This window comes from Pogoniulus pusillus, chromosome 24 (assembly GCF_015220805.1).
Source record: "Pogoniulus pusillus isolate bPogPus1 chromosome 24, bPogPus1.pri, whole genome shotgun sequence".
In the NCBI taxonomy this organism is placed as follows: domain Eukaryota; kingdom Metazoa; phylum Chordata; class Aves; order Piciformes; family Lybiidae; genus Pogoniulus; species Pogoniulus pusillus.
In genome coordinates this window covers 12,394,808-12,466,896 of record NC_087287.1, presented here as the reverse complement: position 1 = coordinate 12,466,896, position 72,089 = coordinate 12,394,808, and the positions used below count along the sequence as shown (strand labels likewise).

Genomic DNA, 72,089 nt, shown 5'->3' with positions numbered 1-72,089 from the left:
CCTCTGATCATCTTCATGGCCCTCCTCTGGACCTGCTTGAGCAGATGCATGTCTGAGTGACCTGTTTTAGTGGGAGGTGTCCTTGCCTGTGTCAGGGGATTGGAACTGGATGATCCTTGAGGTCCCTTCCAACCTAAAGCATTCTGTGATTATGTTGAGAGCTGCAAAGCTGAAGGTATTACACTAGGTGGGGTCTCCATGAGAGTGGAGTAGACAGAGAGCATCACCTCTCTCAACCTGCTGGGCTAGTTGAAGCCCAGAATGTGATTTGCTTTCTTGGTTGTGAGTGTGCATTATAGGTTCACATTCCTGGTTCACATTCCCTTTTTCATCCAGCAACACCTCACAACTCCTTTGACTGCAGACTGCTCTCAAGCTACTCATCATTCAACAACTGACCCAGGTCGGTCATTCTGTTCATATGTTACTTCACATCAAGTGTTATGAAAAGTACAGTAAGTTTGTGGTATGAGACAGAAAGGAAGGTTGTTTTGAAGCATCCAGTAAACTCAAAAGAATCCAACTCCCTTAGAATTTGCAGTCATGTTAAGCACAAAATGCATACTGTTACCACATGCATTCATTCAGCAGACATACTGCTTTGTGCAAAGTCCAGTGGGAAAGCTGAGGTACAGGGGTTAATGTTGACATAAAGGCCAAACCTTGATTTCTTTGATGTTAAGAGCAAAGTTTTCATTGAGCCCAGTGGGATTAAGATTTAGTGTACATGTTCTTGTTTCTTTCAAGTTAGTGTGGTCTTAACATTACTCAAATCTATTAAATAGTCTTTACTAGTTCAGTTTTGCTGAATAGAAGAAAAAAACCTGTGTTCAGAACAACCTCTTCACTTAATGTGTGTACCTGCCAGATCCTCTGGACTCTGGTATTTAAAACTGAAGGCACATGATATCGTGCCATACAATTCCTTTCCTTCCCTTTCTAAACAAAATTCTCATACTGAGAAGAATCTGAAATTGGAAAAAAATAGTGGTTTAAAATTTGTTGCTGTAAGAAATATTTATTATTTGATTTTTAATCTATAGATGTCTGCAGCAATAATAAGCATGAAACTATGAATACTCAAAAAGGGGTTTAAGATCTTTTTTGTTTCATCTCTTCAAGCACTCTTTAAAGACCTGTTGGGTTCTCTAAGCAAACAAATATTTTGTCTTCTATATTTAAGGATTTTTCAGGAACAGTTTGTAGTTAAGATGCATTGCTCTGCAGCTATTTCCTACCCAAGCTACTGCCAATGTAGCCTTACAGGCATTTTACAGAAGGAGCTTTAATGCAGAAACTCTTTATATGATTGACAATAACTGCACTAGTGTTAGGTCTGAGCAGTAAGACATATAATTTTCTTAAATGCACAGGGTGAAGCCTTCTTTAATTTTTTTTATGCTGGAGAAGCAGTTAAAAACAAACACCTCTTATAGAAAGTCAAAACTGATATCTATTCCAACGCGACACCCAGACACGCAACAGTAACCTTTCACGTCTTTGCACCTGGAAGAACACACCTCTTATAGAAAAGCATTCTTGGGAATCAATTCTTTTTTCATATTTTTGAAGAGAAAGCACTGGTTATAACACAATTTGCAGGTCTGAGGACAGGGAGATCCATTTTGACATAAAATGTAAATGTGAATTTAAAATAATTTATTCCTCCAAATTTTTTTACAGGGAAAAATAAGCTTGCAGTATTACCATAGATAAATATGCTAAATTCATTGCTATGGTTCACAAGGCTTGTAGTTGGAATATTGACAAACTAAAAATGCATTTTAAATGGCTGTCTCTTTAGCTCTCAGCAAATTTGATTTTTGTTTCTTTGATACGTAAAATAAACTTCAACTGGCACATATGCTTACATAACCTCTTGCGTTTGACATTAAGCCCTAGGAAGTAATTCAGCTGATGAAAAGATAGGGCTGAAGCAGTTACAGAAGCCCTCTGCCTCAGCTGGGGTAGTTTCACGTTTGCAATTGCACTTTAGAGATCAAATGCATTAAACCCTAAAGAAACACAGAAAGAGTGACTACTTCAAAGGGTTTCTAAATTGAAAAAGAAACATAAAACCCCCCCCAATGATTTAGACCAATGTTTCAGAACCAGCACAACTGGTGGTATATATGGGAGGGGGGAGGGAAGTGACACCTGTTCACAGAAACAATTTAGCTTTTAGATTTAAGCTAACACTGCTTAACCATTTGTTATTCTAATCATTTTACTCAGTTCAGGTCTAAAATAGTCCATAATGCATATATATCGCTGCATATATCTGCATAGATTATACACTAAGCATTTAAGTTTATATTTACAATTCAACTTCAGAGTTTCTCGAAAGTAGGTCTCTTTGCATTGCTCCTAATTCTGCAGTAGGTGGCAGTGGGTAGTGGAGAACATACACGAATGTGCAGTTCAGATAGCACCACAATTTTCTGGGAAGCTTAGAAATGGCCAAGTATTTTCTGCCTTTGAGTTATGTATATATCAAACAGGAAGGAACTGTCAAATAGATTGTCTAAATTGTCATGGTTAAATAGTGGCTTTTGCCAAGTATTATGAAAATAACTTAAACTGATAGAGAAGTCAAATGAAGATACAACTGCAACACACATTTCTGACAGTGTGAAGCTGAGTGTGCCCAAGAAAACTGAACTGAAGGCTTAAACTCTGGAGAAGGTTCTGCAGGGTAGCTCTGTAAGACAGGAGAAGGTAGTGAACACAGTTTACAAAGACAAAAGGAAAACTCCTATTTCAGTTTTAGCAGTATCTATTTGGATTTTTTTCCCCACATCAGTTTTAAATGTTGGTCAGGCTGAAATGAAAAACAGTGGGATGGGAGGAGAGTTTAGGCACAATGGTGGCACTGTGGAATATTAAGACTTTAGACAGGAGGTGTGGGAGAATAAGATGCTCTGATTTTACATTCCTTGCACACCTGAAATATGGGAGCTTGACAGTATTAAGAATGTGGAATTGGATGAAAAAGTATGTCAGAGAGGAAGATTCTAAGTCTGGTTTATTATTGATTCTTGTTTCTTGCTTACCTGACGATCTGGCTTGATAGATTTATATAGAAAGTGCTCCATCAGCACTTCTGATTATTCTCACATTTTCACCAGTGTATTTTAAACTCCAAGCAGAGAGACTAAAACCTCAGAAGTACAAGGCATTACCCCTAACCCAAACCCTAGCCATAACCCTGACCCCTACAACTAAGCTCTAAAACTAAAATCTAAGTCTAAACCTAACATTAAACCTAACCCTAACCCTTATGCTAACTGTAACCCTATCACTAACCCCAACCCTTAACTCTGACTCCTAACTCTCAACTTTTACAGAAGCTTTGCAACTCTTCTTTTATTTATGATCTCATGGGCAAGCTGTCTCCAGACTTCATGTATTGAAGTAGTAAAACGATAAGTCAAACAATATACTTATACTTAATGTTAATTCTATAATCTTAAGCATTGGCCAATGATTAATAGATACTATCTTTTGTATGAAGTAATAGTTTAGACTTACAAAAAGGTATAAGCATATCAATAAACAGAGGCAAAGTGCTGACTCAGTTTATTGGAGTTCGGCCTTTGACTCAACAGGAGCAAGATTATTGTAGTCTCATTATCTAGTTAGCTATAAAATAAATAAAATAAAAGCAGCTTTTAGGCAAAACTGGTGATTATTATCTATTTACAATGTGTTTAAAAAAAACTCAACAACAACAAGTGCAAGAAGGAACAGTTGCCTCTTGTAAGAAATAAGAACACTTCATTGTGTCTTCAGCTGAACAGAAGGCTCCAAAGCTATAGCCCAAAGTAACAGTACTTTCATTAAAGGTGGATATTTGATGTTTAAACCAAAAGGAAATCATTGACCCTGTTAAACCATGGCTGAACGCTTTCTTGATTTACTTCTGCATTATCTAGTTTTATGCTGGCAAATTGAATGTTCTCCATGAAATTGTGTAACTTCCAGTTTGAAAGCATGCATTAATAACTTTGTGTGTGTTGTGCCTTGTTCTTTGATATTCTTTTATATTAAGATGCATCAAACATTGCATTGGTCTCTTGCAAACTGAGTAGTAGACTCTGTAACAAATCTTCAATCATGCTGAACAGTAGTTCCCAAGACATGTCAAAGCTCCTTTTGAAATGTATCCAAATTTTCCATTTTCTATGTTTGCATTTATGGCTTTTCTGGCACTTTTGGAGAGAATCTCGTTGTCTGATTAAATTTGGGTTTCTTTTTCCTTGAAGTAAGAGGTTACCTTTCAGTGTGGTTTATTTCTATTTACATGATTTTATTACTGACATTTCTGCATTAGAAATCATTCAACGGCTACTCTTGCTGTGAATAATTGTAATGAACATTTTTGTTAAATGAAGAAATTGCTATTTTTAGGCAGCCAGGAATTCCTCATTCTTTCATGGACAGGGCCACAGATGTTTCCAGCTTTCTTGAACTAACTTAAGGAGAAAAATACAAGACAGAATATAGCATTCACTGTTAACTACAAATTTTGACAACCACAAATAGCTTTTGGCTTTTGAAATAGAAGCACTGCTTCCTTAGTGCTATGTGTTGGCATTGAGGTTTGTGTTGGGGTGTTTTGTTTGCTTTTAGGGTAGAGTTGGTTTTTGTTCATTTGTTTGTTGTTGGTTTATTGGTTGGTTGGGAGATTTTGTGGGGTTGTTTTTGTTTGATTGGTTGGGTTTTTTTTTTGTTGTTTTGTTTTGTTTTATTTAGAGTTGTTGTTTTTATTTAGCACTTCATAAAAATTTCCTGTATTAAAAATTCCTTAGGCTCTTCTTTAGGCCATTAGAAGAAGTTCTGCAAGATACCCTGGTGCTAGATTGAGCTGTAAGGTGACAAACAAAGTATGAAATTAAGAGACGTTAAAAATATAAGAAAAATAGCCAAAAAAAAAGCCCCCCCCCCCCCCCCCCCCCCCCCCCCCCGAAAACTTTGTAATAGGATGTGGGGTTTTGGTTTTGGTTTAAGTCATTGATTATATATGCTTTTAGTAACTTAATGTAAACAAACTACACTAAGGAAATGGTAAATTCTGTTCTGTTTATTTCTAACCTGCCAACACCTTTATGCTTATACAGAAAAGTGCAGATAAAAGCTCTTCAGGACACATGAATTGTGCTTGCTGTGTCAATGAACATTAGCTGAATATCTAGTCCAGATTGGACTTGAAGGCAAGGTATGACTTACTTTGCCTTTGCACAAACAAACAAGCAGAAAGAGTTAAAGCCTGAGAACATCCCAGTAATGGTAAGGGAGTGCCTAGGGGCTAGAAGTTCTGAACTGGCCTTCTGCAAGTCACAAATGTTTTGCACCTTTTGTGCTTTGAAGCTTTTCTGCTCTGACATGTGTAGAATTCTCGGTGGAATTTTTGAGTGCCCAAATATATCTCTCAGTGCCTCTCTGCTGTGCTTTCTTGGTCTGCCAGATATAAGACTCCATGTGTCGGGTTCCCTGGTGAGATAAAACGAGACCAGAGCTGAATGTGGCCTAATCACTGCCTCCATGATATGGCCGTTAGTGTGCCTCTCTGTAGAGAAATTTGTCGGCTTAGAAGTTGAGTTGCTGTCACCAGTTTAGCAGATGCTGAATGATAGTTATCCAGATTAACAGCGTGGCATTGACAGGAAGGTGCTCTGACTGAATCTCACCAACGTAGAGATCTGCAGATGAAAATATCTAGGAAAATTATTAACGATGAGAACAGGAATCCTGCAAAAAGCTTAGAGCTGGGCATGATGAATGATGTAGAAAATGTGAGTAGGAGGTGGCATGTTCACGAACAGAGTGTTCCCCAGCATATTTCCCCACCTCCCTACACCATCTCTGCTTTTTAATGTGTACATGAATACATGGCTACTTGTCTGACAGTGGAAAGATAGCTGCAGTTTAATATTAGCACCAATTTTCCCTTTCTCCCAAAAGCTCCCAAAGGGTAAGATTGGGGTGCAACCTTTTTTTTTCTCCCCACCTCCCATTCCCCTCTCCCCAAAATGAGGCAGAGTATCAGGAAGATTAATGAAAACTGAGCTTAATGTCATAATGCCAACAGTAGTGTAAGTGTGTGAATCACTGAACAGAGATGTAAGGATGTGGTTTGCCCTGAAATCAACAAAATAGTAATATTTTAAACTTGAGGAGATACTGTTAAGACAGTGAGAAAATTACTTCTGTTAAGGCAGTTATTTTCTCTATGCACTCTTTTAGATCCACATAAAATATCTCCAAGTGCCCTTCCTGAATCTAAAGTATTTTGAGAATGATTTTCTAGAAAACCAAAGCTATCCACACTTTCCTTCCTGGCTGCCATCACTTCTCTGGCTTGTCCATTCCTATCATTGCTATGTCTGATGATCAATCTGAGGTGTTCAAGAAAAGACTGGATGAGGCACTTAGTGCCACGGTCTAGTTGACTGGATAGGGCTGGGTGCTAGGTTGGACTGGATGATCTTGGAGGTCTCTTCCAACCTGGGTGATTCTATGATTCTATGATTCTATGATTCTCTTCTTGTTTTCTTGAATTATTTGGACAGGGATTGCCCAAAGATAAAAATGTTTCATGGATAAAAGAAAACAGAATGGAAAGTAGTGTTAACAAGCTGTGCAAATCTGCAACTGGCTAGTGAAAGTTTTTACTTTCCTTATCATATCAAGGATTTGAATGAGGTCTGTAAACTTCTCAGAAGTGAAGGGAAATCTCCTGTCTGGTCCAATAGTTAAAGCACCTAGGAAGCAAGCTGCCTAATCCAATGCAGTGAATAGAAACAGCAAATTGAGCTAGCCTAATACATTAAAAACAACATTTTCTAGAGTTCTGACTACACCTTACTGCATTGTTGGTTCGAGACAAAACTGTGCATTGATTCTTGTAATATGACACAGGTCTATGGCTTTATTCTTTTGTCTTCATAGCTTCCAGTTACCTTCCTGGATAGCTTCCAGTTACCTTCTTGGATAATATTTTAAAGGTTTCTGTATCAGCAGGTTCTAACCTCTTAACATGTTTTTAATAGCTGCCAGAGGTAGCATGTCTCTTCCACTACTTGTCACCTCTTGTTGCTACTTACTGCAGTTGCCAATTTCCAGCTGACAGGATGGCTAAGAGCAGTTTGCTACATTTGCTTGTTATTTTGTTTCTTCCCCACCCCAGCTTTCTCACTCGTTGCTTTTTAAGCATTTTTGCTTTAGAACAAGGCTATTTTAAATTATTGCAGAAATATTCACTCGGTAAACACATTGACCAGGAATCCATAAACGAATTTGGTTCTGTAGTCTAATTCAGGAGATGATCTGTCAGAATTAATTGAGAATGCCTTAATGTAATCAAGTCCAGTTCATTAGGCAAACACTTAAATTATTAATTCAAATTCTGGGTAGTTCAACAGCATTTATGACAGTAACAAATACCAACATATCTAATTTTTTTGGGGTAATTCCTCCTGTGTACAGAAGTTGATGTCCTGCTATAGCCATTGCTATTAGACAGAAGTTGTTTTCACCTTGGTAATGGTTTGTCTCTTCAAAATCTGCTAGATTGTTCTGTTCATAAAAGGTTTGTGAAACAAAAATATAACTTTTGAAGCACAGAGCTGTTAAAACTAATCATGCATAGAGTGTAATTTTCGTTCTTGCAACTCTAATTTGGATAAGTTACACTAGTGATGAACTTGAACCACGAAGTTTAATGTGACACCACACCATCAATTTATAGAACGCATTAAATTGGTGTATAATTATTTAGCATAAAGCTAGTGGGTTTAGTTTCTCAGACATTCATGTTGCTTTAATGCTGAGGAAAATGATATTCATACAATTAACTAATTCCATTCCCATTTTTAATTGTCATCTACCTCAACAATCTAGGACATAAGGATTCTGGGGGGGGGGGATAGAAATGTACATGTTCATGTGTAATAAAAGATGAAGGAAATTGGTTAAGAGGGTAGGAGAAGCAATAAAGTGAATAGTGATGGTTGTGAGCTGAGGATGTAGCATGTCTTGAAAAGCCCAAATCACAAAACTTCACAGAATTTTAGACATTGGAAGGGACCTCCCAAGATCATTGAGTCCAACCTCCCTGCCAAGGTAGGATCACCTTGGGTAGTTCACACTGGAACCCATCCAGGAGGGTTTTGAAAGTCCCCAGGGAAGGAGGCTCCGCAACCTCTCTGGGCAGCCTGTTCCAGTGCTTTGTCACCCTCACTACAAAGAAATTTCTCCTCATGTTGAGATGAAACCTTCTGTCTTCCAATTTGTAGCCATTGCTCCTTGTCCTATCACTACTGACCACCAAAAAGAGATCGGCCCCAGCCACTTGGGGTACCAGAGGGCTGTTATTAGGTCCCTCTGGAGTCTGCATTTATTGAAACATTTCATGGAATCACAGAATGATAGGTACTGAAAAGTTGGATTATAAAAGTATTTCCAAACAAAACATGTACAGAAACTGGAATTAGTTTCACAGATAGAGTTAGGAAGTAAGTAAAGACGGCACAGAAATGTATGAACATCATAATTTAAAAAGTCAAATCAACTGAGCAAAACTGGTGAGCATCAGCTCAGCATTCAGCTGGCAGGCAGGCCTAGCAAGTCACTCAGCTGACCCCTGGCTTGCACCCCTGCCATTGGTACCAAGCTCATGTACAGCTTCCCAATTTCCACAGATCTGCACTATCAATGTGTCAGAGCTGGTTAGGAGTACATGACACGTGAGGTCCAACAGCAAGACACATGTGGTGGTGAGCTGCTATTTTGAGGGAGTGCTCTCTTGGCAAGATGCACACAGAAAAAAATCTGGGTGAGTGCATTTGTTCCCCACTTGGTCTAGCTCAGACGCACACAGGTTCACGCATGTGCATGCAGATATCCTTGGCCATTTGGCTTATCACATGCAAATGCTTACCTACCAAGCATGTTGGGTTGCCTTTCATCACACATTCTAGCATGTACTACTTGTGCTAGTTTCTGTGGCACTTGAGAAGCCTGGCTTTGGAGAAATGTATGTAACAGTGCCTGTCTTGTGATTAACTAGTTTTAGGAGTAATATAATTAGATAAAAAAAATCCAATATTTCATCTGGTAAAAATAATTAGTGGAAAAATATTGAACAGTAAACTACTGGGAGACTGCGTTTTTGTTTTTTGATGAACTGATTTAGATGATTCTGGATGGGGTGCAAAAATCCTATAAAAGCCTTTCTAGACAATATGTTTTTATTTAACCTTATATTGCTGACATCATAATGTCGTATTTTATATGCCTACTTAATACTTTTTACACCTCTCTGATACGATTTCTGCCTAAATAGAAATATTTTTCTTGCATTGACTTTTATTCTATATGACAAAAACAGTCCATAGTCACATCTATGTTGTCCCTCTTCTCTCTTTCTTTAAAGTTTGCTGTTTAATGGGGAGAGGACTAAAGAGTCTTTATTTCCCATCTTTCCTCTATTAACCCTGTCACCCATTCCCTTTTGACAATGGTGCTATTTCACCTCCTCATCTAACATGGCATCCCTTCAAAATTTGAATCATGGCAAAGAGAGGGGAAAACCAAGACAAAATTAATGAGGTGGCATTGGGAGCTTAATCATCTTTCTCAAATGCTTCATACATCAAATAAAGAGAACAAGCATGACTCCATAACTTCAATGACTGCTAAAAAGCATTAACACTAACCAGCAAGTGCATTAAGCAAACCTCTAATGAACAGTCCGTGGTTGACACATTGTTTGTGCTGTTCAGCCTGTGGGCACACATCTATATTTGAGTGGAAATAAAAGACAGAGAAAGTATGACAAAACTAACTCATTAAAGGAAACATATTTTTTTTCCTGTCTCAGTTTCCTGAAGACTTCCCCACACAGTCAAAGGAAGTAAGGAGCATCAACTGTACTAGAATTTATGTATCCCTGAATTCCATTGCTGTTTGATAAAAAAGCTAGCATTTCATATTTATTTTTTAGTCCTAAATACTAACATAAAAATAACCCAAGGTTTCATGTTTCTTCTTATGTTTATACAGTTCCATTGAAAATATTGACAGTTACAAAATCTACCATTTTAATGGTGAGTTTTGACCATTTGAATATCCTAGTTTTAATTTGCACTTTTAATATTCCCCTTTAGACTATTTAGGGCCTAAGACAGGAGAAGTGCATTATTACAATGGCTTTGTCTCACAGGAGCCCACAAATAGTACATAATGCTCATAAGAAATGTATAAGCAAGTTCTTGTTATGTGTTATTAGGCTGCTTTGTAGATGAGTAAAGGTAGGTATGAGGGGAGTGAAATTGCTTTGCCATGTTTACACAGCAAGTCAGTGGCAGTCTCAGGAACAGAACTGAAGGGTGCTGGTGTTAAGCACGTTACCTACTACTTTCTTTGTGAAAAGGGCCAGTGTTCCTTGAAGGACTACTGTGCATGTTATTACTGCTTTATATCACTTCAGTTTTGAGTGTGTCCAATGTATTGAATAATGAAATTAGGGCTTGTAAAGGATGCCTGAACCATAAAATGTCCCCTGTGGTGAGCTTACTTTTAATAGGGATCTTTTTGGGGAAGTGTGGAGAAAAAGAGAGGGGAAAAATAGAAGGAAAAGAAAAGAAAGACCTCTTATTTTTTTAAAAATAGTTTTCTGCAAAACAGTCTAGATCATCCTTTCCTCCCTCCCCCCTCTCTCTCTCCCCACTCCTTTACTAGTATTTTTCTTGTGTGATTGAAAAGCCCTTAGTTGTGCTCAGGGGAAAAGCCTCATGCTGAGAAGTAAGGGATCCCAGTTGCACACTTAATCAAAGTGGCATGCTCCACACTTTGTTTCTCAGTAATTTCCATAGCAAACTCATGTGATGTGTATGTTTTGCTTGCAAGAATCAAGTCCAAAGTTTGAAACTGACTCAGTTGTTACTCCTGCTGACTGGCAATGGCAAAGGTTTTTTTGGAGGTGGCAGGGGAATAGGGTTAAACTCAATTCAGCTTGCTGAAAGAAAATGAAAAGGATGATTTGAAAACCACAAATGCAAGGATGAAAGATTATAGATACTGAACAATAAGTGTCTGGAGTAAATTGTTGATTGGAGTATCAGTATTAGGTGATGTTTGTAGTCTCTACATGTAGGATGATGGAAAACACAGATTATCGCAGTGAAAGTACAACAACAATAGAGTCTGTTTCTTTGTTTCCACTTTTCAAAGGCTTTCCCCCCCTTTTTTTTTCCTTTTTTTTCTTTTTTTTTTCTCTTTTTTTCTTGATAAGGCCCAGGAAATTGTTAGCAACATGCTGGTGGGAACCTATGGAAAAGAATACACACTGTATCAATGGTGCAGTTCTTATCCCAAGAGCTGTGTTGGTGGGTGTGGGAATAGTGTGCTTTCAATGTGAGCTGTTGCAATGAGATAGCATTGAGAAACCAGGGCAGAGAACAGCACAGATTTAGTCTAGGGAACTAAGGGCTTTATCCAGCAGTAATGTGTGTAAGGACAGACAATGTAACACTGTATTTGGTTTAACAATAAAGGACAGTAAAAGGATTTGATAGTGAGGAATTGGCAGAAAAGCTGAATGTATCTGCACAGTGCAGTAAGTTGGGTTTTAGAGGTATTTAAATGATATATTTGCAACTTCAAACCCCAGTATTTAAATTTATCTATAACAGATATTTTAAAGTAGGGTCATTACAATAGTGAAGGATTATCAAGTAAAGGACTCAAGAAATAGGTAGAGTTTTTTTGCAGTATGGGAATAAGATATGAGAAGAGGAACGTGTGGGAAGGCAGGACTATCAGGTCTGTTTAAAAAGGGTTTGTTCTCATTTCTGCATTTGATTTCTGGATATGCTTACAACAAACATCATTGGGAAATTGCTGAAAATATTCATCTCTATCTCCTGTCCCATATATACATGTTTTGCTTTGAGATTTAAATGGCAGGAAGTTTTGGCTACGACTTCAGCAAGACACCATAGATTTGTTGGAGTTACTTGGGCTTAAAATGAGCAGATATTTTTATGAAGACTGTATGTTCCCAGGCTAAACATTGATGGAGTGTATGCATGCTGCTTGTCCTTCAGAAGGAAACAGCATTCCGCTTGCCTGTACAGCAGCTGTCATGACCAATGAAACTTAAAATCAGCTTTGTAAATCCTCAATATGTCACTACTGCCCTATTTGGCCAAAGGTGAGTGATAAAATGACTCTGTGTCCAGTATCAGTGGGAAAGGCTGAAGAGTGGGAAATTCAATATGGATCTCCTTTTGCCTTTGTCTCTGGAGACATGTCCCCGTTTTCTAGCGCAGGTCAGAACTATGTAGATCTCTATTGCATAGTTGGTGCAAATTTCTGTTGAATTGAGAGAGATGTGTAGCTAACCTTCTCCAGAGTGTGTGAGCTTATCTCTGAACTTAAAATACCAAATTGTATTTTATGGTTTTGTGACCTGCATGACTTCCATTAGGGAGTGAACAGGAGCATCTAAATCCACTGCAATACTCTTAAATGGAAAGATGCCCTTAGGAATCCCTCCTGTTGTGTATGAAAGTACAATTATGTGGTTAACATTTTGAAATGTAAGTGAATGGCTGCCACTCTGTCTGTACTTTCAGATTAATATTGTATACAATTCTAGCCGCATTGTCAGCCTCCAGAGCAGTGCATTCTGCACTTCTGGTGCTCCAGAATAAGACAGCATCTTTCTGACCCCAATAGCCTATAGAGGTCTTCAGCCAGCTTGATAGATATTTGAGCATTATACTATTTATCAGGCAAGCTGCTTAAAAACAAGAAAGTTTCCAAATATTCATTCCAAAGTTAAAAGACAAAGATCAGAAAATGTAAAATGGCAAATGTGACTAATAAAGTGGGTTTTTTCTGCATATGCACAGCAAAATTGAAGGGACAGTATTCAAGTGAGCTATGGGCTGCCCAGGGTGGTGGTGGAGTTGCCATCCCTGGAGGTGTTGAAGAAAAGCCTGGCTGAGGCACTTAGTGCCATGGTCTAGTTGACTGGCTAGGGCTGGGGGATAGGTTGGACTGGATGATCTTGGAGGTCTCTTCCAACCTGGTGGATTCTATGATTCTATGATTTGAAGTGTTTTACAGTCTTGCATTCATTTTTAAGATGCACCTCATAGAAATAGTCTATTGATTCACAGACTGCAAGATACATGTCTACAATTCCATAGCTTCCTCTTGGACATTCACTGCATGTCTGCAGGTAGCAGAGGAGCTAAATAAAATTAATGAGGGAATTTTTTTTTTTGGGGGGGGGGAAGGGAGGGTTAGAGGCAAGAGTAGGGTGAGTAGAGGCTTCTTAACAACCTATTTTAATTTATTTCACTGTAATAACTTTTTAAAAACTGTGTACACTTCAAAGATAATGGAAAATTGGAATTACGAATCTCACTGCTTTGTAGTGAATGCATTGCCAGATTCTTAAATAATTAAATTATGAAAGTTGCTAAAATGGAGTGTAATTAGCCATTAATGAGCAAAATCTGTTGCTGTGAAGAGTTGATGTACTTCACGCAGACTGTCCTGAAGTTTTACAGGATTTGGTTTCATTTCTAAATGCGTATGTGCAGTAAAAATATCAGCTGTTGTATAGCTTGTAATATAATCACTGAATTAGCTAGTGAGTTACATATCAAATACTTAATTTTACTATAATGAATTATAGATTTGTCAATGACTTTGTTTTGTGCTTCTGTCTAGTGAGAAGTTGAGTTTGGAAGCATGGTAAGGAAAGATTTGATGCTAACAGGGGTTAACCAATCTAAAAATGATAGAGCTGGTGCATGGAGATGGCAATTTTTCACACAAACTTACAGCTGAAGTTCATACTACACCAGATCTACATTGTCATCTGATGGCCATTGCATATACAAACAAGTGCTTTACACTGCATCTTGTTCTCAGTGGAATAATTAGGAACATCAGAAACTGTTTTCTCAGTGCTAGCAACTAAAAGCTTACCTTTGAAACTGCAAAAGCATAAAGCGTAAACAATGGATGGAATATGGTGCTCTGGGAGGAGGTCAAGGCAGGTACATGTTTGACAGCCTGGAGAAGAGAAGGCTTTGAGGAGACCTTGTAGTAGCCTTCCAGTGTCTGAAGGGTGTCTACAGGAAGGCTGGGGAGGAACTATTTACAAGGTCTTGTAAAGACAGGACAAAGAGTAATGGGTTTAACCTGGAAGAGAGGAGATTCAAACTAGATGTTAGGAAAGGGTTCTTTCCAGTGAGAGTGGTGAGACACCTGAACAGGTACTTACTGACGGCTTTTTTCTTCTTTTTTGCCTCTCTTTCCCCCCCCACCCCGCCACCCCACCCCATGACTTGTTTAGAGATTTACAATCAGAGATAAATTATTTGTATATCTTGAAAAAAATGTTAAAACCCAGGATATAAACACTGGATAAACCAGCATAAAACACTGAAACAGTTTGCCCAGGGTGGTTGCGGCTTCTCCCTCCCTGGAGGTGTTCAAGGCCATGCTAGATGAGGCCTTGAGTGACCTGTTCCAGTGGGAGGTGTCCCTGCTTATGGTGGGGGGTTGGAACAGGATGAGCTTTGAGGTCTCTTCCAACCTAAACCATTTTATGATTCTTGGGATAAATTCCTTACTGCTAAATGAAATACATGTCTCCTCAGAATCAATTAACAACTCCCATCACTAAAAAACTTTAGGGTTATGTACCTTACAGAATTAAGACAACCAATAATAAAAGCTATTAAAAATACTTGTAAAATTGATCACAGGATCACAGAATGTCAGGGGTTGGAAGGGACCCAAAGAGATCATCAAGTCCAACCCCCCTGCCAGAGCAGGACAATACTGTCTAACACAGATCACAGAGGAACACATCCAGACAATCCTTGAAAGTCTCAACAGAAGGAGACTCCACAACCTCCCTGGGAAGCCTATTCCAGTGCTCTGTGACTCTCACAGTAAAGTTCCCCCTTGTGTTGAGGCAGAACCTCTTTTGCTGTAATTTACACCTATTGCTCCCTGTCCTATTGCAGGGAGCAGTGAGCAGAGCCTGTCTCCCCCTCTCCTGGCCAGCCTTCAGATACTTATAAACATTTATCAGATCCCCTCTAAGTCTTCTCTTTTCCAGCCTAAAAGGTCCCATGTCTCACTATCCTTAATAAGCACCAACAAAATGGAAATAGAGAATAATGCTCAGCATTTCATCATGCCAAAGTATCTTCAGTGGTGCGTGCTCATCGTGCATGCTGTGACCGGTTCACCCACTTCAACACAAGTAGTTAAATGAGGGAAATTCAAAAACATGATGAAAGAGAAGAACATGGGAACTTCCACAGCAAGAGAAACTAACGTTTCTGAAATAAGTTTTAGACCAAAGAGGTAAGAAGTTGGTATGATTGGTATAAATTGTGTACAGAATTACGTGACTGGTCCAGGAAAATTCAAGAATTTGCATAAATAGAAGAAAACCAATGGAATTAAACATACAGGTTCATGAGAGGTTAGTTATTGCAGTCAATTCACTTCAGAAAAGAGAGGCTCAGGATGCTGTGGTAGTTTTTGTGTTCTACTTTTCTGTGGCATTATTTAAATTACTACTAATAAGCACTTAGTGAAGGTGAGGTCTAATTAGTGAGTACAGAATAGATCTCTCTGTGTGTTGTACTCCTACGTTTTCTGATCATCTTAATGCTGGAACATTCCTTCTGTAAGAGAGGGTCTCCCTGTAACAGAGGACTATTTGTATCTGCCTAGGATGTGCTACCAAGTCTATCCCTTTCCACAGAATGTTCAGTTTCATGTGGGGGATGAAAATATATGGTTAGCCATATAATTGCTGGATAAATTACTCTTTTATACAGTGGAGGTAGAACTGCTCTGCTCCTCATTTTGTTTGTGTTGTATTGTTCCTTCAAATACAGTCCAAGTCACACAAAACAGCAAATGGAGTTTTTAAGAATATGGGTTTGAAATTCAACATGTTACAGTACAGTATCACAGTACAGTATCATCAGGGTTGGAAGAGACCTCACAGATCATCAAGTCCAACCCTTTACCACAGAGCTCAAGGCTAGACCATGGCACCAAGTGCCACGTCCAATCTTGCCTTGAACTGCCCCAGGGACAGCGACTCCACCACCTCCCCGGGCAGCCCATTCCAGTGTCCAATGACTCTCTCAGTGAAGAACTTCCTCCTCACCTCGAGCCTAAATTTCCCCTGGTGTAGCTTGAGGCTGTGTCCTCTTGTTCTGGCGCTGGCCACCTGAGAGAAGACAGCAACCTCCTTCTGGCCACAACCACCCCTCAGGTAGTTGTAGACAGCAATGAGGTCACCATGTTAATTCATTAGCACTTGTAAAGCTTTTGCAGAGGCTCCAGTGAAAGTTACTGTAAAAGTGCAAATTATTAACATTCAAGCATTTAGTAATGGTGCAAACTTAAGGAAAAAAAAATCTTCCAACTCTGGGAAATGGGTAACTTAGCTATTTTATTGGCAGTGTTTACAAAACACACTACCATAGAAGAGCTTGGTTTTAAATTTATGTTAAACTGGTAGTAAAAATACTTATGGTTACTTTTGCTGCTGAAGATGTGCTGCTGTGCGTTGATCATCCTTTAGTGCATTTTGAATGATAGTTAGTCTGTGGGGACCAGTGAAGACCTCCAATTAATTATTACTGGAGAACATGAAATCATAAACAAAATTCCTTGTAATAAATTTTTAAAATGAGATTGCATGTTTTATTTACGGTACTGGTCCATTTTGGGGCTTTAAATCTATGAACCAAAACAAACATGCCTTTTTATCAAACTGAAATAAAAAAATATCAATAGTATTTCTTTCTTATCAAAGTAGGACACAATATGTGAACTGGACTTCTAAATAACTGCAGGGAGAAAAGTAAGGAAAGAAGAAGAAAAGCTCTGCTTTTCTCTTAGTTCATAGAAAGTGACCGAGAATATAGATTGACAATATGGAACACTGCAAATGCATCCAAGCATAGCAATGTTTATTAACCATTAAAGTGGCTGATAGGATGGAATTCTTTTATATGAAGTGTTTACTAAAGACAGAGCTATTAGCTAAGAACTCTTGCAATTAGCACATGTATTTACAACAGAAATGGGTTTTGTTCTAGCAGCAATGCTGAGGATATGCAATAATTTCAAACGTGTTTGGAGACAAACTCCTGCTACAAACATAGAGCTGAAGGTACTTCTTGTCCCATAGGGAATCGCAGCTGAAAGTACAAAACAAGGAGCGAACTATGATCAAACAATAAGAGCTGGTAATCACCCAAATCTTTCGCTAGAGTCTTATATCTGCTTTCTTTTGTTCTCATTCGCGTTGGTCTTTTAGATCACAGATTCAATCCATCTGTCTGAAAAACACAAAGTGTGCAATAGATATATTGCACTTTAATGGACAAACATTAATAGATGAGATTAAAGGCTTCAGACATGGGAATGTGTGGGACTTCTACAGTCCGATTTCTATCATTATTGAAAATATCTCTCTTCCTTTCCTGTAGATACAAAATGCTTTTTTTAATTTGGCCTCATATTTCATCCAGACAATTTACTTCTCTCCATCCAATCAAAATAATTTGCCTTCTTCTCAACCCTGAGTGTAAGCAGGCAACCTCTATCATTGTAGGAGATGGATATCTCTGAATTGTTTCTGGCTCTGGGAGTTGTGTGATGACACTGTGACACCAAAATATGTTTTAAACAAAAAACTTTATCAGAGTTCTAAGTATCTACTGGAGCCTGCAGGTATTTTGGAGAGCTTAATCCAAATCCTGTGAGGGGAGGCTGAAGGATCTGGGGCTGTTTGGCCTGGAGAGGAGGGGGCTCGGGGGTGATCTTATTGCTGTCTGCAGCTACCTGAAGGGGCATTGTAGCCAGGTGGGGGGTGGCCTCTTCTCCCAGGCAACCAGCAATAGAACAAGGGGACACAGTCTCAAGTTGTGCCAGGGTAGGTATAGGCTGGATATTAGGGAGAAGTTCTTCACAGAGAGAGTGATTTCCCATTGGAATGGGCTGCCCAGGGAGGTGGTGGAGGCACCATCCCTGGAGGTGTTCAAGAAAAGACTGGATGAGGCACTTAGTGCCATGGTCTAGTTGATTGGATAGGGCTGGGTGCTAGGTTGGACTGGATGATCTTGGAGGTCTCTTCCAACCTGGTTGATTCTATGATTCTATTCTATGATTCAAATGTATGTACTGGTCACTGAGTCCAGAAGTTCTTCATTGAAGGGTTATTTGGGCTCTTTTCCTAATGCCATGATTGTTTTTGTGATAGCCAGATAAACAGATATGCACATGACCTATATTGGTGCCTGTCTTTATTCATATGGAATTACAAAGTTGCAGCATAGTGCCAGGGCAAGGCTATGTCTCAGCTGAGTTTTCTCAATTTCTTGTTTCTTTAATCTCCCTCTGATACAATTCTGTCTAATTCATACAGTCTTTCCTCATTAGAAGAGACATACTCAAATAACTTCCCAATTTCTCGTAGTTTTCTTCTAGGTACTGCCTTATCCTCATGGCCCAATCTGTCTGTTATGTATTTCAGTTTCTGTTGTGGTTGAACTCCAGCTGGCAACTAATCCACTAACAGCTGCTTGCTTACTCTTCTCACTAGAATAGGGGGGAGAATCAGAAAAGTAAAAGTGAGAAAACTTGTGGGCTGAGATAAGTACAATTTAATAGGTAAAGCAGAGGTGGAGGAGTCACCACCCCTGGAGATGTTTAAAAGGAGACTGGATGAGGCACTTAGTGCCATGGTTTAGTTAATTAGAAGGTGTTAGGTGATAGATTGGACTCGATAATCTCAAACCTGGCTAATTCTGTGACTGGCTAATTCTGTATCAAGAAAAGCAAAGCATACCCACTTGCAGGTCTCCAGAACACAACAATGTAGCTTAGAGTTATCAGTCTGTATTTAAGCATAAGGTTACAGGTCACCATTTGGATGATAGTATATGGAAGGCTTTCTAACATGTTGCCTAACACATTGTCCTCATATGTTCTTGTGCTATATTAAGTTCATTGCATATTTTTGTTTTTTCCCCTCAGTTGCTGTTTCTGTTACACCCAGTGACAACAGCTTCCAAACTTCTATCAACATTCATCTGGTGAGTAACCTTTATTGCTGTCAGGTAGTTATCATCCAGTCTTCTTTGCTGTTTCTCCATTTGCCCAGACTACTTCTCCCATGCCTGAAGTATATAATTTCTTATTTTAAAGAGAATATGACAACCATTCAACTGCCCTTCCTTCTTAATCTAGTTTTCTTTTCTCTTTCTGATCTCTGCTATTCAAAGTCTAAAAAATTGTGTCTCTGTTCTCACAAGCTCCCAACAGACTAAAACAAGTCTTAAGTGTTTATTTTTAGTGACTAATAAAGCTTGCGTGTTACTGATGCAGTGGTGGTATTAAACATCATGTGAAACTTGTCAGAACTGAACATTTCAGGTGTGCTAGTTTGAAGGTAGCTAGAATGTTTTGGTGAGAAGGAGTAGATTACAGGCTGTGAAAGGTAAACAATGGTGATGTCTACTTCCCTCAGAGGCTTGCTGAGATGTATAAGAAAAATCATCAAAACATAGATAAGGCACAACTACTCCTGCTGGGGAGCTCCGAGCTGCATCTCTCTCTCTAACCTCACCCTCCATTTCTCTGATTAATCCACTTTGCTTCCTAACCCCCTGGCCAAACCTCCATTCTTCCTTGGAACTGGGGTAAGGTTGAGAGGTGGGGGGAGAAGGTGTAAGGGCAGTTGGGAGCCCCTTCTGGGGACTCAGGTTTCTGGGAGGAGAGTTCTGTTTCTGTATTATCTTTTATCTTGTCTATTTCTGTATATAACTGTATATACTGTAAATATCTGCTTGTATATTCTGCTAAGCTGTAAATAAGAAGCTTCATTCAATTTCCAGAGCCAGCTGAGTCTAGTCTGGGTGATTTCCAAAGTGTGTAGGGGGGTGAGGAACACCCAAACCATCACATCAGGTCACCACTCCCCGATTTAGTAGTTGAAGGTGAACCTTTGTGGATATAGGTGGAGCACCAATACAACCCTACATGAACAAACCAACGGACATGAATTAATTATGATACCCAGGCAGCCAGACCCTCAGACCTTCAGTGTCAAAGAAAAGCAGGCAGCTGAAACCACTGGGTTTTATTATCGTTCACACCGAGGTAAGTAACCACTCCTCACACTTTTATTAAACCTTTGTGTTACAGAAGTATGTTTTCCCCCTCTGCCAGCCCTCAAACAATCCAGGCAAGCCTAGTCCTTTAGATTGCAGCTAGTGAGCGCAAAGATGCAATCAAGTCCAAAGTTCAGCAGTTCTGAACAATGTCAGTGTAAGAAATGCACTTTCTCTTTTGAAAGTTTCAAATCTGATTACAAAATGTATATTAAAAATAATTAATATTAAGATCTTTCACAACTCTTTTTTTTAAGAGATGTTTTCAGTTATGGGTTTGGATAGAGGGAAATAATAAGATGGAAAAAATTTCCTTTGTGGTAAACATTTGTTTTATAAAAGTAAACAAATAAAATATTCCTGAAGTACTTAGCTATCAGTGTTTGAGCGCCTGTGGCAGCATCTGAAAGACAAAAAAGGAAATAATTGATTAGTGGATTTTGTTTGATCTGCTCAGGGATCAAAGGGACAAATACTGTCTACGGGGATAAAAGGGTGGAGAACTGCTCTCCATACTGCCTCAGTTATCTGGTTATTCATATGCTTTTGCTGTATGTTTGAGCTGCCTGTGCCTGACCCTCTGTCATGCTTGATGGAAGAGAAAAGCCAAAAGCAGGTATACTGTGCTGCACTGCTGAAAGGTTTCTTGTTAATCAGAGATGAATAACATTATTGACAGCCTGTAAGATGGAATACTGAATGTGGTTTATGGTTTTAAGCAGCATTGAATTTAATTGTCCATGACATAATTGTGGGGTTTTATTATTATTATTTTTTAAACATGAGGCACATGTTTAATTTCAAGCACGGGAATGTACTGAGGACCAAAAGCACCTATGTCCCTGTTAGTCTCATGTGTTAGTCATACATCTAAATCCTAAATGAGAGATACTGTATGTGTTCTGCTTCAGTTCTGCTTATTCCTAAATTCTAGGGAAAAACAAACAAAACAAACAAAAATATTATTCTAAAGCATTGCAATATTATAAAGCCATAAAGTACTGAAAATAAGTGAGGAATAATTGTTACAATACCATCCTATTGTCACAAGTGGGATGCCTAGGATTTGGTGTGGGGATATCTGAAACACCAGTGAGCTAGTTCATCGAGTCTAACTTCCCTGCCAGAGAGGGATCACCTGTACCAGATCACACAAGAATTCACACACACTGGGTATTCTTAACAAAGGTTTCATCCTTTGTTGACTAGGTGTGGATAGCCCTAAAGCTAATCCTCTGCTGACACACAGCAGACTATTCTATTTTGTTTTAAATTCTCATATCTTCTACTGTAGTTTGTTGAGCTCCACCTATAAGCTCTTGGGTGTTTTTCTTTTCACAATCACAATGAGTTCCTTATTTCTGAGCCCCATAGTAGAATACATAGGTGGGAATTTGCTTTTAATTAGAAGTTGTAATAGAAATGTCAGAAGGGGATGCAGCTACCTTAAAGCATAACAGAAAATTAAGTTTGCTTAACTGTCATATTTCTCATTAACAGCCTCTTTTTCATGTGTTCAAAGACCATGTAAATAGAGGAACATCTTCAGGTAAAGGAAGGAAGTCTGATGTAATTCTCAGATACATTCAACTAAAACCAAACTTCATTACTCTTTGGGAGATTTAAATCGAAGCTGTAAATTTTAGGAAGCAGCATAAGTGCTAATAGCAACATATTAAATACAAATTTCCAGATTAGTGCTTGGATTTTTAATAGTAACTCTTTTGAATTCATATGCCAGTAATGATCATACTAAAATGTGTATTTAAGTCAAACAATATGGTACAGATTCAAAAATCAAATGAGCCTTTCTTACATAGCCATTTCAAATTAAGTATGGTCATTTTAGTAAGGAGAGTGGTCTTAAAAACTATAAGAATGCTTCCCCTCTTGTTTACCTCTCTTCTTTCTGAGCCAAATTGAAATAGTAACATTTTTCCAACTTGAATAGTCCATTACACTTTGAAAATGTCCATTTTACCACAGGAACTCCTTGTGAAAGGAGACAGTGCTTCATGTGAGGACCATGGTCCTGCTCCTCCTCTTTCTCCCCCTTCTTCTCCTCATTCCTGGGGGGACTCACTCATCATTCTGCTTCCAAAGACAGCTTTCCCAGTTATTGTGACCACTGTACGTTCAATGGGCTGAGTATAACTTTGTCTACCTTTTGTTTGCGTTGGTATTAGTATTTTTTTTTTTGTTGTTTTGTTGTTTCATTAAATCCATTTAACAGCCTGAAGGGACATTGTGGCCAGGTGGGGGGTGGCCTCTTCTCCCAGGCAATCACCAGTTGAACAATGGAACACAGTCTCAAGTTGTGCTGGGGGAAGTATAGGCTGGATGTTAGGAGGAAGTTCTTCCCAGAGAGAGTGATTTCCCATTGGAATGGGCTGCCCAGGGAGGAGGTGGAGGCATCATCCCTGGAGATGTTCAGGAAAAGCCTGGCTGCGGCACTTAGTGCCATGGTCTAGTTGACTGGCTAGGGCTGGGTGCTAGGTTGGACTGGATGACCTTGGAGGTCTCTTCCAACCTGGTTGATTCTATTCTATTTCAGCCCATGGGTCTCCTCCCCTTTTCCCGATTCCCTGTTTTGACTTGAGAGGGGCCATGGATTCACAGAGCAACTGCTGCAGTTTAGGCCCAGATATTTACATCTGAACTACGCATCCTAATGCATTCTATATTCTGTGGCGAAAAATAAGTGTTTTCAAAGATGATTTATTGTATTCAAAGGAATATTGAAGATGTTCTGCATTGCAGAGACAATGTAAACACATATGCTCAGAAATGGAATTATGCAGAGTTGAGATGTAGGCTTAGGTGAGATGAATCTCAGTTCAGCTGAGAACGCCATTGTTTTGTCAAGAGATACTTAGACTAACCTTCCATTTTTTTCTCAGGTCTTCTGCTATAAGGCTGAAATGTGTGCAAGAAAGATCTTTCTGGCTTGTGCAGATATCTCCGTGATAGGAGCTCTGGAGGCCTAATTGTAAAGATTGTGAAGGTAAGTGCAAGTGATAATCTATGACAGTTTCTCTGAAGTAACCAACTACATAACTGTAGTGACTGCTTTAACAATAACTAAAATTTTCTGTACTGGATGTTATCTACAGGCAGAAGTGTTTAAGGTCCTAATCACACTACAATCCATGATGAAAATGCAAAGTAGTTTCATTTGCTGCTATTAGGCATGCAGTATTTGTGGGCAGATAGAACTATCTGTCACACGACTTTATGCTCTACTGTACTATCTTTAGTTAAAGTATGGTAAACATACTGGACCATCTGGAATGAAGTCAGGAATGAAGTCTGGAATGTAGTTTCACCTCCTGAATATGAGTAAGAGTGTCTGGATAGCTGGAATGTTGCAAAATAGCTTCTTAGTAGTCTACATTGGCAGTTCTTGGTTCTCAGTAACTCCTATGCATTGGCGACCCCATAATTCATGTTCTGCAGAAGTACCACTCCGCAGGTACACTAATGACATGGGAATTGGTACTAGATTCATTGATCTGCAGACATTAACATCTATACCTAGAGGACTAAATTCATTGAACCTCATGTGTGTGTATTTGTGTGAAGAACAGATGAAACACAGCAAAAACACTAAACAGGGAAGGTGAAATTAAGTGGAATGACTTTTCAGTTTCTTTCATGAACATCCATTTCCAAAATAGTGCCTTTGGAAGAAATGCACCTTCACCATACCACACATTTTAAATCTAACAATTGTCTGGCCCCTGACTTGAGCACAGACCTACCTGCTTGCAGCTGCTTGGGGAGTAAATGTGGTGAAGTTAAACTAAAAAGGTTAAAACAAGTAGGTTGGTTAAAGATTAAATGCTGCATTTCAACATCTCCACTCGACCATTTGTCCACTAGGAAACTAAGCTGCTTTGTAAACACTTTTTATCTCCTGTACCTTCTTCACTGATAATTAATCTTTTTATCTCATTCATGCCATACAGTACATTCCACTACTCTGTTACCTAAAGATGATATTAATTTCCTTGACAGTATCTTCTTTTAAACACATCCCATGTCAAATTTTCCCTTTTTGCTAAAAGCTGTTCCTGTCTATCTCTAAAGTACAACTATCTATAAAGTACAAGAATGAGTGAAGTTCCTATTGCATACAATTTTTTTCATGGTCAAAAATTAATGGAAAGCTGAAGAAAACATTTTTTAATCCACATGACAAAAATACAAAGCTAAGGGCACTGTAAAGCAAAACGAGAATGATTCCTTGATTCTCAAATTTTATGTTCTTCTGGCAATCTAAGGAAACCTCTAGGTGGGTATGGATTATGTTTGCACCCATTTTAATTTGCTACTTTGCCTAGTTTTGGTATTAGCATCATGTCTCCAGGTATTTTTTTTACCTGCCTGCTAGTCCTCCAGCCTTTTTTGCTCTTGCTGTTTGCTATCAGGCAGGAAAAGTATGGTCCAGTTCTGGGCTCCTCAATTCAAGAGAGATGTTGAGGTGCTGGAACATGTCCAGAGAGGGGTGACGAAGCTGGTGAGGGGCCTGGAATACAAACCCTATAAGGAGAGGCTGAGGGAGTTGGGGTTGTTTAGCCTGGAGAAGACGAGGCTTGGGGGGACCTCATTGCTGTATCATAGTATCATAGTATCATCAGGGTTGGAAGAGACCTCACAGATCATTGAGTCCAACCCTTTACCACAGGGCTCAAGGCTAGACCATGGCACCAAGTGCCACGTCCAACCTTGCCTTAAAGTGCCCCAGGGACGAACTACCTGAAGGGACATTGTAGCCAGGTGGGGATGGGTTTCTTCTGCCAGGCAACCACCAATAGCACAAGGGGACACAGTCTCAAGTTGTGCTGGGGGAAGTATAGGCTGGATGTTAGAAGGAAATTCTTGCCAGAGAGAGTGATTTCCCATTGGAATGGGCTGCCCAGGGAGGTGGTGGAGGCATCATCCCTGGAGGTGTTCAAGAAAAGACTGACTGAGGCACTTGGTGCCATGGACTAGCTGACTGGCTAGGGCTGGGTGCTAGGTTGGACTGGATGACCTTGGAGGTCTCTTCCAACCTGGTTGATTCTATGAAGTACTCCTGTGTTTGTGTAATTATGCACATATTCAGTATTCATATATTGATAGTAAAAATAAGGAAGCTTGCATATACATTATGCAGCATAAAATATCTGTGTTTTCGTGTTATCAAACTTCTATCACATTGCAAACCTCAAACTTTTAATGCCTGAGGAAAATGGGAGCTGTCTCAAGACCATTAGCAAATTACCTGATTTTTCTGGGGTTGTGGCAGTTTGAAGGGTGGGCAGAGGCCAATGGGATGAGATTTAACAAGGCCAAGTGCAGGGTTCTGCACTTCGGCCACAATAACCCCAAGCAGCGCTATAGGCTGGGGACTGAGTGGCTGGAGAGCAGCCAGGAGGAAAGGGACCTGGGGGTACTGATAGACAGTAAGCTGAAGATGAGCCAGCAGTGTGCCCAGGTGGCCAAGAGAGCCAATGGCATCCTGGCCTGCATCAGGAACAGTGTGGCCAGTAGGACAAGGGAGGCTATTCTTCCCCTGTACTCAGCACTGGTCAGGCCACACCTTGAGTACTGTGTCCAGTTCTGGGCCCCTCAATTCAAGAAAGATGTTGAGGTACTGGAACATGTCCAGAGAAGGGCAACGAAGCTGGTGAGGGGCCTGGAACACAAATCCTATGAGGAGAGGTTGAGGGAGCTGGGCCTGTTTAGCCTGGAGAAGAGGAGGCTCAGGGGTGATCTTATTACTGTCTACAACTACCTGAAGGGACATTGTAGCCAGGTGGGGGTTGGCCTCTTCTCCCAGGTAACCAGCAATAGAACAAGGGGACACAGTCTCAAGTTGTGCCAGGGTAGGTATAGGCTGGATGTTAGGAAGAAGTTTTTCACAGAGAGAGTGATTTCCCATTGGAATGGGCTGCCCAGGGAGGTGGTGGAGGCACCGTCCCTGGGGGTCTTCAAGAAAAGACTGGATGAGGCACTCAGTGCCATGGTCTAGTTGACTGGCTAGGGCTGGGTGATAGGTTGGACTCGATGATCTTGGAGGTCTCTTCCAACCTGGTTGATTCTATGATTCTATGATTTTTGTTTATGCATCACAGTCCAATTTTCAGTTCAAGCACCCAGCTTTTACATCTGTAATCATATCTTATTTTTTTCCTGGCAATTTGTTAGTAGCATGAAATTGTGGACACAGTTCTGTGTGGTTGAAAAATTGCACCTACTAAAGAATAGGTTTGAGAATCAGGCTTCTGTATGCATTGATTACAGTAGAATACAATGTGGTATAATAGGTGAGAATGAACCGTAGTTAGAAAGATCAAATCTATTGTAGGTACAAAAGCCTATTTTATGTATATTAAAGAGCCTTGATTATTTAAAGGCATCTCTACTGTTGCTTGTTTCACACAGGTTATTTACACTGTTGATTAAATTGCTCCCAACGCAGTCAGATTTCCATACGCAAGTAGTCTAACAGAAATATTATGCAGCCAGCAATTTGCCAGTTGTCTGTTGACAAAGACAGAGAGTAAGCTACTTACTACTGTTTTTATACAATGAATCATTTTTGTAAAAATGGAGCAGCCTAATGAAAATTCAAATGTATTGCCTTTCCCGATGCAAACAGAAAACCAAACACTTCATATACTTTACAAATAAGCCTCCTTTGCCACAGTGTATCAGCTAACAAGCAACTTCACTTCTACGTGCAGGTTTTAAATGGAATTCTCCACATTGAAACATGCGGTTTCATTTTACTTCCATAAACAGACACTTGCAAAATATTTAGGTATTTGTATATAATGCTCTTCAGGCTGTTTGTTCCAAAATGCCTGTGATGGTTTGGGTGTTCCCTGCCCCCCTCCCCCCCCCAACTTTAGAAATCACCCAGACTAGACTCAGCCAGCTCTGGAAACATGAATGAAGCTTCTATGTACAGCTAGCATGATATACAAGCAGATATTTACAGTATGTACAGTTATAGACAGAAATATACAAGGTAAAAGGTAACACAGAAACACAACTCCCCTTCCAGAAACCTGAGTCTCCAGGAGGGGCTATCAACTGCCCTTTCACCTTCCTTCTGCCCCTCTCAACCTTACCCCAGGCCCAAAGAAGAATAGAGGTTCAGCCAGGGGGTTGGGAAGTGAAGTGGGTTAGCCCTAAATGGAGGGTTAGGTTAGAGACATGCAGCTCAGCCAGCAGCCAGAGAGAGAGTGATGCCGAGTGTGTTATCTGTGTTTTGACTTATGTTTTCATACATCTCAGTAAGCCTCTGAGGGAAGTAGACATCACCATTGTTTTGATTTCACAGCCTATGACCTAGTCCTTCTCACCAAAACATTCTATCCTGCTTCAAACTAGCACAATGCCAATAGGTGTCTCAGTGTTTGAGTTACCACTCTGTCATCTTTTCAGTTGAGGTGGAAACAGAAAAAAGCTCAGAACAATTAGGATAACCAGAGTCAAGAACAGTTGATAGGATAGGATATGAACATCTTTTACTGTGTCTTAGTTGTAGACTACTTAGAGGGGAACTATGAGCAGATCAGCTCTGCAGGAAAGGTGGAATGCCTGGTCTCAGTGAAGTTACTAGTTGCATTGCTCAGGGTTCCTGTGTCCAGCTAACCATCTCTAGCAGTACCACTGTCGAGGAAGGTGTTTCAAAGCTAGAAACAGGAGTATAAAACGAACAACTTCACAAGAGGTTTCCTGACTCTTTGCTCACCGCAGTGCTTACCGTGTGCCAAACCTATCTACCGGATTGTGCCCTGCTAATTTTTTCTTTTACAGCATTCTAGAGACTGACTGTTTATTGCCCCTGCTGCTTCTATAAACATGGGAAATCTTTTGACCCTCTAATTGTTGCAGAGCACTTTGGAGTGATTGTCTTCCCTGCCAGCACGCCATGCCATTTCCACCTGCCTGTGTGATACGAGTGTGCTTTGTGGCATCTAGTGCACACATCTGCTAAATTGCATGTGTAGTTATTTGAATTACTACAAGCTGCAAATATTTTCTAATAGGTATTTGTAGCTAAAATTAGTCTCTTTTTTGTACTATGTACTTAGAGCATAGTCCATCTCTCTGTGAAGTTAATGGAAACTGAATGAATTACCATCAATTTTTTTTTCATGTGGCAGTTGGCAGAACTTTTAAAGATAGTCAGTTTTCATACATATTTATGTGTTAGTGAATTGAAATAAATTATAGTATTTTTAAAAAATGAGAAAAAGGACTAGATATGGGAGTAGAAACTAGAGTGGGAAAGCCCTTGGCATCTCTGGAGAGATTCTAGGGCCAAGAAGATTTGTATCCAATGTTTAATATAAAAATTGCTCAGAAAATTTTCTAGTAGCATCAGTGATTTTTAAGAAACACTTTCCAGTAATTCTTAACATATTACTTGGCTGGCAGAATCCCTCCATGGATCATCATGAAAATTAATTCTTTTATAAACACCCTAAACTAATGTAAATCATCTACCAAAAGAAAATGGTTTTTATATTAACCATTTGCCCTTTCCAACAGAATAGTAACCTCTAAATAGTGTTGCTTTCAATGTATCTGTTGCTCATTTATAGCTGCCTAAGAAATACTTCATTTACTTTTCAATGAAGTTCATTACTTAAGACTTTGTATAATACAGTGTTGCTGGGAGCTGGAAACTGACCCCAGTTTGCCTTTTCTTCTCATATTTGCTTTCATCATGTCATAGAATCACAGAATCATAGAATCAACCAGGTTGGAAGAGACCTCCAAGGTCATCCAGTCCAACCTAGCACCCAGGCCTAGCCAGTCAGCTAGTCCATGGCACCAAGTGCCTCAGTCAGTCTTTTCTTGAACACATCCAGGGATGGTGCCTCCACCACCTCCCTGGACAGCCCATTCCAATGGGAAATCACTCTCTCTGGGAAGAATTTCCTCCTAACATCCAGCCTATACTTCCCCCAGCACAACTTGAGACTGTGTCCCCTTGTTCTATTGCTGGTTCTCAGTTTTACTCAAGTGACACTGAAATGTGGTGATTTTTTTTTCCAGAAGGAGCTTATCAGTTGCAAGGCCTAGATTGTGAATGTGAGCTTTGATGATAACAGCCCCAGTGCCTTTCTTTTTTATTTGGGGCATTAAGTTCAATTACATATTCAGAGTAACTGTTCAGCTTTTTTGCCAGATTTTTTTCAGTAAACTGAGCATTTTTCAAGTATCTTTTCCTTACTGTTTCTATCTTAGTGCAGATGTGACTCAGACCAAAACCTGGTCTTGCTATCAATTGCACAAATTTCAGATCTCTGTATTGGTGTTCACAGGACAGTGTAGCATTACTTTAAGTAACCCAAAAGAATGTTTCCTTTCTTTTGTTTTGTGTTGAAAGAAATTATGGACTGATAAAGAACTACTATTTAGAAATTCTTACTGCATTGAAAATATAGGCAGTTTGCTAGTGTAAGGAAAAGCAAGCTCTAAGTCTTCCAGTGTTTCCAAGATGCTGTGCTTTATGGAAGAACTGCAACTGCTTCACGTGTTGTAAGAGATTATCTTAAACCCCACGAAGCATCAACAGCATTTTAACTGAATGGCCACACAGAAATCCAGACTTTAACACTGAATTTGTCTGATAAACTTTTAAAGAGGATTTTTGTGATCTACTCACAGAGTTTCCTTAATATGATAAGATAGCTTATTTTAAAAAGAAATCACAAAGCAGATGGAAGAGCTGTGTGAGTCTGCAGATGCTCTGTCTCCACTTCAAGCTCCCCAGTCAAACTCAAAGCCTAGCCAGTTTGCCTCCAAATTCTCCAGTTGTGAAAAGAAGATCTTGAGAAAGTTGTGTCTCCTGTTTTTATAGCCAGACAGATTTTTTTTTAACTGAGAAAATATTTTCAAGCTTCATTTAAATCCTTCAGAATGAAGGGGGAAAGAAAAAAAAAAAGAACAGGGAATAAGGATAAATAGTCACAGGAGAAACCAAGAAACAAAGAGAAGTGACATTCCCACTTAAGAGTAGCAGTGTTGGCAGAATAGCCACCAGAATCTGAAACAAAAGATTCTCTAAAGGTCCTATTGCTGCTGGCAATGAGCTTGACCTTTATTTACTCATTTTTTTTCCATGCTATATCTTTACAAATCTTTCCCAACCTTTACTACTTCTTCTGGACTTTTGAAAATCACCATGTTTCTGGCTTTTGTGTATTATAAACCTTTTCAGCCACATGTAATTTTAAAATGTGTTTGTTTTTTATGTGTCTCAGGCCAAGAATCAAACAGCCATGCTTCCATTAAATAAATAATGTTCAATAAATAGTGCTTTGGTAATCCTTATAAGTAGTGCACTGTTGACAGAGTAGAGGAGTTTGACCATAAATGAACAGGGTTAGAATATTCAGAGAAGCTGAAAGATGCAGGAGTTCAAACTGTACTGAGAAAAATTAGAGATGAGTCATCTGTGGAACATTCCACTGACACCCACTAGTCCCAATTTCAATGCGTCAGTCAGAAAAAAGTACCTGAACATGAATTCCCTGTTTATTCTTGGTTTGGAAAACCCCAAAATCCTACTGATGATGTTCACAAAGCCAAACTTCTGACTTCCCCAGTTTATTTTCCGTGGAAACTGCTATTATATTTAGCATAAGCAGGTTAATATGCAATTGTAAGTCAGGAAGCAATTTGTGATTCTATGATGTCACTACTCAGATAAGAAGCTTCCTATTAAGGAAGGTCTTTTTCCATTATTAGGATTATATTCTTCCTACCAGACTCAAGCATCCAAGTTTCTGTCATAGGTGAAGGACAAAGTAATAAACCAGTTGAAGTCAGCACCCTGCTGAGTGGAAGATTTGCCTGTTATAAGGTGGCATTCACAGTAATCTGTAATGTAGTCAGGGTTGTAGGTAAAGTTTTTAGATTAAAACCCTAATGCAAAACCACCTCAAATATCAGCAAAGTCCAAATATTTTTTATAATCCTTCTAACTGCCATTGGAATCATGCATTTTGTATAGTTAATGAGTTCTTCTGACACCATAAATGTTTTTTGGTAAGAACGTATCTGTAGCATATTTAAAACCTTTTGGTGCATACAATTTTTGGGGCCAGAGTTGATAGTTGGAGATGTAGTTAATTTGTGATGAATTCTTGTTTCTGGTGTTTAAGTCTTTGAATGTTTTTAGGCTTCTTCACATGTGCATGCATGCATACACATACTGGAAATTCCAGTATTACCTGCATAAGATGTGATCTTGTCCTACTGGTGAATATTGACAATGCCATTATTTTTTTTTCTCCCAGTTTTCCACTCTTCAGATAGAGATCATTGAGAAAAAAAACAACCAAACACCACCACCACAGAAACAAAACAAAGAACCCCAGAACCCCAAACCAACCAAGCAAAAAATCCCAAACCCAAATAAAACACACACACACACACAAAAAAACCCAAATAAACCCCCCAAACCAACAATAACAACAATAAACCAACTGAAATAAAAACAAAGCAAGAAAACCCTCAAACAAAAACACCCATGTAAAAAAATAACCCCAACACAAGTCCCTATTTGTGATTATATTTTTTGTCAAAATCTTGTCAGGTTAACACAGTCATAAATAGGTGATAAGTACATCTTTTCTTTAGAGTGGTGGGCTCCCATTTTAAGCCACTTGTAATTAAACAAATTTAATGATTTCTAAATCTTTCTGAAGAGGCTAGCTGCAAAGCTGTCATTGTGAAAGTACTGAGTGGGTTTGTATTATTCAATTCCCCTCCAATCTCACCTATTAGTAACTCAGTAAAGAGAAGGGTGATATAATAAGCCTTAGGCTTGTGTTCGAGCCTGTTCCCAACAAAAGTCTTTCTGTATTTAAAAGAAAATGCTAGAATAATAGGGGCCTAAAACAAAAGCAAATTGTAGTGCAGCAGCACATCTCAAAATCCTTGCTCAGTCGCTAATAAAGCTCAGCACAGGTTGAGCACAAAGGGTTCCCTTGCCCTTGCTCGGATGAATTAGCCTTTCACATGAGTTCGGTGAGTGGAAAGGGGGAAGGGCACTTGGTGCGCAACAACAGCAGGAAAAACATAAGAAAGATCCTATTCATAAGCAGTGGCAATTGGAGGGAGTGAAACTTTAGTGTTTGATGGGGTTTTGGTTCAGAATTCAAGAACTCTGAGTCCAGACATACATTGTAACCTGGGCACTACTTTGGAACTGCAGTAAGCTGGTGCATTCATTACTAAGGCAATTAGAGAATATTTACCTTCAGAGATGATATATTTGGATAGTTTTTATATCATTTCATCATTTAGTTTCTTTCTTTTTTTTTTTTTTTCTTTTTTTCTTCTCCCCCTTGCCCCAGTTATTTCCACAAGGAATACTGCACATGTGGGCAGTCCTGCTTAGAAAAAGAGTAAAGAAATCATGCTTGGCTGACCTTTTTCTTACCTACTCTGAAGACACAAGAATTTGACGCAAATATCACATTTGCACTAACCAAATCAACACTAAATGCTCTGTGAAGTGGATTGAATGTGTTTTTTGTAGCTGAATACAGCTTTCTTTGAGTTTCTTTTTGGGGCACATCGCCTTTGGCTAGGCTGAGCACAAGTTTTAGTGTCTGGCAGGGTACTTTGTGATTCTGAAGTTCCCTCTGAAGACAGTGTCTAGTCTGTCCACTTCTGAGCAAACAGAAAATAAAACCCCAGGACACAGCACATTAAACCCGCGAATGTAGCCCACCTCTGAAACACAGAAAAGTTTACATGGAGTTGTCTGCTCTAACAACCTTCCTGTGATGCTTGGAATATGAAAGTGAGATTAACAAGGCAACTATTTTACTTTCTCAAAAAATGTGTAATAGTAACTGATCTGACACAAAACTCTCTGAAGCCGTTTTAGCCTGGAAACTGACCCTAGAGACAGCGCTGCTCTGTTGATCAATACTCACTGCGCTACTCTGATCCCTCTACTCCTGCATCAGAAGCAGCATTCAAGAACTAGAGTAACAGGAACGCACACACTGAACAGTATTCCTCTGAGGAGTAGTGACCCCTGATTAGTGCACCTCTGTCCAGGCTGTCAGCACATGTAGTTGTCTTTTGGATCAAAAAAGAGGCTTGGGAGAGGGTCAAGCATTGAATAAAGAAAAATAGCTTAAGGAATTGTGCTCCTAAATGGATGTGTTGTATCTCTGCATAGCTTTGCTACATGTGGTCTAGGAAGTTTGACATCCCACTGTTGTGGTAGGCCTGATAGGCCCAAAATAGGCTTATACATGTGCTGCCTGGCCTAGGCATGTTTTTCTGTTCTACCAGGGAGGCAAGCGCAGGAAAAGGACACAAAAGAACCTGGAGCTGCTGAGTCTGGCCTGCCCGGGGCCCTGTGGTAAACAAGGTACACACTCTTAGCTTGTGCAAGGCCTGTGCTTTTCCCAGGTTCAGGTAAAAGCAAGCCTATGCCTTTGCCTACTATGGTAAAGTTGGGCTAACTGCCATCTTGATTGGCTCTTCTGTGTCCAAAGGGCAATTAATCTTGGCCCACATTGATAAAAGACAATACTCAGGTGAACAACCTGCTTTGCTCCCCTGTTTTCTGCTGTGCTCGGCCGTTGCCTGCTGTAATTACCTCTTGCCTTATTGTTTGCTGCTAAACTCCACTGCCACGAGTTACCAGGAGCAGACCCTGGATGCCTTCATGTGATCGGCCTGTGCGGGCAGTGTGACATCATGGTGAGACTGCACAACATCCTGCCTCTGCACCTGAAAGTCCTGCTTAGAAGTCTTGGACATACAGATCATCCAGAAGAGCCAGGAGATAAGGTCAGAGATTGTCTGTGTCCTTTCCCCAGAAGCCGAGAAGAATTAAGTCTCAATGTCCAACAAGACAGAGTCCCCTGAAAGCGTTTGGCCACTGTCTGGACTGTGGTGAAGCCCCACAAGTGGGTAATAATAATTTGTGAGTAAATGCTTAAATGCTTCTTTGTAATTCTCTACTGCCTTCTGCCATAGAGCAGAAAGAGATCCTTGAGCCCACCTACTGGGCCAGCAGTATATTGACTGCAAGCAGCATTTGACCGCAAGCGGCATTTGACTGCGGGAATCTTCTCATCCAGTTCAATTAATGTTTATATATTTTGCTGGTAATTACTAGATCTAGATATTATCCATAGAATGTTTCCATGACCTTGCAAGAACTGAAATATTATTAAAACTAGTGGTCAGGGGTGGTGAGAGTTCTGAGTAGCAACATTAACGAACAATACTAATTTTGGAAAAATAACACCTCACATTAATTAATTTCCCCTCTACTACACCCAACTAATGATAATATGGGAAGGTGTGGGGTGGAGGAGAGGATTTTATCAGATGTGGTGCCTTCTTTCTCAGTTGGCATAAAATTATGCCTGTTTTTTTTGATCTAACAGGCTCCAAGAAAGCTTTCTCGTAAGTGAGACAATAACGTACGCTCGTGTGTTAGCTGTCAAACTGCACTGATTCCTCTCACATATCATTGGAATATAATTTTGTGGGCCAAATGATGGCATTGGTTGTACTGATATGTCCCAGGTTGAGGCTATAGGGTTAAAAAAATTTCTGGGGAGTAGAAGATTGTTATTCCATCCCATAATTCTGCTATCTTGTTATAAGCTCACAACAAGGTCAGTTTGCTCTCCTTTCCTCGTCCTCCGCCCTGTGTGTGTGGCAGGAACCACTTTATCGGGAACATGTAAGCAGTAGGCCTCTTTGGATGGCAGAGGCATTGGGTTGTGGGGAGAGGGGTAAGGATTGGACCACTGGGGAGTGTAGATTTGGGGTTTTTTGGGATGGGGAAAAACTCAAGGGGGTTTGCCATGGATGGGGTAATTGCTTTTACAATGTCTAGCTCTGTATTTCTCTCTATCTAAGTATAATTCTGCTTTTTCTCTCCAATTTGATTTGAGAGTTTAATTTCTGTCAGCTCTCTTTAAAAAAAAAACACCATGACATAATATAACTGCCCTTAGATTGTTGCCTTAGAAAGATCAGTGTCATGGCTCCTTATAGTGGAGGTACCCTTACTAAAAACATTTCTCTTTTATTTTCAAACAGAGTGAAAATCAGTGAAACCACACTCGTGTGTTAAGATCACCACATACAGCTAAATGAATTATTATTTAGGACGGGACTGCGCTTTTCATAGCAAGGATAAGAGGGAACCTTTGGGTATGTAGTCATAGCCAACTCAAGCTACACTCTGTTTCCAAAATGTGAAAAATGTTTTGCAAATATCTGTACATAAAGATTTCTAACTTCCTGATAATTGAAGGCAATGCTTTAACTCAACCTTTTAGGCTGGAATCCTGGCATTATCGATAGTGCCATGCAGACATACTCTGACTGTAGATTTTTCATAATTAATTAATACCTGGAAGCCAAAAATCCATAGATATCTGCCTTATATGTGCAGGGATAAGTGAGGTGAAGATTATGGCAGTCTTTCCATTGCAGGCAACAGGATGCCAATAGCTTAACCAGCAATGCTATCACAGCTCACCCCTAGTCCACAGCCAGAGCTGCTTAAGAGTTACAATGGCTAAAGTTTTCTGCTTGCCCAGAAAAGAGACTCATGAGAACTGCAGTATTTGTGAACAGTAGTATTGACTGTTAGAGTTTGCAGAATTATTATTTTCTCTTTCCAACAAATTAAAGAGCATTGTGCTTTGAGGACATCTGTTTTGCCCAAGAATGGTGCGGTGCTTCTGTACTGGTTGTGTAAGAGTCATTTAATCACAGCAATTTGCACTCACAGTATTTTGGACAACGTAGTAAGCACTGAAATAATACATCCTACTTGGAAGCCTAAAGCCTTCCAAGGGATGTGATGAGTAATCATAGATTACAGCTCTCATTCTGACCAAACAGGGATCTGTCAGATAAACCACACATACACAAAAAAAACCCAAAAAACCTAAAAGGCAAAAAATGTAGAAGTGGCTGTTTCAGGTGGATCTTTGTCCACACTGCACTGTTCACTGAACAGGATGGACTCTTTTAGTATAGGCACCACTGTGCATTTCACTGTCTGATAGCATCAGGCCCAGCAGTGCTTCAGTGCCAAGAAGGTAAAAATCATGTGTGGCTACTCTGTGAATCTCTGCACCTTGTCATTTAGCTCACAGCAGTTGCAACTTTTGCATTGTATTTGGATGTCAAAAAAGGTCTCCATATTAATTTTAGGAGCTATATTGGACAAAATGAAGTCAACAGACTGATGAGATCATCATATACACTTCTCTTGATATCTCTCTAGATTAAAACACACAGTGAACTTGGATAAGATGGAACACTTGTTTTGATAATAGTGGGGTTTCAAAATGCACCTTTTCCAATCTCATTTCTGCTGTTGCATTCAGTGAATGAATAAAAGCTTGAACCACAGCTTTAATCAATGATGCCACATTAAGGATATCTTCAAATCTGTGTCACTGTTTGCTATCCACCAAAAAATACTGTTGCTGTTTTTTCCACTGCTTTGGCACCTCTCCAGTTAGAAAAACACAAGCCTAATATGATATTTTATAGCATCATAAATGCTGCTAGCATCATTGCACACAGAACCTTTAATTTCATATGTTAACCCAAATCAAATTCTCATATTTTAACAGTTACTATGGGTCAGTAACAATCGATGAGCATTGTGATTTTCATAATGAATCTCATACTTCTGTGCTAAGCACAAATATTTTTAGACTGATTACATTTTAGAATTGTAAACACATTTAGGATTAATATTAATATTATGTGGCACCAGTTAGAAAGTGATCTGTTGCACGAAGAAGGTCATGTTTTCATAGTGTCACATTTATGCAAGGATGAGGCTAAACAATTTAGAAATGTGTACATTGCTAACAGGGCACAGAAGAACCTATTTATGGAATGGTTAAAATGGAGCAAATGGTGTGGATTCAGAACATTCTGATTTACACATGGATTGAGTTTCACATTTCCTTTGAGGCATTAGCATAATTAGGCAACATTGGGAAAGTATTTGCACTGTTCAAAAGTTATGCTACATCTCCTGGTGATCCAAAACAGGGATAACTTTTGTTGTCCTCCTTACTCATAGAGGACTAACCTGGTAGCCAGTCACTAACACCAATACTGTTTTATCAATATTTACATATACATATGTTTGACATTCGTATAGTTAAATGTAATCAAGGATTGATTAATTGTTTTTGAGGGGGAGATTGATTTAGATTATTTGTTTACCTCTGAAGGATTAGATTATTACTGCTGATTTCACGGAAGAATTACATGATACTTGATAGAATAATATGATGAGAAGTAAGCTGGAGCAGAGTTACCTAAAGTTACTTGAAGAAACTTGTAGTAAAATAGTTATCATGACATATTCTGTTTCAATATGTATTTCTGTGGATACCTCTTTTGCATGTTAGTTCAAGTTTAGAGAGTTTTTCTCAGAGCTGTTGTTCTTCCTAGTCTTTTTTGAATAGAATGTGTACTGAATATTTCATCAAAGACCAAGTCCTGCAGCTCATTTGATGAAAGTACAGGAAGACAAAGTACAGGCATTACAGTAGGAAATCACACAGAGCCTTTATTAATGGGACTATGTCTGTTTGAACTTGTGTGTATAGAGAAATGAGGACTGGTGGAGCAATATGGATTTGGGCAGTAGTCACAGAAATACAGGACTCTGGGAGACCAAGAAAAACCCAAATCTGTCTCACCAGACTGAAGCAGGCTGGCTTGCATCAGCACTATCCATGTTTGTTGCTTGTTTAGTCTGTTCTTAAAAACACTTGGACAAGAATGACTCTGCTTTATCACTAAGTAACCCATGCCAGCGTTACACAGCCTTGATTACTGCTTTTTGGGGTTTCGTGTGCCTCCATTAATATAACTACAAACTGTGAACTCAAAGGCATGTTTGGAATAGGTAGCAAAGTAAGTCATTGAGTCTCAAATGATTCTAACAAAAATATATTTCTTACAGTCAACTACTTTGTAGGTCCTCATGAAAAATCCTGAGCAGCAGTAGTTGCTGTCCCCTTCAGTATACTCAGTGTAAAGGAAATGGAGACGTGAAGCAAATGAGTTGCATCACAATTCTTGGACTGAAATTTGGCAAGCAACTTCTACATCTTACCTTTTTTTGTTGTTATTGTTGCGGTTTTGTTTTGGTGGTTCTTTTTGTTTTGTTGGGTTTTTGGGGAGGTTATTGTTTTGGTTGGTTGGGGAGTTTTGTTGTTTGGGTTTTGGGTTTTTCTTCATAGAATTACTGTCTTTACAGGTTGTGTTGTGGAGACAATATTCTTAATGTTTGCTTTTATAACATGTTGCCAGAATTTCCACCCTGAAGTGTATTGCATTTTCTTAGTTCTCCAATTGGAGAAGTGTCTAGATTTCTAACTGGTCTGTGAGTTTGGGTTTAGTTGAAAAGTTGTTTGGGTTTTTTGTTTGGTTTGTTTGGGTTTCATTTTTTTTTGTGGGGTTTGTTGTTGTTTGGGGTTTTTTGGGGGGTGGTGGTTGGTTTGTTTTCCACAAAGTGACTTTAGTAATCACATGTTAGAATATTCTACCATGTCTCCACCTTCCTTCCCATATCTTAGATATCCTAAAATATCCAAGTGAAAAGATCAGCACCTAAAATGCATTGAAGAAAGAGGGAAAAAAAAAAAGATAGCTGAGATATTCTAATAGCAAGTGTTATACCATTTCCCTACATGCTGTATGTGGTTTAGATTTGACTTTCTGGTTAAAATAATTTGTACAAGTGTGGGGTCTTTATTAAAAGTATATGTGGCATTTTTTAGTAAAAGCAGATTTTTGTGTATGATTTTAGCTCCATCAGAGGTTGTATTTTTTTTACTATAAAAAAAAAATTTAAAAGGACTTGCTTTGAACTGTCCCTGCTTAATGTTACCATGAAGTCCTATTGAAAGTGTATCAGTAAGATAGAGCAGCAGCACTGTCCCCTCTGTTACCTCAGCAGAAGATCTTTGTAGCGGTACTGCTAGTTAAGCTAAGCCATGGGAATGATGGATCTGCAGGCTCAAGGGGGTTAATGTTAACAATGAGCAATTATTATTTTTGACAAGAATACCAAAGGGTTTCAAGATGACTCTTCTAACTGGAAGCAGATTATAAGTTGAGTTTTATTACTAACTGTCAAGCATAGCTGTCGAGTATATAAAAGTGTGATACAATAAAGGAAGATCATTTTATTATAGTAAGAGACAAAGCAGAGATTGAATTATAACCTTTTTTGTGGTTTTATTTTCCAGTTACCCACAGGAAGAGGGAGGCAGAGTCCTCAGCATCTTAAAAAGGGAAATGGGGGGAGCAAACATCCGGGAGAGGACACTTTCCTACAGCAAAAAGCACAGTATGATTTTAATGAAGTCAGCATATGTGGATGTCTGTGGGTACTGGTGTGTGACTTCCGTGTCTTTCTTGCAGCTCTAATGTAACAATGTGGGAGTGGGACAATGTGCCTCCACAACTTTCCAGAGAGCAGTTCTCTGGCTGACTGATAATCACAGCTACAAGTGACATTTTGTTGTTGTTGGTTGGTTTTTAGCTGAGAAATGTTCTCCTCTGGCCTGTTGGTATGTGTTGTAATCTTGATCTTAGAGGTGCTGGTCTTTGTCAGAGCTATTATTCAGACTGCCTTTCTCTGATGAAAGGCAAAAAAAAGTTTACTGGAGACAGCTCCACCTCCCATTTGTTTTGTGTGTGCCTGTGGTAATAGCTAGTAAGTCTTGTATCTGCTGAAAAGAAACAACCTTCTCTCTGGACCAGGGCTCAAGCGTTTTCTTTGGCTCCTCATTGATTGTGTTTACTGAAACACCAGAGGCAGTTCTGATCAAAACGTTTTAAGTGAAATAGTGCAGAACTGCATGAAGGCTTGAATCTAGAACCAAATTTCATTAGCTGTAGAATGGGGAGGAGAGGGGGGGAGTGAGCAAGTAGAATCCCATGTTAAAACAGGTTTTTGCTACTTGCTCAGCTTACCTTTACATAGAAGGGAAGTCATCTGCACTCTTCTCTGGGCAAATTTGAACAAGATGCAGGAAGTCAGCAGCATAGACAGAACATGAAAGAGTGCTAGATTTTTTTTGTAATGGATAGAGTGATTACATCTATTGTACCAGAGATTGTTCTGATATCTTTTCATTCTGTCCCATTACTCTGCTGGAGATCCCAGATCTCTTCTCTTTTGGTTTTCTTTTTATTTTCTGCAAACTAATGAAAAAAAAAAAAAAAAAAGAACAGTTTGAAAAGCAAAAATCCCTCCACATAATTAATGGCTTTTCTGACAGTTAAAGATTCATTTACTTATTATGGTAAATAAAACTAAATTGACAAAATAAGCTGAGAAAACAAGCATTTATACTTAATCCCAGTTTTTCAAAATGCCAAGTTAATGTAGTCTTCACAGATGCCAGCCTCGCCCTGAATGCTTTTTGAAGCATTTTCATATTGGTTGAATTCATAACAAAGAGCAGATATGTGGTGGTAAAGGGTGGAATGCCCAATGTTTCTTTATGTCCTGCTAAAATTTTCAGTTACTTCTTTCATTTACTAATGCCCAGTACCTCAGACTTCTCTCATTTCTTCTTTCCAGCATAATATGTAGGGGCTGATTATAGTGGGATCCTTTAAACCCACACATACACACTATGTAAACCTGTTCACTCAGTCTAGTCTCAGAAGAGCCAGGGAGATCTACAGAGCTAATGTCTTCTCATTTGTCCTGAGTAGTAAGGTCAGTGCAGCTTCTGCCACGAGTTACAGAAACTGGATAATTCTCCCTAAGACTATTACAGTAGTCTCCCAGGGACCTCTGTCTCCCACAAACTTCAGCTGCTGAGAATTAACACGGAACCAGTTGCTCCATGGTTCATACCAGATTCAAAAAGCTTGGTGTGAGAGGGATGACAGGAGGTGCATTACCTGATACTACTGAGACTACATTTGAAAACATACTTGAACCACGCCAAAAAAATCCTCTTCTGTAATACTGCCAACTAATAAAAATGTCTATTGTGTTATCTGCAGGCTGATTCCTCCTCACAACGGATGTTCAGCACTGACCTCTTACAACCTTTGCCTCATCTTTAGTTAGTTTACTCACCTTTTTTTGGTAGCTCAGTGGGAGTATACTGTGAGTCTGGAGTGTGTAACATAACTATATTTTCAGGTGCCAGACAATACTTCAAAATCCAGTTCATAAAAGTTCAGCACTTTTCTGAGGGTTACATGTTTCCAAACAGAGAGGTAGAGGTAGGAAGCTGTCTGTTACTCACTGACCTATAATGAAGAAATGTGCTTTGGCCTTTCAACTATGGGTGGATGTCTTTAGTGCTTCCTAGACACCATAGTGATGATTTTGCATAGACATGAGCGATCATCTGCTTGGAAGCTTCTGGCTGAAACACAAAACTTAAGTAATATTTTTAAGATTTTCCATTTCTTGTCATGTGGATCATATTCTTGTTATGCAGAACAGGCTTCAGATGTCTCAATGTCACTTTTTCAGGCCTGTGCAGAGAGCTGTCAGCAGGCTTCAATTGTGCACAGACAAGAACAGCAAGAGGTTCTGCGGGGGCTCAGAAGAGCATAGTCTCACATTAGATGAAAGCAGAAACATGGGACGGTCTGTTTCTATCTTATGCAGGTAAGTAGAGGAAGAAGGAACTTTTGCTACAGCTGCTGGGTAAGATGGCATGTTTTATTTTGTGGTTAGATGGTGAAAGGCACATAATACTTCCAGATCAGACTCTGGAGGGTCTTATAGGTGGCTAAAGATCCTTTCATGAAGGCTCCCCACTTGATAAAACTGCAGAAATTCCCCAGCTGTGATCTTGGTGGGTTTGTTTAACCTTTGCCCCGTAGTACCCTTCATGAAAAATTGGTAGAACACTGGGTAAATTCCTCAGATTTTGGTACAATAACGTTTCCTGCCTCACTCTCTGAGCACACGTCCATGTGCTCACGCACACTCAGCGGCACACACACGTATCTGTCTATATATAATCTCCAGCGGAAGCTCATCTACAGGGGAAATGCTGGCAATCATTAAGAAAAGGATACTGCATGCTCCAGCAGACGGAATACATCTTTTTCATTTAAAGCAACTTTCCCCCCCCCCACCCCTTTACCACCAACTTGCTACAATTAGGAGGTTGTTGGAGAGATATCAATTGAGATTTGGGAACTGTTTTCTGGAACTGTTTTGAATTAAAATCTAATTGGTAGCTTTCTTTGATAACTACTTTATTGTTGGGTGCAGCTAAATGGGAATCAACCACAAAGGGAATTCAATTTTATTTGTCATTAATTTTAACTGGATTTCACAAATTATTTACATATACAGCATTTTCCCTATTTGTTCTGTGCTGGTCTTGAACTCCTGTTGGCAGCACTTAGACTGATGTAGTCTCACTTTCCCATTTACTTATGCCGGTTTAGAATATTCCACATTACCTCAAGTACAGGTATGAGCAAAGTGATGAAGAAGCAAAATGTGGACCAAAATGAAACTTCTAGAATTTTAGGGGAAAAATGTGAAATTAGCAGCCCTTACGACTGAATTTCAGTGTTTTTTTCCTAAAACTTGTTTGAGTGTTGTGGTCAGAGGAAAGAAAACTTACACTGAAATGTGTGATCACAACAAAGCAAAATTCTGAGAAGCTCAAACTACACAGGAACCATGTGAAAAGTCAAGGGTCAGATGCACAGTCAGGTTACCCCAGCTGAACGTGTTTCCAGGAGGACACCAATTGAACCATGGCCATGTGTGATCACTAAGTAAGTGTAAATGTGAGCTAATGGAACATACCATATGAAAAAGGGTGAAAAACAACTGTAAATAAGTGTTGGAAAGATTAATGAGTAATTTTATGGAAGGAAGATGAGGTACAAAAATTGCAGTAGAGATGTAACCTGGGCATGCAGGACCCAAGCCAAAGCACATTTGACCAAGTCCAATTCACCCTATGGACTTTGGCCCATGCCCATGGAATGTAAGAGAAAAGAGCCAGTTAGGAAGGCCAGAATGCTTACAAAGGAAACAGTTGATATTTGTCTGGAATTCATTAAGACTGCCATTATTACCAGAAAATGGCAGGAATATGTATTGAAAACCTCTTCTCTTGGAGAAGTACAGTAGAGGTTTGTTTGAGTGTTTGAAGTGAAATGCACTTCTGTTCAGCAGCGGAGGAAGAGAACACCTTGCTAAATCACTGCATGGCAGCCTGGTGTCTCCCTTCTGACTGATTCAGGAGTAAACCAGAGTTCATGTAGTGGGGCATGACAGCTGCAGAGTTGTACTTTTCCCATGAGTCCCTCAGCAGAATCACAGTGGTGATACTGAAGACACTCCACCAACACAGGAAGCTTGGGAGGAAGCTGAAGTGACACTCTGGATTGAACTTTCCTGAGTGAAAAAACAGCTGTACCTGCACTGCCCCAGTGCTGTGCGTGGTGCTGCCTGAAAGCCTCCTTAGAGTTGTAATGCGGTTCCTGCTGTCATAAACTTTCAGTTCTACAATACATTGCTTCTCTCCCTGGTTTATTTGCATTATTTCCATTGTGGTCCCACTCCAAAAAGCATTTATATAGAAAGGCAATCTCCTCTCTTTAGCTGATGTGCCCTGCAAGTGCTGTAAGTCAAACAGGTTACTGACTTGGGTGACTCAGTTCTCAAATTCTTCTTAACTGTGATTACATTTCAAAGAGAGACTTCATTTATATGTCTCTATATATCAATATTGCAGGCTTATATACACACAGCTGAGGCTAAAAGTTGATCATGAAACCTATTTTTTAAATTTATTTATTTTTTAAATACTGATAGTAATGTATAAGAAAAGACACTAGTGGTTGGAAAGTAAAGTCATTTCACTTCTAAAATAAGGAGCTATAATTTGGAAATTGCTGTGAGACTGTAACTATGAACTACAGTCATATGGTTTTTATACTTCTCAGATGGAAATTATACATATCAATGTTGCCTTGCATTAACTTGAAAAGTATTTGTCTTTTAGAAAACATTTTTTTTTCAGGATGTTTAATTACATTGAAATGGATTTTGTCCAAAAGAGAGATTCCTCTGATAGTTTTATAAATTCCTGACTGTGAACTTCAGCATTAGAAAGATCTCAAGAACTTGGAGATTGACATTTAAATTGCTTTTTCATAAGACTTCATGCTATGTGTTTAGGAAGCATTTCTTGCTAGCTGTCTTCCCTCATCCAGTCTCTCTTTTGCCATTGCACATATATAGCCACAGGTTAGAAAGGCAGCGTTGGATCAAAAGGGTCTTCTCCTTACCCTCTGGATAGAGGCTCTTTCTCCCAGGAGGATGTGATAAACTGTCTGTAAGTTCTCTTGTGGAAAGGTATGGTTTGAGTGACAAACCGTGGGGTTCAGTCTTGCCTTTGTTGTAGGAAGGTATATAGCAGAAAGAAGGCCACTAGAGACTTACCTGTTCCCTAAAGGTTCTCCCCGAGATTCCTGTGTGCAGACTGCTCTGCAGCTGTTGCTGTGGTGCGAAGTGTTAGACTTCTCAGACTATTATAGCCACAGTGTGAACAGTTCTGGGAACATAAAGGATACGAAGAACCTGATGGGGAATAAATGTCTCTTTTAATAAATGGTATTGCTGCCAGCTTCATAAAAATTGAGAAAGAGAAGGCATTTCTGAACAACATTTCTAAAGGTTAACAAAAGAAGAGGTTTTGGGCAACTTTTGTTGCAGAAACCCAAATAAGTTCTTTAAGACATTACTTTAACATTTCACCTTGGATTGTGAAAGATGAATCAGGGCAGACATCAAATTCTCTATAGGTGACAGTTGCATAGTTCTGCAGAAACCTTGGACAGGGGAGAAAGGACTCATCTTCACAGAGCTTAAGCACTGCAAGCTTTTTAGAAAGAGAGTAAAGCTATCCCCTGGCCCAACAAATCCCTGTGTGAGGGCCAGACAAAGTCTCCACGGCAGAACTTCACCCGAAGCTGGTGTTTGGGACACCCGAATATCATTTCTCTCCTCAGGCCGGCTGAAGCCATCTGTCCCGGGCCAGCATGCTATCGCGCTGCCTTCCACCAGAGTGTGCAGCTAAACAAGACTGCCTTCTGCTGCACGGGGCTACGGGCGGCTCCAACAATGCAGCCAGTCCTCAGCGCTTCTGGGCTCAATTCGGTTATGAAAGCGTGTTTTAAGGTGGGTAAAGCAGTATTGAACACAGGCGCAGAGAGAAAGAGTAATCTGTGTCCAAAGTATTTTTAAGTAAAAGGGCTTAAAAATATCAGTGCTGACACGTCGGCTCTTTACCTCCTCTTGTTTTAACCTATGACTGATTCATCAGTTGAAGTGTAAAGAAACAGATCTTATTATGGTAATTGATTCTCAGGGGCTATTAGTGTAAACGTAAATGCTCAACATAGATGTTATGTAGGTGGGTGTTAGAGAGAAAACATAAATTGCCAGCAGTATAAGGCAGTCTGTTCATACCATAGGGTGAGAAAGTGAAGGATGTTAGAAATGAGAGCCTCAGAAATACCTCCCAGAGTTGGCTGGGAGCACAGTCTCCCATTGTGAGTAATTATAAGAAACACACTGTGTAAGAGTCAATTCTGGTCTTTTAGTTCAAGAGGGGAAAACACTTACTTGAAAATAACAGAGGTTTCAGGTGAGATGTCAAATAAAGGCTTACAAGAGTTAAACACCTGGCTGCCATTGACCTTTGATGGGAGGCAGGTACACAGATTTTTACCTTTTCCTGCAAACTGTTGGAACTTCACATTTGTCTCCAGTCCTGGAATAGGAAACTTCTTCTTCAAAGGAACTGTTATTTTCGAACCACAGAGAGCAAGAGAACCACATACAGCGAAACCCAAAAAATGTTGTTCTGTTTGACCTGCCTCATGAAAAATTCTAAAATTAATTCCATAATATTAGGAGAAATAATGAAAACTATTGGTTCTTGCCTTGGTTTTGAACTCTTACAATTTATGCTTTCCATGTTTTCTTTACAAGTCTAAGGCTTTAAGACATACTTTGGTTTTGCAGCAAAATTTTACATCATCGCATGACTCCAGAAATCAGATCTTCCAGGGAAGCAACAAATACATTTTAAACTGTGATAAAATTAGGAGACTAAATCATACTGTGTCTATAATTCCTCTAAATAGTCTGGAAAACGTTAACCTACATTACAAAGAGCATGTTGTTTGTGAGCATCTGCCTCAATGGTGGCTGCAAGGTGAAGGCTCCAACTCACTCCTTGTCACTGCTGCCAGGTGTGAATGTGTCTGCATCCTGACACAGAGTAAATGTGGTCAGCCCCTGCATTTGGGCATAAGAGCAGGAAACCGTCTTTTAAACCTCTTCCCCACCTTGCATACAATTCAGAGTCCTCTTCAGAAAGGGCCTCAGGCAAAACTCCTAGGCAGTACAGGATCAAACCTGTACTTAGTAGGAGATATTTTACTTCCTTATTAATTTGGAAGTGTCAGTTCCCAGCAGCAAGCACATTTTATTATGCTGCCTTTTTATGAAGATGTGAGAACCACAAGGAGTCTGGGATTCTAAATTCCTTTCAGATCCTTTATATATATATATATAAAAAAATAAAAAGGCCCAGATGTCACACAAAACATTTCAAAAACTTTATTTGAAAAACATTTTCTTTCTAAATGGGAGCTGGTGCAAAGCACAATTAAACATGTTTTTTTAACTAAACATACTAGTTTATATCTTGTGGCAGGGAAAAATAAATACATAAAAATAAAAACAATCTGAGACTCAAAGTTAATCATGTTGTGCCAGCTTGATTCAGATTCCCTGATGAAAACACAAGCATCCTCTCCTGCTATAATCTCAGATTCCTAAATATGCCCTCAGGACCAAAATCTGCAGATTGAAGCCTCAGTCTTGCGTTTGGCAGGGAACACATCTCAAGCTTGTGCAATTCTGTTGGTCACCATTCTTGACTACTAAAGCATCAACCCAAGCAACAACATCTGTGAATGTACCAGGAGAAGATTGCTGTGTATCCAGCATTTGCAAGGTGCAGTCTTCTGCTCTGGTAGGGCGTAAATCCTGCCGTGCTGATTTAACACTTGCTCTCCTACTCCTGTTGTGGGTCCCAGAAGTTGAGTCAGATGAGCAAAGCCTTGAGGGCTAGGAGTTTAGCACCGTGTGTCAAGTGTCTTGTGCTGCCTCTCAATGTGCCTGCAAATGAGGCATGAAGCTTTGAATTCTTTGCTCAGAACAATGGTGCTAATGTCTATTGGTCAGTTTGATTTTCAAAATGAAGTATTTAAAGAAGGGTGATTTAGAAACCTTTTGGGCTTTCTGCATGGAGCCTTCCTTCCTGGAGCCTTCCTGCCTTTCCTCATTCATGGCTCATTAACTGGGAATCCAGGCTGCCACGTGTATGCAGCTTGCCATAGTAGCTCAGCAGCAGCATCTCCTCTCTCCTTCCCTCTGCCTGGAATATATTGTATTTTACCTCGGGATACTTATCATGAGTTTGAAAGCATCTTTGGTACAGGAGACTTACTCAGGGATCAAAAAACATCAGGAGTACATATGCTGGAGTTTATGCCAAGACTCCATAAGCATAGTTAGAATTTTTCCTGTTTTTCACATTCTTCTTTTCAAAGTTCTGAATGTTTAAACTGCTTAATTCTGTGCAACTACTTCCTGTCGACCAAAACTCCAAAGAATCTCAGGGAATTTTCCCATTTAAAAAAAATCAAAATTAATATTAATACAGAAATTAATATTCATCATTCATATCAGATGATTGATTTCCAATACACCTTCAGAACTGAACAATGATTTCTGCACATTTACTTTAGGACATTTTAGGCTTTCTGGAGTTTTTGAGACAGGTTCTTTTCTAACGGGCAGTCTACTCAGAGCCTGTTTCCCCTCTCTTTTAAAGGCAGTTACTGTGTTTGACTTCTCCACTCCTGTGGGACTTCCACCAACCTTTCCATATTCTTGAAAATGATAATTTCTGGTTCAGAGATGGCCTTGACTTGCTTTAAAAGAACTTTAAGGTGAATTTTCTATCAAGACCTACTGGATGAAATACATCCAACTCATCTGAACAGACTTTAACTCATGCGTTTCCTGTTGCAGACTCTACACATCTTCCTCTATTAAAACAAAAAAATCTTTGCAGCTAAACTTTTTGATGAAAATGAATTAAAAAGACACCTCCATTTCTTCCTTTTTTCATCCTAAGTAATGAATACCTCCTTCCTCTTTTCTTTCCTTATTTGTAATGGATTTTTTTCCTCTCTCCTTATCACCTTGTATTTGTTTTGATAAGGCCTTTTCTGCTTCAGCTTTTTTGTTCTAAACCTTACATGCCAGTCTGTTTCTTTGTACACATCTTTAGCTTTCACTGCTTTTATTCTGTTCATCTTTTTTTTTCTCTTTTGACTTGAACTGTAGAAGTCCTGAAGCTTCATTTTGTTACTTTTCCTCTTTTTCTCCTCCATTGGGCATGATGGCTCCTATGCCTTTAATATTTCATGTCAGAACCTCCACTTTCTCTGAAATCCTATCTTCCACAAAATTTCATGGCCAAAAAAAATCTGACAGATCCCTGAGTTGGTCTGCTGTCCTACTCTGCTGTTCTCACTACCTTTTTTTTCTTGCATATCATGAACTTTTTTGACTTATGTTGTAGAAGGCCAAAATCAGCCTAAACATGTCCTGACATGTTTTCTGCTGTCCCTCCTTCTGCTGTTGGGGGAAGCACCATAGGAAAGGAAGACAAAGGCCTGGTGCCATCATGTCTCATCCAAAGTTGTAAACAGGGTACCTGTACATGTTTATACACTTGTTGGTGTTTTGCCCTAAAAGGGTAAAAGTAGGCCCTCACCTACCTAATCTGGTGAATTTTGGCAAACTGCCATTCTGATTGGCTAATCTGTGGACAAAGAGCCATTAGTCTTGGGCTGAATTAATGAAAGAGATGAGCAGGTAAAGACAGCATGCTTCTGCCTCATTGCTCTCTGCCATTGTACCTGCCATGCTCTGCCTGCTACATAATAACAAGCCCTGATACTTTGGGTTTATCTACCTGGAAGCTTGCTGTGCCTCAAGTTTATCAGAAGGCATTAAGTGCCTCACAATGTGGTAAGAAGTGCCACTGACATTGTGCTCATCTGCACATCTGCAAGACATCCTGTCTGCACCTCTCTAAACCTCTGTGCCAAGTCTGCAGTCAAAGAGGAACCAGGATCAGGTCAGAGATGGTCTGCCTCTCTACCAGCACCCTGCTAGAGCCTGGGAAGATCTAGAAGCCTTAACAACTATTAAGACACCAACAGAACACCCTGCAAGTGTTTGGGCACAGTCTGGAAAGTGTAGCTAGCCCCAGGAATGCAGAGATAATGTTTTGTGAGTAAATACGTGAAGTCTCTCTCTACCTGAACCCGAGTGCCTTCTGCCTTAAGCAAAGGGAAGCTGCTCGAGTCCCCCTAGTGGACAAGCAGTGCAGTCAACTCCAAGAACCTCTCTTTCCAGTTCTAATAGTTTGATGCTTGTTATATTATTGCTAACTATCTCTTAAGTGTTCTGGATTCCCTGTTTTTCATCTGTGTAATGTTTTTCATGACCGTGCAAAGAACCTGATTAAAAGTAAGTTATGCAATGAGATTAAATATATTAGTATAAAAAGTAATAAACTGTATGAATTTTAAAGTAAATCCTGGCCATACCATTACACCATATCTACCTTCAGATTTTTTACCAGTCACTCCCACCTAGTTAGAATCAAGTCTGCACTGTTGCTCTGGAACCTTTCTTCACATTCTGAGACGTGTCTATAGTACATGCCCAAAAGACCTCTTTCTGTGTTGCTATTTTGCCACAGATACGTGGGTAATTAAAGCTCATCCACATCCAATACCTTCCCTATTACTATGTCTCTCTCTGTTCAAATAAGTGAAATTAATCTCCTTCATCATGAAATTGTGCTGTTCTTTTCCTGATTTATCTATCTCATTCCAGGACTGCAGGAAAAGTGAACTAATTATTGGCATGTATTGAAATGCTTTTCATTTCCCACTGCATCTCCTGCCTGAAAATATGCTATTTGGGACCTGTGTTGTCACCCTGTGATGTGTTCATCTCTGCACACCAGTAAGTGGCCCTTTCATTATGCTATAAGGTTTCAGTTTATTTTCTATTACTTGCTCCTCTTTTGTGTCTCTTGTGATTCACCTTTCTCTCTAGGAAATGATATTTTTTAGTGACAAGTGGTCTTTTACCATCACCTTATGTCAAGCTTTGTTTAAAAGTTCCTAACTAGACTGATAGGTCAATGCCTTCAGATGAATTCCCTGAATTTTCAGAGCAGACAGTTTGCGGAACAGTGCTGTTGTTGAAGATAGAGCTCTAGTATCAATATAAACTGCCTCAAGGTATTCATCTCTTTCCCTGCTTGTTCTGATGGTCGCTTCTGGAAATAACTGGAAGAACTAAAGATTTTATAAACACAGATAAATGTAATCTGCTCAGCTTAGAGTGTGCTTAGCATCTCAGACACAGCACCATGGTAATGTGGCGAAGAAGCATGGAGTGGAAGGGTAATGGCAACTTCTTAAGCAATCTCAGTTATGTCTCAGCTCTAATTTAAATTTCCAGACACTCAAATAAATTTGACAGAACCAAATAACAATTTATAGAGTACCCTTCCCTCTTCCTCCTTCTTTCCCAAGAAAAAAGAATTAGATGTAGAGAGAGGAAAGGTAAGCACACCCATATAAATAAGTCTCACTCAATTTGGAAGTTCAAAAAAGAAAAGTTTAACAATAAATTAAAAAGGTATTTGAGGTAGGGAAATTACAAAGGTATAGGGAAGGGAAAACAAATACAAAATGTGTAAATACAACCTGATTTTGATGGTGATGGACGTGGTAAAATGAAGAGGAACAGGATGGTGATGCTGGTAAGCAGGGAGGCAGGGAGCACAGAGAGAGAGAAGAGGAAGTCCCCCTGCTTTTATAGATCTTTAGACAGGAAGGGGGAGTGGGCTAACCATCACCTGGTAGTGTTCAGACCCACCCCTGGGGAGGAGTCAAGAGCACCTAGGGTGTCAGGTCAGGTTCAAGGTCACTCCCCCTGGAGGGTTAACCCTGTACAAGTTAAAAGAGATTAAAAGTGATTCATGAAGCAACCTTCAATACTGCTTAGAGATGTAGGTATTACCATGCCTAAATTCTTCCTGGGATGACAGCTGAAGATATCTAAAGTGTAATGCAGTGTAAATTGCAGTGTAACTGCCCTTTCCACCTGCCAAGGGTTTTTACTGAAGAGTTCTTTCTTATATTAGGCCATTCTTGGAAAAGACACAGAGAGATAGTAGCCTTTTGAGTACACTGAAATAGAAGGATCTTCCTTCCCTTTCCCTTTCCCTTTCCCTTTCCCTTTCCCTTTCCCTTTCCCTTTCCCTTTCCCTTTCCCTTTCCCTTTCCCTTTCCCTTTCCCTTTCCCTTTCCCTTTCCCTTTCCCTTTCCCTTTCCCTTTCCTCTCAGGCATGGTGGTGAGTACATTTTGATAATCAGTGGCATTTTACTATAGCCTGTTCTGCCATTCAAGTTTCATCTAATAGTGTTAGTTGTGAGTCACCTGGTATGTGATGACAAAACCAGGTAAGTACATCATGAAGTTTCCGTTGAGGCTTTTATGTTATTGCATTTAAATTTTGTGAAGATTGCTGGATCTCTTCCAGTGTAAGGCTGGATGCTGCTGGCATTTTTTCAACCTACTGAGAAACAAACTCAGAATGTATGGATGACCATCAAGCTGGAAGTGTCCTTTGTTTTGACAGAATAGAACAGTAATATCTGAGCTTATAGCGGGACAGAGTTCTGAGTAGATAGTAGATAGGAAGATTTAAATACCTGGCATTTTTAAAGTGTTTATTTACTGTGTCGATACGATGAGGAGTAGCTTTATTTTGTCTTTACTCCTACATGTTTCGGTTTTCATTAGAACCACTCTTAGTGTAACAATGGCATTTTTACATTTGGCTCCCGAGATGGTGATGTGGAACAGAAATACACATGCAGGTTTCATGTTTGTTTCTTTGTCAATTATTTTTTATCTTATTTGCATCCATGTTGTCTCTCTGTATGAGCATCCCTTGAACAACTGATGCTTTCTTTTATTGGATTCTATTGTGCTGTCAAGCCTGGTTTAAAACACACTAATCTCATAGACACTTACAATTATGAAGGTTTTCTGAATTCGCAGGCATATTAAAGATGTGTAGGTATCAAATTAGCTGAGAATCTCAACAAACTGCACTTAGAGCAAATAGCCTACTTTTAGAGAAGTAGGATGCCTTTAAAAGTCACCAGTTGTTTTGGAAGCACTTTGTCACATTTATGAAGCACTGCATCACATTTATGGCACACGGTGTCATGATAAGTTGTCCAAAGTGCCTGTCAGCTTGCCTTACGAACGGAAAGAAACCCAAACAACTCACAAGATTACCTTTAAGAGCACTAAGCAATCTTCAGAGGTTAGTGTGTTGTTTTTTTCCATTTTCTGTGGGACTCAAGCAGTGGTGTTAAACCTTCTGTTTCTCTAGTTTAAATTTTTTTTTCTCAGTGTAATTTAATGGAAATAGACCTTTTTTAATTTTCAACCATGAGAAGTTATAAATAAAGATAGTTTTTAAAGTAAATAACTTTTAGCAGCTTTTTAAAAAGCATGCAGCTGCTCTAACCTAAGAGATCCTAGTTAGCTCTTTTTTAATGCAAGCCACACAGAGGTCAAAAAATCTAGAATTTTTTTACTGCCTTTTCACACTTAATGCAAATTCCAGCAATATATTCACGTTATTTCTTTAGGCCCCTTCAGAATGCCAGCAGGTAATTGAGTAATCCGAGCTAATGGCACTCACGTCAGGTGCCTAAAGAAATACCCTGAGGATGACATTTGGAGACGACTTATCGTATACTCCTGTTTCATAACTAAGAGGAAGATGAAACTGTCAGACATGCAAGGAGTAATATGAAAAGTGCTAATAAAAGCATTTTTTTTTTGCAGAGGATTTTGTTCAGCTTCACTCCTCCAAAGGAATCTATTCTGATTTGCCTAAACCACCATTGATGTGTACCACAAACTGAGCAGAATAGGCAACAAGGTGACATTTCACAGCATCTGGGAAATACACTTATTGGGACCATTATTTCCCAGATTGAGAGCTTTACTCTTTATTTTATTGTTGAAAAGGAAGTGTCTACTTCCAGGGTTAAAATAATGTTTTAATAGCAGACTCCGTCATAAGAGCTTAGCCAGGAGAAAAATAGTGATCTTTGTGGCTGTGTTAGCTAGGGGAAGTTTTGACATGTGAATCATTCTTCCTATAACCATAGTTGCTAGACTGTAAGAGTGATGATACTAAACTGACTTTCTTACTATGGTTTGCAAAACCATATTAAAACAAAACTCAGAGTGTCAAGGGCAGGAATATGAGATGTCATTGATAGTTTTAGTTAAACAAAACAAAACAAAACAAATAGACCAAAAAAACCACAACAAAAACAAACTAATGTTTTATTTTGTCTTAGGAAGGCTTCAACTCTAATTCCATAAAGCACTTTGTTCTAGAGTGTGTCCTGCACAGTTCTGGAACTTCTGTGTTATGGCCACTTCTGACAGTTTCTTCCTACAGTGTCAGCTGTTATGTTCCCAGAAAATGCTGTTTCTTATTGTTTGAGAGCATGTGAACCAATTCCTGTCTATGGGCAAGGATTTTATCTAAGAAGATCTACATTTTCCAGACATTGAAGCTAGATAGAGTCATAGAATCAGTCAGGGTTGGAAGGGACCACAAAGATCATCCAGTTCCAACCCCCCTGCCATGGGCAGAGACACTCTACCCTAGATCAGGCTGCACAGAGCCTCATTCAGCCCGGCCTTAAACACCTCCAGGGATGGGGCCTCAACTATCTCCCTGGGCAACACATTCCAGGGTCTCACCACTCAGGGTGAAGAACTTCCTCCTCAAGTCCAGTCTGAATCTCCCCACCTCCAGCTTTGCTCCATTCCCCCTAGTCCTGTCACTACCTGATAGCCTAAAAAGTCTATTTGAGGTTGCTTGGTTTTAGCTTTTCTGTTTGCTTGCCCACTGAATGGTTCAGGGCCCTTGACGATCACTATCTGGTTTTTGTTTCCTGCAAGCCAATTCATAGAAATGCTTTCTATACAAGGCAAGTGGAGATATGACCTTCCTTATGCATATCAGTGTGATAAAGCCACATGCATTAAGTTAGGAACCAGAGATTAATCGGGGGAAAAGTCCCCAGCATTTCCTAGGAAAACTCATTTAACCAAACAGATAAAGGAGCAAGTGTTATCTTTGAAGTTTTGCTAGTGCAATCCTCTTCCATTGAGGGGTAAGGACACCAAATGTTTTACTAGATCTAGTTTTTGAGGTCAAACTTGCAGTATCAAAGACCACAGCACAATTAGCACTTAACTGTAACTGCTGTAAGAGCACTTTGTGGTCACACTGCTCTGCCCTCTCTTTCGGCCATTCCTGTACCCTTCTGCTCCATATTTACCTGCACCTGTCTCCCCATTAACACATCGTTAAGGCACACACCTGCTGTGGTTTTACTTAAACCCTTGCACTGCAGCCATTAACCCTCTATACTTCATAATAAGGCACTCAGTATAATAGGAACACTGAGTGAGGTTCATTAATGAGTCATGCAGCCAATAAAAATTGGCTTTGTATAGTGTCTCCTTTTGGTTCAAATTCTTCACACCCTCCCTTTTTAATAATCGATTGTGTATTAAATATGTTCTTTAGGAAAAAAAATGAGTCCACATGCATTAAATCCAGCTGAAACAGCACAGTTTTGAGACAAAACACTAATAGATAGAAATCCAATACATATTTATAAATGGTAAGAAAGGCAACAATGAAACCATAGCTCGAGGGCTAAGGAGACCTTACGTCTGCCCGAAAGTTTGTCAAGCATTTGCAGCTTCACCAGCAAATTATGTTATCTGTATATGCTACTTCCAAAAAACAAACTGTATATGCTTGGGTCAGGATGTACATAGACCTCACCACAGTTTCAACCATGCTGAAGTAAAACAGAATAGAAGCAAAGTTCATTAATATTTGCAGCAAAAGAAAGTTGGCATGTGAGCAGTTAGTGTGGTTGATACAAAGTTCAGAATAGAAATTGTCGTGGCAAATTCTCCAGCAGTTTCACCAAATTTGTTTTAAAATCTTCAATTACAGTGTGACTTGATTGGGAAGTTAAGCTGGATAGGCAGAGCAAGTGATTGCTCTGTAACTGTGTAATGAAGAAATACCACAATCCATTATTTGATCATAATCCTATGACCTACCACAAGGAAAATCTAAGCTCTGGAAATTCTTTTGGGTCAGAAAAACTCATTTTCTTGATAGACAGCTACATAAAGCTATTGAATATGCTTACTTCAATAGTACAGTAAAAGGGATCCTCAGATATATCCATACATTTGATCAGAGACTTGCTGCAAATCACATTAAATGGCCACAAATCAGTGTTTCTTACTAGACACCCTTACAGGAGGGTAATTTGCTGTGTAATTGCTTTTCATCGCTTCTTTATCATGGACTGTTGCTTCCCTTGGTCAGATCTCTTATACTTACACCACAACAGACACGAGAGTTGCTCTTTCAAATTTCATAGTGCTTATGTTGCTTAGTAGAATACATCTGTGCCTATGCATAAACTTACTGTGTGGGAAAATCCGAAGAGCTCTATGCCAGTTGCATTTCAATTCTAATTGCAATTCTTATTTTAGCAGCTTCAGATGAACTTTAATAGGAGGCCTGGGTTTTACAGGGATCAGCTCAAAGAGGTTAAAATTTCTGCAACTGTAGTGAATGTAACATTTGCTGTTTAATATGCACAAAGCCCATTTGTCCCACTGTGTCTAAATAGCAATTTCTTCTCGATCTCATTCTCTCAGAGAAATCTCTTTTTATTCTTATTATTCATTTGACTGGTACCAGTTTTGCTAGTGATCATGAATGTTTTTTTCAGAATCAAAATACCTTACTATATAGATGAACTACTTGTTCCTTCACCTCTCTTTCCAGATACTTATGTGGAGATCGTAATGCTCGCAAATAATAAAATGACTCACGTGCAGTGTAAGGTGATCCACATATAAACCAACCTGTTAAATCTGGCTGTAGATTTTACACATTTCTTCAGCAGGGAAGTCCACAAATGGGGTGTTTTTAATAGGCATTGAAAGCTAGACTTTATTATTCACTGAGTAGAACTGACATTGGATTTGATTCAGTAAGGAGCTCTAGCTGCATAAACAGATGTCAACTGCTATTTGGTCTGGTGACCATGGACTGGATAAATAAATGGAAAACCTAACAAGGAGCACAGAACTAAAGAGAGGCAACTTCTTTAAATGACAGCATGATGAGCTTGCTGGAAAAGTGTCCAGTATAACAGATCAGTATCTCCCAATGTGTATCTGGAAAGAAGAAAGTGGAGAGTAAGCTTCTCCCTGTGAATCAGAAGTACAGCAGCCATACAGTGCTCATGACCAGTATTTGCTTAGATTCTTCAGCGAATGCTGTGTAGGTTAGCACACATTAGCTGCCTGGAGCATACAGAGTCAACTGAAGTCAGTGGAAAGAATTCTGTTGAATTCTGAGGACTAAACATCCAGGTCTACTTAGGTAGAGCAACAGTGGCAGACTGTTCTCTCTGTTGGCAGTAAATCTTGAAATCCATTAATTCTAGTGGCAACTGTGTCTGCATGTGTTTTCTCCATCATGATCCCATATTCCTATCAGTATGTAAAGACCCAGCTCACTACGGTAACAAAGGTTGTGCCTCATTCTGCTAAGCCTGGCATGAATACACATGAATGACAAAATCTTCCCCAAATTTCTCAGTCCTAGGCTTGTCTCCAAATGCTGATCCTTTCTTCTCTGAAAGGAGAGAGCTATACATCAGATACTAGGCAGAAGTAAAGGCAATGGAATGTTTTGTTCTGTATGGTGGAAATCTGGAGTGCACAACCAATAAAGTGCTGAGTATCAGAAACGGGGAAGGGAGGCTGCACATTATAGGCTAGCTGCTTTTATCTGTCATAGCTGCTGGAAAATGCAGGCAATGGAGTATAGTGTAGGGTGCAAATTCACATTAAATTTTATCCAGTCTAGCTGTAAGCTCTTGCAGCAGACCTACTCTGCCCTTTCTATCTGCCCTAGCTGCAGACTTTGCCCTTTCTCTTGCGTCAGACTGAGCTGCAGTTCTCTGACTGTACAGCAAACCAGTCCAAATCAGTGATCTGATTGAAACTGGTGGGGGAGGCAGGGGCAAGTGAAAAAAAAATCACCAAAGTAGCAGCTGTACAACTTAAGCTGTGGCCATGCAGTCCTTTGACCTCACACAAGAGAATCTGTGGAAACCTTTTGGCTGGAAGCAACAGGGAGAGTGGAATGGTGGAGAGCAGTCTTTTCAGGAGTCACTCACATCTGCACCAGGTGAAGAAGAAACCAAAACAGCAGCCTTTCATTTATGTCCAAGGGCACAGCCCTTACAGCCCTGAGAATGCATTACACAACCAGGTAAAGAAAGTTTTAAAACCACTCATTGCCCCAAACTCCATCTCATTGCCCCAAACTCCATGCAAGAAGAAGGTAGTCTTTGAGAACTGTGCTCTCTTATTTCAGTCTTGCTTACCCTCTGAGCCTGCAAGATCACCAGTCCTTTCACCTTCCAGCAAATTCAGCAGAAGCTAATGACATGCATCTTACTGGGGCTCTGATGCGTTAAAGCTTGCTCGTACTATAAAATACTCAATCTGTAACCAAATATTCTTGGTGTTATTGGGAGTTCTGTAAATAAAACCCAAACCACCTGCCAGACAGTTTTCATACTGGGGAAACAGAGTCTCAGCTTAAAATGGCATTTAAAAATTTATGTCATTCAATAAAACAATAAATTCCCTTTTTTCCACTTCTGTCATTATGAAGCTCGAAGGCAGTTTCAAGCGTGGCTCCTATTGCATTTAACTCATGGATTTATTGTAATGAGTATCATTTTAAATGAAAACATTCTCAGTTTCAAAGGAAAATGAATAGTTAATGGTTTCAGAATTATTATTATTCTTTTCCACACAATCCCATAAAAATTTGCCAGTGAAAAAGCTAATAGACCAATGGCGAGACACTTACATATGCAAATACGTTTCCCTGAAAGAGTTAAAGTGCTTTATAATATAAATTTGCTTTCAGTGCCAATATAATTAGATTGTAACAAGCAAACCCCTGCAACATAACACAGTGAAAATTTGAAAATTTGATTCTGCCTGGCAAACAACCAAGTCCCTGCGTGTGCACAAACCTGACATTAATAAGCTACAAGAGATTACATGATTTAGAAAAGAAGCACTTGGTGTTACAAAATCAAATAATAGATCTCTAGGCTATAATTAGGAGAATTGGGATTCAACAATGAAGTCATAATAATGTAATTTAGCTGTAAGTAACAGAGCCATGGAGTCACATTAGGAGGTGTGATCACATCTTTCAGCAAAGCTCTGCTGTGTAGACTTATTGCTGTACAGTTTAGTCTAGTACACAGCAACCTGTTGGCACAGAGCTCAGGCTGACAGCCTCTTGTTCTCTAGGGGCGCTATGGCAAAGTGCCACCCGTGCGTTTTTATTTCAGTCTTGTGACTTTTAAGTCAAAACAATAAAATTATATATACTGAGTGCAGAGTTGCCTGTGAATATTTGTATAAATTACTGCATAGTGTGAGTTTAGGAGCTGTTTAAGAACAAATATAGTTAGGGGGGAAAAAAGTATTTTTTAAAAAGGCAAAATAAACTGTTAAGGAAGGTGTTAGGTTTCTAGAGGGCTCCATGAGCATGTACTATTCAGCTACTTTATTCATCTGTTTCTGCCATTGGGAAGCAGCTCCAGATCTACAGCTTGCTGAAGGTGTAGTCCTGAGCCACTTTGGTTTGGTTGGTTTGTTTTCCACTGGTGTGCTCTGGCTATTTTGCCTTCTTAGTCTGGAATGCAGGTGTTGCACAGCCATTTGAAGTTGGTAAGGAGCGGCAGTGCAGGATTCAGCTCACCAGTGCTGCAGGTACAGTCCCTTGGAGGAAGGCATCAGGAGGGAGGTCAGGCAGGCAGAGTGCAGCTGCTCCCTTTGGTGCCAAAAGTTATCAAACTCAGTTTGCAATGTAGTGCCATAACAGAGCGGTCTGGCACAGCAGCAGGCCCTCTCTTCCATCCGTGTCTTGCTCTTTCCTTGGCCCATTATTAAGTTCAGCTTATTTCACAAGTTTTGGCCGCAACTGTTTCTTCGTTGCTCAGTTGGCCAATAGAAGAGCTATACCATGCTAATTTGGTGAGTTCCTCCTTTAGGAGCCGATGTCTGATCAGAAGTTAAATGACACCTGTTCAGCCATTTATCAGCTGATTATTTTCTTCTCTCTGTGCACACTTTGAGGTGTTTATGTTATAACCTTGGGTCTCTCTCCTAGAGCCTCGTGTCCTGTCCTGTTCTCCACAGACAGCTGAGCTGGAACCAGCAATCTGAGCTGGCTGCACAGGCAGAGTAACTCCAACAGCCCTATACACCAGCCTGTGACCAAACATGAAGCCCGATGTCCACTCACAAAAGACACATGCAAAAATTTAGTTGGTTGCCAGGTTCTGAGATGTTTAAATTAACACTTTCAGCTCCGCAGAGAGGGGTGGGGAAGAACTGATTTGTTTCTTTTAAAATGCATAGCCTAGTAGATAAATGGAGGAAACAGGTGGCAACTCTGCACCCAAACTGGGAGAAATTTCAAGCACGTGTGGATTACAGCTTTGCAATGGGTTGGTCACTTCTTGTTATGGCTTCACAAGTTAGTGGTCCAGTAGTCAAAAAATTCCAAAAGGTTCTGCTGCAACAGAGGCTTTTGAGTAACAAGAGCAGCCACCTGTGGCTTCTGTTAGTTCCATATTGGCTTTATTTGCAGTTTCTTCCAATTACCATTTATTTTATTGGTTCTTTATAGTTTTGCCATTTAGTTGTTTTGATGGCACTTTGATCTGTTTTGAAATGCCCCTTAGGTTAATTTTCTTTCCCAAGCACGTTGATTTATCGTCATTTCTTCTACCACTTTTATGCTTTAAATGCTCTGCCTGTATTTGCATTGCACTTACCTTTCATAACCTTCCTGTTGCTGTGGCTGCTGCTGTTTCTGGACTGCTGGTGTTTTTTTTCCTACTACATATCAGTCAGGAAACACAGAGTGAAAGTAAACCAAATCCCTGTCTAGACAAGCATCCAAACACAAAAACTTTTCAGATCATTATTTTTATTGTGCAATATTGTAAAGACACTGGGATTTCTCCAACTGTAGAATCTGAAATGGTTTATTTATTCTTAATGAAATATCCTGTATGTTCCTATCTAAAGTTCACATCTGAGAAGCTCTCCCTAGGCTGCTCAAATACTTTGGCAGCTCTTCCAGAACCAAAGACATTTGTGATGGAGGTAACATGCAGAAAACATCTAAATTGTAGAAGTCTGTCTATTTCTTTTAGTAGAGTCCCCATGGCTAGTGTCAAATACTGTATGAACACTTTAAAAATTGATATATTCACAGTTAGTGAAAGGTCTCATGGAAAGAGTCTATAGAACACTTATACTTAAGTATGGTTAGTGAATGTGTGCTACCTGATAGGTGTGTTTGCATATTGCATACTCATGGGGGTTGTGTGTGCCTGCCTACAGGCTTCATATATGTATTTATTTTTGTACATGTACATATTTGCATAAAAATCATGCCTGGGTCACCTGCTATGTTGTTTTCATATCTGCATTGTTCTAGTTACCTAATACATGACTCTGCAGATAGTGCCTGTATCTCTTACACACAGAGACTGAACTGTGTTTGTAATCTCTCCTTTCAAACCTAGTTTGCTTGTATTCTGCAGAAGCTGGTGCTACTTCAGAGTTCCCTTACTGAAATTGTAGATGCCAGAATTAATCCCAAAATGTTTTCTGTCATTGACAGTGAAAAAATAAACCAACAACCAAAAAACAAACCATGAAACAAACGAAACCCCCCAAAGCTTCCCTTTTAAAGCTGTTGTTACTGTTCTTTTAACAACAAAACTCCCAACATTATATTCCATTTGGTTCCTCATTTTATGGTGGTATTGTGTCACAAACTGATATGTTGCCAGGAAAACAGGTGTATGTATCAAATCACCATCTCTCCTCTGAATGCTCAATGGTTTGCAATGACCTGTTGAACGACGCCTAGATTAACAACACACTTCTTGGATCCTCTTCTTTCTCCACTAAAAAGTTTCCTCTTGCATCTTCTAACACTGGTGTTTGCACTTGTAGAGGATTAACCCTCCTGGGAGAGTGGCCTTGACCCTGACCCCAGGCCCTCCTGACTCCTCCCCGTGGGTGAGTCCAAGCCTTACTCCAGGTGTGGTGGTTAGCCCACTCACACTTCTTGTCTAGCCCTCTCTAAAAACAAAGGAAAGTTCTGGATTGTTCTCATGCCTCCTGCCTCCCTACTTGTTGGCATCACCTTCCTGTTTCCTGCTGCTCTTTGGTTTGCCACGTGGCCATCAATCCACAATAATGGATAAAACCATTGCCATCAATCTGGCTGTATGTATATGTTTTGTATCTTGTTTTCCCTTCTCTATACTTCTCTGTAGCTCCCCTACCTCAAATACCTTTTATTTATTGTTAAAGTTTTCTCTGTTAACTCCCAAATTGAATTGATACTATTTATCTGGGCATGTGTGCTAGTTTGAATCAGGCTAGATTGTTTTGGTGAGAAGAACTAGATTACAGGCTGTGAAAGGAAAACAGTGGTGATGTCTACTTCCCTCATAGTCTTTCTGAGACATATAGGAACAAGAAATAAAAACATAGATAACCACTCTCACTGGAGCTGCTGCTGGGGAACTGGCTGAGCTGCATCTTACTCTCTAACCTCACCCTCCGTTTTGGACTAATCCACTTTGCTTCCTAACCCCCTGGCTGAACTTCTATTCTTCCTTGGGGTAAGGTTGAGAGGGGTAGGGGGAAGGTGAAGGGGTGGTTGAGAGCCCCTCCTGGGGACTCAGGTTTCTGGGAGGGGAGTTGTGTTTCTGTATTACCTTTTACATTGTGTATTTCTGTCTATAACTGTATATACTGTAAATATCTGTTTGTATATTGTGCTAGCTGTAAATATAAGCTTCATTCATATTCCCAGAACTGGCTGAGTCTAGTCTGGGTGATTTCTAAAGTGTGTGGCGGGGAGGGGTGGTGAGGTACACCCAAACCATCACAGTGTGCTTTGCCTTTTCCTCGCTACACCTAATCCCTTTCCTTTGACAAAAAAAGGCATCCTATAAATTGTGATTGGTTCTATTAACTGTATCTGAGTCTCTGGGAAATTTAAACTAGAGCTGAGACAGCACTAGGCTGTGTTTTCATGTGTGCAGTATAAAATGTGTATGTTTGCACACACACAAGCCTGCAGTGAGCCAAAAGCAGGAGAGCCTCTGTCTCAGCTTGTTTGAACATTGTGCACATTCTAGGGAACAGAACTTGAACACTGTTCAAAGAGAAAGTGTGTGAGTTAACCCAAGGGTAAAAGAAAGCCATGTGCAACAAGTTACGTGGTTTTACATAGCTTTTGGTTAAAAAAAGAAAATAAATCTCATATCAGTGCAGAAATATTTCATAATCTGAATGCTACAAAACAAACATATTCCCTTACTGCTTCCTGCATGTGCAGTATATTGTTGGTTTGGTTTTTTTACCATAATTAATACAATTTTTTTCTCGCCTTCCCTAACATAATCCATCACCAAACAAAAAGACTGAATGTTTTGTTTTGTTCTGGTTTGGTGTTTTGGTAGCCCTCCTTAGTTTTACTGCTCTTCATTTGCAGGGTTATCATGGGAAGAGTTTGACAGATTACTTTGACAGCTTTGTGTTGTTCCTGTATTTATCTCTTTGGAATTGTCTCACCCAAACTAATTTTTTGGAGAGGACTTGAGCTTACTGCTATGACAGCTTCCTAGACATAGCTTGTCTCAGACCACTGCCTTACCTCCCCAACTGGTAAGTCCTTGTCATTGGATTTATGAAGATTCTAAGGAAGAGGGCAAAAGAATTACATCTTGGGAGAGTGAAAAGGATGTAGTTCTTGGCTGTGTAAACCAGATGGCCTGCTTCAAAGTTGATATATAAACAAAGGAGCTCAGGTGTCTACCTCTTTTTCTGCTCATAGAGGAAAAGCTATCAGTGATGACAGCATGACTTCAGGGTATACGTAAGGAGTTAGGACTAGAGCTGTCACTTCTGCAGAAGTGCAGGGCCCTCTTTTAGCATCCATGGAGTGGATTATACTTTTAAATGATTTTTTTTTTCTCCTCTCTTTTGTATCCTATGAAATCCTGAGCCCGATTTCATCATTATTCTTCTCTGGAGAGAAAAAGTCGGGGAAAAACTCATGCCAGGTAGATGCTGGTTAGAGGCAGTGGGAAGAGTAAATGAACCCCCATAGAGAATAGCATCCCTGGGTTTGATCTTTGATATCAGATTAAATAAACTGAATATTAGAGAGACAGGAAAACGTGTTTGAAGTTATTCAAATATTTGCAGGGTAAAATATGCTTCAGGAACATCCACTTCTGTAGCTGTGTTGGAATTCATAACCTTGTAGTAATTTACTTTATTTCATGCCTGTTTGAACACCAGTAGTTCAATCTCTTATAGGACTTTTTATCCAAAAACCAGAGCTGTGTGTCTCTTGGCTAGAAAGACATTTATAGTATGACTGGTCACAGTTTGATAAAATTATTTGTACTTTACTGGTTTTATGTGAGTTCTTATTGTTAAACAGCTATGTCTTTATTACTGTTACTAGTTGATTTTTCTGCTATTATAGGTAGCACTGCTGCCTCTTTAATACTGCTCCAATTTCCCTCAGATTGTGCCATTGTGGATTGGTTGAACCCCGAGCAGTATGCTGGGTGGAAGTTAAAAGTGCAACAAGGGCTTACAAGTTTTGGTGCCCCAGAGAGTTGGAAGCTATATCCAAGCGTTGCCATCTTCTGTGTGATCCAAAGAAGCCTGCAATTTGAAGTGGAGAAACACTTGTTGGACACTCATGGAGCATTGAAAACAGGGTGAGTCTTGCATTCGTGTCTCTGAAAATCTCCTGCTATTCTAAATTCGGTTGGGGGGTGGGGAGTGGGGGTGGGAATAGAGGATAGAAGGAACTAAGCAACTGATTCCCATGTTATCATGGTCAGAATTTACAAGATCACTGGAGAGTAAATAGACATAAACTCTGCCTGCACTATCCTCCCTGTCTCTCCAGGTTCCATTCTTCACTTATTTACACGAGTTTTCATGCTTTCTTTATTTCACTGTTCTAAGGGGACATCATTACTAAATATTACATGGCTAGCTGCTAAATGTTGTTGTCTGCATTGCCTTTTTGTTCCTTATCGGCATCTTCCTGTAGAAAAGCAGAGTGGTCCTTCTGATTAGGATCATCGAATCAATCAGGTTGGAAGAGACCTCCAAGATCATGCAGTCCAACCTAGCACCCAGCCCTATCCAGTCAACTAGTCCATGGCACTAAGTGCCTCATCCAGTCTTTTCTTGAACACCTCCAGGGATGGTGACTCCACCACCTCCCTGGGCAGCTCATTCCAATGCCAATCACTCTCTCTGCCAACAACTTCCTCCTAACATCCAGCCTATAGCTCCCCTGCCACAGCTTGGGACTGTGTCCCCTCATGCTGTTGCTGGTTGTCTGGGAGAAGAGACCAACCCCACCGGGCTACAACCTCCCTTCAGGTACTTGTAGACAGCAATGAGGTCACCCCTGAGCCTCCTCTTCTCCAGGCTAAACACCTCCAGCTCCCTCAGCCTCTCTTCATAGGGTTGTGTTCCAGGCCCCTCACCAGCCTCGTTGCCCTTCTCTAGACACATTCCAGCACCTCAACATCTCTCTTGAATTGAGGGGCCCAGAACTGGACACAGTACTCAAGGTGTGGCCTGACCAATGTTGAGTACAGGGGAAGAATAACCTCCCTTGTCCTGCTGGCCACACTGTTCCTGATGCAGGCCAGGATGCCATTGGCTCTTTTGGCCACCTGGGCACACTGCTGGCTCATCTTCAGCCTACTATCTACCAGCACCTTCAGGTCCCTTTCTTCCTGGCTGCTCTCCAGCCACTCTGTCCCCAGCCTGTAGTGCTGCATGGGGTTGTTGTGGCCAACATGCAGAACCCTGCACTTGGCCTTGTTAAATCTCATCCTGTTGACCTCTGCCCACCTGTCCAGCCTGTCTAGGTCCCTCTGCAGAGCTCTCCTACCTTCCAACAGATCAACACCTGCTCCTAGCTTGGTGTCATCTGCAAACTTACTGATGCTGGACTCAATGCCCTCGTCCAGGTCATCAGTGAAGATATTGAACAGGACTGGGCCCAGCACTGATCCTTGGGTAACACCACTAGTGCCAGCTGCCAACTGGATGTGGCACCATTCACCACCACTCTCTGCGCTCTGCCATCCAGCCAGTTCTTGACCCGTATCAGAGTGAATCTGTCCAAACCATGAGCTGCCAGCTTGGCTAGGAGCTTCTTGTGGCAGACAGTGTCAAAGGCTTTGCTGCAGTCCAGGTAGACTCCAACCACAGCCTTCCCCACATTCACCAGGCAGATAACCTGATCATAAAAGGAGTTTAGGTTGGTGAGACAGGACCTACCCTTCCTAAACCCATGCTAGCTGGGCCTGATCCCTTGGCTATCCTGTAGGTGCTTTGTGATGGCACTCAAGATGACCTGTTCCATCACCTTGCCTGGCACTGAGGTCAGGCTCACAGGTCTGTAGTTTTCTGGCTCCTCCATTCGACCCTTCTTGTGAATGGGTATCACCTTGGCCAGCTTCCAGTCTTCAGGGACCTCTCCAGTGGGCCAGGACTGTTGATAAAATATGGAGAGTGGCTTGGCCAGCTCATCTGCCAGCTCTCTCAGCACCCTAGGGTGGATCCCATCCGGTCCCATGGACTTGTGAGGATCCAAATGACGCAGCAGGTCCCTTACTTCTTCCTCATGGATTACAGGGGGACTATACTGGACCCTGCCTCCATTTGCCAGCTCAGGAGTCCAGCTGTCCTGGAGACAACCTGTCCCACTAGTGAAGATTGAGGCAAAGAACGTGTTAAGCACCTCTGCCTTTTCCTCATCCTTTGTCACTATGTTCCCCTCTCTAACAAGGACTGGAGATTGTCCTTGGCCCTTCTCTTGCCATTCATATATTTAAAGAAACATTTTTTATTTTTCTTATCAGCTGTGGCCAGCCTGAGCTCCAAGTGGGCTTTTGCCTCTCTAATTTTTTTTCTACAAGACCTAGCAACTTCCTTGAACTTTTCCTGGGACACCTCCCCTTTTTTCCAAAGGTGATATACTCTCCTTTTTATCTTTAATTCCTTCAGCAGCTCCCTGCCCATCCAGTCTGGATGCCTCCCTTGTCGGCTCATCTTCCGGCTTAGTGGCACTGCCTGCTCCTGTGCCTTCAGGAGTTCTTTCTTGAAGTAGGTCCAACCTTCCTGGACCCCTTTGTTTTCAAGGGCTCTTTCCCAAGGATCTTTCTGAGTTAGTTCCTTAAATAGGCTGAAGTCTGCCCTTCGGAAGTCCAGTGTGGAGGTTCTGTTGATGCCCCTCCTGGTTTCTCCATATACCGAAAACTCTATAATTTCATGGTCACTGGACCCCAGGCAGCCTCCAACCACCACTGATGATTTGCTTTTCCTCTTACTGCCCACATTCAGTATATTTATAATTATACCTCAGCTTCAGATGTCTCTATCTTTCTAGGGTCAGAGATAGTACTGTCATTAAACTAGAGAAATATGAGCGTATATAAGGTGTTTCCTTCATTTACTTTGCCTGGGGCACACATGTTGATGGAACAGTCTGAAGGGTTGTTTATACTTTATTAATCCCTGGGTTTGGAGCAAGCCAAGCAGAGCAATATCTTTAAGAATACTAGTGTATTATGAAAGGGTATCTCAGTTTCTGGTAATTGTTCTGTTGTGCCATGACACCTTCCATTTTTTTCCTTTGTATGTGGAAGAAATGGTTTCAGCCCCACACAAGTCAGTAACTTGCTGATGTACAGGTTTTATATTTCCACCAAAAAAATCTTATCAGCCAAACTCAGGGGGAAAAAAAAATTGTAATCATCTGAGCTGTTAGGGAGCTTTTCATGTTTTCTCCCAGTAATATGGATGGCTAAACACTGCATGTGGCTCTGGGCAACTTGATTTAGTGGACAGAGTACCTGCCCATGGCAAGGGGGTTGGAATTAGATGATCTTTGTGGCCCCTTCCAACCCCAACAATTCTGTGACTTCAGAAACAGCCGAAGAAGTGGTAAGTGAAATAAATGCATCAGTCACTACCATCTTAGTTAAAATTATTAGAGCAGAACTCAAAACTACTACAATTGCACACATGTACAAAATCAAAAATTACCCAAAAATATTCATAGTAAAATGTATGGCCCCAAAAAAGTCCTTTCCAATCACCAACTCTAGAGGTCAGCTTAGGGGTTTTTTTGTTTTGTTGTTTTATATATATATACACACAAAAAAAGACTGCAATGATGATAGATTTCTATGCATGGTCCCATGAGCTCTCTGCCTATGAACTATATCACAGAAATTGATAGATGAGTATATTCAAAGCACTGAGAATAGAAAGTTACTCTCTTCTATAGCTAAGATATCCAAGAATCTGATTTTCTTTTGTGCATTTCTCAGAAGAGGAAGAGAGGGGAAAAAAGGTCAAACAAGACATCAGCATTCTCCAAACTAATACTTCCAAGTCCAAAAAGTGGACATGAATGAACAGTTGTAATGTGTGCAAGGCAGCCTTGTACTAATGAACAGTGGTGCCAACACACTGATTTTTGCATGCTGAATATAGCTATTGAGAAGCTAATGCATTAATGGTGAGCTGCTAAAATAAATTAAAACCTAAAGACATACAGTTTTCAGTCTGCCTTTCCTTCTGTCACTTATTTCACTGCATGAATGAGCTATTACCTTCTTGTTTCCCTGAGATGTTGGTAGAGTGAGCAGACTCAATTTCATGGAAAGTAATGGAGTGATATTATCCAGAATTATTTCCAGTGGGCTGACTTTGTTACATTCCTGCTGTTGTGAGAATACAAGTAAACAACTAAACACCTTTACCGAAAGCTGAGGATCTTCATAGTCATCACCTCCTCCTATTTCCTTGATTAGCCCAGCATTTTGGGTTTAGCCATGCTCAATTAACTCATGCAGGAATTGGTCCAGTCAGAAACAGTTGATTTAAGTGAGATAAACTGGGCATCTGTTTGGAAAAAAATGATTATTGAAAATATGCTTTCATCATGAGAAAATGAACTGTGCTGTCTCCCTATTTAAAAGCATATGCCTCTAAATAGATTAAGGTCCTTTGAAAGCTTAAGAAAGGGAAAATAGCAACACTGAAATTGAAACTAGTAGACAGTAAGTTAAAATTAAGTTACCAGTGTGTTAACATTTTAATATACTGGAATTTGAACTCAGTACTAGCACCTTCATCAAATCACTATATAAACTGTGTTGAATTGAAGTGATTAAAACTAGCAATAAAACCAACCACTGCAGAAGTGCTTGAAGTATGCGGGGTTCTTGCATGTGTTTGTACTGGTGGTAATAAAAATACTGCCATATTTAGTCCCTGATTTGCTTTGGGGAAGAAATAAAATCAGTTGACAACACTCCCATGTTTTGTTTCAATTACTAAAGATTTTTTTTATTAAAAATAGATATAAAATTAGAGACACAGCAAATAATTAAGAGGTAATGTTCATGACATTGGAGAATATAAGGCAATAAATATCTTGTGCGAGTGATTAAATGCTCAGTTGAAGCCGAAGCAGTTGATAACCTCAGAAGCTGCTTATTGCAAGTGAATGCCGATGCTGCAGACATTATTGCCATGATACTGGCATATGAATCAGAATGATAACAGTGAGAAAGAAATAATGGTTTCTTTTGGATATAGTTTCCTAATTGCAACAGCACTTGAAAATGTTTCGCTATTACTTTCTAGGCTGATGGGACATGAGCTAAATAATCTGCAGCTAACAAGAGAACTAAAGTTTTGTGTTTTCACACAGGCCTGATGAGCAGAGGCATATATGGTACAGAGAGGAGATGCTAAATTTCTACATGTAGCCCCTCTCAGTTGTGCAGCTTAGCTTGGGACAGTAACGAAATCGAGGACTGACTCTATGCTCCAAAGAAGACCAGTGATGGTAAGCCATGTTGTATATTTCATTATTTACTTCACTTAAAAACAAGTGTTGCTGGGTTATTAAAAAAAGGGGGGGGGGGGGCTTTTTGGGGGACAGTCAGATAATCATATAATAAGATACACCCTTCTACAGCACTACCTATTAGAAGTGGCTAGGCCTCAGCCGAATCTCACACGCTATTCACAGTACCCATTTGCAAATAATAAAGGAAAATTTGCCAATAATCTGTGGTAAAATATGAACAGTTCCACTAATTCAAGTAGCACAGATGCAGCATGTGCCAAATTAGAAACTGCACAAAGCCAAAAGGCTTCTAGAATCAGTCCAATTTGTTTTCAAGTCACGGAGAAGTTTGCATTAGATGTAGAACAGCAATATACAGTTTGCAGAAGAAAATAGGAGCTAACCAATCTATCAGGAGCAGACATGCAAAATGGTACTTAGTGCTTCTCATGCAAGCCAGATTCAGAAGAGCTAAGAGAGGGGGGGAAAAAATCTCCAAAAGGAAGGATGTAATAATAGATGTACAGTACAGCAAATAAAGTAATTTCCAAATTACTAAATAGCAACAGTAAACGACAAATGCCTTTGGGTACGCCATCTGTTTAGCCATTCCATATTATACCTTTTCATCACAATTACCTAAAGTGGTATATTTGTGTTTCTCTAATGTATGGAATTCATTACATAGTTTTGCAATGAAATTATCACACTGTGGCTGGGACATCTGCACCCTGTCATATATCATTCTATTCATTTCTAGTTAATTTAATCCTAATATCTGCCTACATGACAAGACAGATGTTCAACTCTACTGTATCTTCCATAGTTTTCTGCCTTGAAGAAACTTTAAGTCACTGAAAGAATTGACATCTTTCAAACAGACATCTTATGGGTTTGGGAAGTATGCGTGTGCAGATGTGTGAATGTATGTTTGTGTTTATAGGGCATATTCCTTTTTAGATAAATGTGGTTTAGAACACTTTTTTTTTAACAGCAACTTCTAAATCCACACAGCTTTTCATTTCACACACATAAGATTATTTTCAAAATGTACATTGCTAATATTTGGTTATATTTATTTAATATGCCATAAATACAGAGTGTTTCTGGTAAATTAATTTTTAACTCTTGCCTTGAATGTCACAGATCCTGTTCCACCACTGACAGTTTGAAGTTGTGGGCCAGACTTCCTCTTCACCTTTTGAGCCTCGACTGACAAAAGATCAAACAGTAATCAGCTGTTATGGCCACTGCACTTCATGCCAGAGATGAATGTGCCAATGAGAAGCAAATGTGAGTTAAAGTTGTTAAGAGCATCCCTTGTAGGAATCTTTGCATTGGTCAGTTATGAGATGCACAGAAACTTGTATCCCACACCCAGGTGATATAAGGTGCTTCCATCATAAATGTAAAGCACTTGCTTTACTTATCTCTTTCACAGACCTTTTCAAGTAACACTTCTGAGGTTATCAAAGAGACTTGTTGTGCCTTTCACTTGCAGCACAGAACATCAGACTGGATTTGCAGATGGACACAGGCAGACTGAATGCAAACACAGGTAACTTTTAAGCAGAGAGGGATGGATGGATGGATGGATGGATGGATGGATAGAGGGGGGGAAAAGAGAGGGAGGGGACACAAAGCTGTGAATGTGCACATATGCAAAGACTTGTACGAGCATGACCGTGCAAGTACACTAAGGCGTGAATGAGCACGAATGTGCATGACTGTATATATATGTATGCAAAGGCACAGAAGTGTGTATGTGCAAAGGCATGAACGCAAACATGAACATAAGCCCTTCCCTCCCCTTCTCCCTTTCCCTGTTTGTCTTTCCCCTTCTTTTTCCCTTCTCCCTGCTTCCCTTTGTCCTTCCTCTCTCCCTTCTCCTCTTTGCACTAACCCTGTCCCTTAGCTCTTCCCTTCCTTACTCCCTTCTCTTGTTCACCCTTCCTCCCTCTTACCCTTCCCCCTCTCTCCTCTCCTCCAGCTTTCCCTTCCTTTCTCCGTTCCACTCTTTCCTCCCTTTTCCCTCCCCTTCCATCATCCTTTTTCTCGTTCACCCTCGCCTGTCTCGCCTGTCTCGCCTGTCTCGCCTGTCTCGCCTGTCTCGCCTGTCTCGCCTGTCTCGCCTGTCTCGCCTGTCTCGCCTGTCTCGCCTGTCTCGCCTGTCTCGCCTGTCTCGCCTGTCTCGCCTGTCTCGCCCCCCCTTTCTCCCTTCCCCCTTCCTCCCTCCCTCCCCTTTCTCCCTTCCTCCCTCCCTCCCCTTTCTCCCTTCCTCCCTCCCTCCCCTTTCTTCCTTTCTCCCTCCCTCCCCCCTCCCTTCCCCCCTTCCCCTTGTCCCCCCCTTGTCCCCCCCTTCCCCTTGTCCCCCCCTTCCCCTTGTGCCCCCCTTCCCCTT

At 40.0% G+C, this 72,089-nt stretch overlaps 3 long non-coding RNA genes across 5 annotated transcripts; 2 read left to right on the top strand and 1 right to left on the bottom strand.

The window, feature by feature from the left end:
* Positions 1-33,644: 33,644 nt before the first annotated feature.
* LOC135186164 (uncharacterized) lies at positions 33,645-39,628 on the top strand. 2 transcript variants are annotated; one of them, XR_010306744.1, is made up of 3 exons: positions 33,645-34,073; positions 35,343-35,456; positions 39,545-39,628. It is a non-coding gene; the product is annotated as an uncharacterized LOC135186164 (long non-coding RNA). The 2 variants fall into 2 exon arrangements; XR_010306743.1 differs by lacking the exon at positions 39,545-39,628 and adding an exon at positions 38,870-38,949.
* Positions 39,509-40,505, bottom strand: LOC135186165 (uncharacterized). The gene is made up of 2 exons (XR_010306745.1): positions 40,275-40,505; positions 39,509-39,628 (listed from the first exon to the last, which is right to left on the bottom strand). It is a non-coding gene; the product is annotated as an uncharacterized LOC135186165 (long non-coding RNA).
* A 448-nt stretch (positions 40,506-40,953) lies between these two features.
* LOC135186163 (uncharacterized) lies at positions 40,954-71,886 on the top strand. Of its 2 annotated transcripts, XR_010306741.1 has the most exons (8): positions 40,954-41,710; positions 41,803-41,940; positions 45,321-45,489; positions 50,305-50,436; positions 63,266-63,438; positions 64,310-64,508; positions 69,548-69,685; positions 70,835-71,886. It is a non-coding gene; the product is annotated as an uncharacterized LOC135186163 (long non-coding RNA). The 2 variants fall into 2 exon arrangements; XR_010306742.1 differs by lacking the exons at positions 40,954-41,710; positions 41,803-41,940; positions 45,321-45,489; positions 50,305-50,436 and adding an exon at positions 61,892-61,986.
* Positions 71,887-72,089: the final 203 nt, after the last annotated feature.